This window comes from Desmodus rotundus, chromosome 1 (assembly GCF_022682495.2).
Source record: "Desmodus rotundus isolate HL8 chromosome 1, HLdesRot8A.1, whole genome shotgun sequence".
Taxonomy (NCBI): domain Eukaryota; kingdom Metazoa; phylum Chordata; class Mammalia; order Chiroptera; family Phyllostomidae; genus Desmodus; species Desmodus rotundus.
This window is the reverse complement of record NC_071387.1, coordinates 144,776,563-144,848,651: the sequence shown is the minus strand read 5'-3', so window position 1 is coordinate 144,848,651 and position 72,089 is coordinate 144,776,563. Positions and strand designations below refer to the sequence as shown.

General features: G+C 37.3%; 1 protein-coding gene across 5 annotated transcripts; it reads right to left on the bottom strand.

Annotated features, from left to right (window-relative positions):
• Positions 1-11,789: 11,789 nt before the first annotated feature.
• Positions 11,790-64,109, bottom strand: WDR36 (WD repeat domain 36). Of its 5 annotated transcripts, XR_011650416.1 has the most exons (27): positions 63,814-64,088; positions 61,529-61,556; positions 58,970-59,070; positions 57,680-57,797; positions 55,833-55,965; positions 54,116-54,170; positions 52,687-52,819; positions 52,246-52,421; positions 51,817-51,937; positions 51,243-51,308; positions 50,092-50,178; positions 48,497-48,642; positions 43,256-43,370; positions 42,721-42,886; positions 42,382-42,490; positions 39,649-39,728; positions 33,839-33,946; positions 32,428-32,525; positions 31,887-32,032; positions 29,406-29,525; positions 29,147-29,228; positions 27,501-27,688; positions 26,734-26,862; positions 26,040-26,152; positions 22,279-23,517; positions 12,984-13,032; positions 11,790-11,884 (listed from the first exon to the last, which is right to left on the bottom strand). XR_011650416.1 is itself a non-coding variant. In XM_071219396.1 (25 exons), the coding sequence occupies exons 1-25, from the start codon at positions 63,973-63,975 to the stop codon at positions 23,448-23,450; spliced, it is 2,850 nt and encodes a 949-aa protein (XP_071075497.1). In that variant the 5' UTR covers positions 63,976-64,088; the 3' UTR covers positions 18,080-23,447. The 5 variants fall into 5 exon arrangements, 3 of the variants coding, with proteins under 3 accessions (XP_071075497.1, XP_071075498.1, XP_024419030.2); XR_011650415.1 differs by lacking the exons at positions 11,790-11,884; positions 12,984-13,032 and adding an exon at positions 18,085-18,755; XM_071219396.1 differs by lacking the exons at positions 11,790-11,884; positions 12,984-13,032 and having other exon boundaries at positions 18,080-23,517.
• Positions 64,110-72,089: the final 7,980 nt, after the last annotated feature.

The following is a 72,089-nucleotide window of genomic DNA, read 5'->3' as shown; positions in this document are numbered from 1 at the left end:
TCAAATAAGACCCTACTCTTATAAGAAGAGGAAGAGAGATCTTTCTCTCTGTGAATGAAATCAAATGCTTAATTAAATTTGTTTAATTTAAAGAAAGAGAGAAAGGTGTCTCACTCTCTGTCTTTCCTTCCCTTCCTCTCTCCCTACCTCTTCCTTGTAAGGACGTGCTGAAAAGACAGTCATCCACAAGACAGTGAGAGAACTCTTAACCAGAAAGCTGTATTGCAAGGCCACGGTAATCAAAACAGCCTGGTACTGGCATGAAAACAGGCACATAGACCAATGGAACAGAACAGAGAGCCCAGAAATAAACCCAACTCTCTATGGTGAATTAATATTTGACAAAGGGGGCAGAAGCATAAAATGGAGTAAAATAGCTTGTTCAACAAATGGTCTTGGGAGATCTGGACAGTTACGTGCAAAAAAATGAAACTCAATCACCTACTTACACCATACACAAAAATAAATTCAAGGTGGATAAAAAATTTAAATATAAGTAGTGACACTATAAAAGTCCTAGAGGAAAACATTGGCAGGAAAATCTCAGACATTCCACGTAGCAACATCCTCACAGACATGTCCCCTAAAGCAAGGGACATAAAGGAAAGAATTAACAAATGGGACTTCATCAAAATAAAAAGCTTCTGCATGGCTAAAGAAAACAGCACCAAATTACAAAGAGAACCAACAGTATGGGAAAACATATTTGCCAATGATACCTCAGACAAGGGCCTGATCTCCAAAATATATAAAGAACTCACATGACTCTACTCCAGGAAGATAAACAACCCAATTAAAAAATGGGCAAAGGACTTGAACAGACACTTCTCCAAGGAAGACATACAGAGGGCCCAGAGACATATGAAAAGATGCTCAGCATCACTAGCCATCAGAGAGGTGCAAATTAAAACCATAATGAGATACCACTTCACACTGGTCAGAATGGCCATCATTAGTAAATCAACAAACAACAAGTGTTGGAGAGGATGTGGAGAAAAGGGAACCCTGGTGCACTTTTGGTGGGAATGCAGACTGGTACAGCCACTGTGGAAAACACTATGGAATTTCCTCAGAAAACTAAAAATGGAACTGCCTTTTGACCCAGCAATTCCACTGCTGGGATTATATCCTAAGAACCCTGAAACACCAATCCAAAAGAACCTGTGCACCCCAATGTTCATAGCAGCACAATTTACAATAGCCAAGTACTGGAAACAACCTAAGTGCCCATCAGTAAATGAATGGATCCAAAAACTATGGTACATTTACACAATGGAATACTACCCAGCAGAGAGAAAGAAGGAGCTCCTACCCTTCACGACAGCATGGATGGAACTGGAGAGCATTATGCTAAGTGAAATAAGCCAGGCAGTAAAAGGCAAACACCATATGATCTCATCTTTAAGTGGAACCTAATCAACAAAACAAACAAGAAAGCAAAATATAACCAGAAACATTGAAATTAAGAATAATCTGACAGTAACCAGACGGGAGTTGGGAGGGGATAATGGAGGGAAATGGGGGAAGGGTTTTCCAGAACTACTATAAAGGACACATGGACAAAACCAAGGCGGGGTGGGGGGGGAATCAGGGGAGGGAGGTGGGGATGGCTAGAGTGGGGGTGGGTAGTGGAGGGGGGGAAATGCAGACAACTGTACTTGAAGAACAATAAAATAAAATAAAGAAAACTAGTGCTGGACTTCGAGCATCAATAACTATGAGAAATAAATTTCTGTTATTTAGCCACCTCATCTGTGGTGTTTTCGTTAAGACAGCCTGAGCAAACTAATAAAAACTTCTAGCTAATTAAGCCAGTGTAACAAGTTTTCTGTTACTTGAATATGCATTCCTCACTGACACAAAATACAGCAGCTAGTAAGTGGCATGTAGCATGTAAAAGAACCAAAAATGTGAATTTCCCAGGTAAAGAAGGTTGAGAGATAGATAACTAAGTCCCAAAATTTCAAGATAGAAATGTGATAATATTTTTTAATATGGTGATTAAACATTTAATCTCATGCACAGACTTTGAGCTTAGAGAAAAGTAATAGAAAAAAATTCAAAATATGTGGGTTACTTACAGCTGATTATTGCAAAGTCCTACCTGAGAGAAATGAACTCAGGCAAGAGCTGGTCAGTCTGGCAGCTAAGAGAGCAGTCCGCTGCCTGTCGCCTGCAATGTAAGTTGTCTGAGAAGCTAATCGCATGGGTCTTAACAGCTTCAAGAGGGAAGCTGGTGCTTTCCTACCCAGAACGGAAGCCTTTCCTACCAAAGCTGAAGCAGCACTCTTACCAAGGGCTGGTATTGAGTTTCCAGTTCTTTCTTCATGTTATCTGCAAGACAGAGGAGGTAAACCTGCTGGTGAAAAAGGCTAGAAGATATTTTGTTTTCCCTTGAAAATAACGATTTCACATTGTCAATGGCAATTAATTTAAAGTAAAGGAAGGAGGTATGGAATGTGAAAACGTGTTGCTAGGAAACAATATATCCTAGGCCTTAGTATTATAACTCCAAAGGATCTTTGGCCGTGGTTGGTAACATGTAGAATTGACTAGAAGAGGCTAAAAGCCTACTAAATTTTAGAGGGAACTATATTTCTAAAGAAATATTAAACATTGTGTGATGGATCAACTTGTAAAGGAATCCCAGAGCCCCCGCATTGCGCCCAGGGGACGAGGGTTGTGCAAGCTGCGCAGCCCTGAGAAGGACGTTCTCTCCAAGTCTTCCTTGAGTGCTGGGGAGTGACACACAAGAGAGGCCGCCCAAATCTGGCTAGCCGAGGAATGTAGTTTGCTGCCGGAGTAGTGAATGAGTCCTCATTGTTCTTGCCCAGCAAAAGCTGATATACGATCACGCTATGTGGAAAAGTGCCTGGGTTTCTCATTCTGCCTTTTTCCAAACGGAGGCTTACAATTTCTGTTTAAGCTTACTGATAACCAGACAACGAGGGGCCAGCTCAACACCTGGCGAAACGGACAGCACCTCATACGGAAATATGGTCTTTGCATTGAATAGAACGGCGGATAGGACAATGGTGTAGTGTTACTTGGGGAAGGTCTGGGAAGGAGTTCTATTTGTAGGAGGAAGAGTGTGCAGGAAAGTTGTAGTGGCAGGTAGTAGGGACTGCGAGCTTTACACCCAACAACCGATTATTCTTTACTAACAAAACTCTACTTTTGTTCAAAACAGAAATGTGCCTGAGAGTTGGGGATACAGTGAGTGACCAGTTTCCCCTTTCACATTAGCTTCTAGAAGGCTGAGAGTCAGGTGTGTGGCTCAGTTTTGCCAAGGAAAGCTCTGTGGTATGGAGTGTTGTAGCAGCACATTTCTCCAGCAAAGATTTTAAATTTTCTTTTTTACCTATTTTCATAAATAGTACTTTGCTGCACTTAGTTGTCCCATTCTTAAAATATTCTAAAAAACCCCACCATGTACAAAAAGCAGTCAGGAGAGGCAAAAGGAACAGAGAAAGAGGGAGAAGAGAGGAAAATGGAAGAAAGGGAGTGAGGGGCACCAGGAGGGAGAGAAAGGAACATACAACACGCATTCAAGTGAAGGGGAACCGTGCAGCTCCAAGTCTATGAAAGCACAATGAATGCTGTTAGCACCAATGACTCAGGACGAGAATTAGGCAACACAGTTTATAGAGAAAACTGACAAGAGATGGGAGAGACTGTTAAAGGGAGGCAAACATAAAAATAATTGCCTGAGGTATATGATTGTAGTTCCAAGCTTTTGAAAAACACTTTCTCTCAATTCCTGGTGTCTTATAGGAAATCACATTGATGCAATGATTGCCTGTAAGTTCACTACCAGGCCAGCTCTTCTGGCAGTGAACTTACTTAGGGGCAAGTGCCTTTGGTCCCAGAGTGGCTCACCAATTATCCTGATGGGTTGCTATGATTTTTAATGTGGCAGAGAATAGATGGGGCCAGAATGGGGGTCACAAATGGTGGCTGACTTAAGATCTCACAAATATTGAGTGTTTCATCTATCGTTAGTATATTATAAAAACTTAGTGTCTACTTGTTCCCTTCATCACTTTCTGCATTCACACATGTATTCCTACTTCCTTTACTTGTCTAACATAGCTCATGGGTTACCTACCATCTTACTATGTCTGCCTAACAAAGATAAGGTTTCCCATTTATATGTTCTTGCTCTCATTCTCTACAGCAAACTTTAACATCCTCAGATAAAGAGGAAAACTCCCATTACACTTGGAATCTCTCACTTTAGAAATGTTTCTTTCTTTCTACAGTCTTACACAAGTGGGAGGAAGTTGTCTAGCCTTGGTTTTAGCTTAATGCACTTTATATAAATTATGTATGTAAAACACTTTTAACAAAAGCCTAGTATATAGAATATATACTAATATCTGTTTACATCTAAACTTGGCTTCTCAGACATATGAGGTCTGTCCTGAAAAAATCCAGCCATTGTTAATATAATGAGAATGGCTTGTGCGACATCCATGTAACCTGGCAGCCAAGGAGAGTAGACTGGAATGTGCATGTGTGAACATTGACAACTTCACTGTACTAGTCAGTGGGGGTTCTGGACAGCATTGAATGAGCATGTGTACTGTGTGGCTGTTGCATTCAAAATGACTGAGAGAATAGAACAATGAATCTGTATCAAATTTTGGGTTAAGCTTGAACATTCCTCCATGGGAACTGTTTGGATCATTCAGAAGGCCATAGCTATGGGCAACTGGTGACTGGCAGATTCATCACGACAATGTGCCCACTCATGCATCACGTCTCATGCAGAGATTTTTGGAAAGCATCAAGTCACCCAGGTGACTCAGCCCCCTACAGCCCAGAGTTGGCATCCTGTGACTTCTGGCTTTTCCCAAAACTAAAATCACCTTTGAAAGGAAAGAGATTTCAGACCATGGATGAGATTCAGGCAAATATGATGGGGCAGCTGATGGTGACTGGGAGAACTGTTTAGGGTCCCAAGGTGCCTACTTTGAAGGGGACTGAGGCATCATTGTCCTGTGTACAATGTTTCTTGTCTCTTCTTCAAGAAATATCTCTATTTTTCACATTACATGGCTGGATACCTTCCGGACAGACCTCATATTTCACTAATTCTTCTACTTTCAAAAGGGCAACACTAAATTTCTGTAGGGTTTCTTGGTAACTAAACCAATTTTATGCACAATAGACTGTTCCAACTTCCTCACCTGAATATTCTGTGAAGAGTACAAGAAGACCTTGGACAAAATATCATATTACAGAACTATTACAACTTAGTAAATTGTTGAGAATCACTTAAAGACATTCTTCAACGTTTTGAATAACAATACAGTTTCTGATTGCATTCTTGCTGTCGATTCCTGATACCATAAAAAGAAACAATTGAAGAGCCAAGCGATTTCATCTGAGGGAGCTATTAGTACTCCCTCGGAATCTTATTTCCTAAAAATAATTGCGACTCTCAGAGTTATAAGGAATAGGCAGTCGATGGAACAAATTCCACTACAAAATGGCATAAAACAGGTTTGTGTCCTAGTTCCAATTATCTTTAGTTAAAATGACTAGACACATTTTTTAGATGAACCAGCTCCATGTCTTCCAGCTATAGCTACGAGGACGACACATGCTCTGTTCTCAGTTTATGGCACAGAAACCGAGTATGATTACAAGAAGAAATGGAAACTTTCTGGTCAACTGTTGTTGAAAGAAGTAAATATTAGTGATTCACAATAAACCATGGTTTACATCAGATACTCCTCAGTATTCAGAAGGCAATAAAAGTAGAGCCTAAGGCCTGTGTAAACATAGCAGGAAATAACTCCATTAAACAGGTTAATTAATTATTTAATTGAAAGGCACATTTCACAACTTACTTAGCTGAAAGGTAAATGTTTCTGTCCAAAATCAATCATTATATGGATGTTGGCTGAGGCAATTCTGGCTGCTATAACTGAATACCATAGAATGGGCGGCTTAATAACAGGCTTTTATTTCTCATGGTTCTGGAGGCTGGGAAGTCCAAGATCAAGGTGCCAGCAGGTCTGGTATCTGGTGAAGGCATTCTTCCCATCGTGTAGATGGATGTCTTCTCCTTGTCCCCTCACATGGCAGAAAGAGCAGGAAGAAAGCCAGCTCCTTGTGTCTCTTCTTATAAGGGCACTGATTCCATCCTGAGGGTTCCTTTTTCATGATCTAATTATCTCCCAAAGACTCTACTTTTTAATACCTCCACATTGGGGGCTTAGGATCTGAACATATGAATTTGGAGGAAGCACAAACATTCAGTCCCAGCAGATACTGTAAGCACAGATTAGCTTTGGGAATGCCGTCTGTGTGGTTTTAATGTGCCCAGTTAGTGACAACCGCCTGCAGTTGGCTGTATTCCAGGCCAGGGTATTTCCTTGTATTCTTTATTGAATGAGTGCATGTCTTTTAGAGTTTTTTGGTGCCCCAATAAAAAAAAAACTGCTAAGAAAAAGTATCTGGACTTGAAATAAAGCAAAGATATTACTTCATGCCTTTCAGAAGCCATACTAAAGCCTTGTCTAAGAAGCCACGTCTGATGATGTAAGGGAAGGTGACTGACTTATTGTTTACTTTTAATTAAGGTCCTGTTTCTGTAAGAAGATTGTCCAAGTACACAAAAAAAATTATTTTGTCCAGTACAGATGCAAGTAATTTCTTTTCAGGAGAAAGGATATTCCAAAGTTTGAAGTTCATTGCTCCACAGAATACTAACTAGTTTTACATCCATTATAGGAATTCAGTTTAGCAGACTTTCTTATTGCTTCCTTTCAGTCCTTGTTTCCTCCTTGAACCAGCTTTACTCTCCTGACATTTCCACCATTAAAGAGTGAAATATGTCTTTCACACGTGCTCATTACATATTTGTGTAAGACCTATGTTTACCATTTTTTAAAGATATTTTATAACACTCTTCTTCCCAACCCAAGTGCAAATTAAATTAGGAAATTGATAAAAGTTTAAGGAAGATGATATTCTTAAAGATAATACACTCAAAATATCTACTTTACTGGAAATTTGACCGAAGAGCATGGCATTAGAGCTGGAGCCAAATGGTCCTGACAGTACTTCACCCTGGATTTAACTCGCTTGCTCACCCAGTTACTCACAGGCTAGACAGTTTCCGCCCTCACACTGTCCACACTTTTACCACATGGCAGAGTGCAGACAACAACCTTCTCTAAAGGCAGAGAGATGGAAAAAGGAGTTGAACTGAGCTTGCACAATTCCCTCTCCCCAAGCCATTAATTGGGTAAGTCATTCACCCTTCCCTGGGGAAGTCGAGGTCATGAGTAACTGGAGAGAGGCCCAGGACGAAAATTAAATGTTGGGATGTACTGCCAGCACAGTCTGAATATCTTACCCCATGTGGAAACGATATGACGCTCCAGTCTGGAGAAAAGCACAAGCCAGGTTTTCGCCATAATAAATGTAATGACTGCTACCTATGTTTGAAACATTGTACGTACATTATCTAGCAATAATGTAGAACACTTTTACATTGGGACCTTACTAGAGGCCTCCATCTATTCATATAATGTCAAAAGAAGTAATTTTTATTCAACTTTGACCTCGAGCACAGCTCAGAGTTGCCACTCCAGCATGCGTTAAATGAATCAATGACTGAATGAAAACATGAATGAGGCATACGATGTGATTTCATCATTTTAGGGGAAATTGAAGTTTTTCTACCAGTGAAGTGGAGATCCAAGTCAGACAGCACAGCATATCTCTACCCCGCAGCTAATGACCTGGTTTCTTGAAAGAATGGTAACTTCATTAGCTTAAGACTGAAGATAACATCTGGAGTATATTGATTTGGTCCTTCCTTCTGCCTTTGAATTTCATCCAAATCAATCAGAATGAGTATCATTAGAGTCCTTCAATAAAGGAGATGCCACAGGTACCCTTGGAAGGGAATTCCATGCTCCTCAAATCTTTTTTTTTAATTTTTTATTGTTATTCAATTACAGTTGTGTGCCTTTTCTCCCCATCCATCCACCCCACCCCAGCCGAACCCCCCTCCCTCCCCCACCTCCACCCTCCCCCTTGATTTTGTCCATGTGTCCTTTATAGCAGTTCCTGTAATCCCCTCTCATCACTGTTCCCTCCCCACTCCCCCCTGCCCATTGTTAGATTGTTCTTAACTTCAGTGTCTCTGGTTACATTTTGTTTCCTTTTTTCTTCTATTTATTATGTTCCAGTTAAAGGTGAGATCATATGGTATTTGTCCCTCACCGTCTGGCTTATTTCACTTAACATAATGCTCTCCAGTTCCATCCATGCTGTTGCAAAGGGTATAAGACTTAGGTCCTCAAATCTTATAGTTGAGAATTTTTGAAGTCTACTGGAAATCCTCTTTGCTCCCAAAGAAACTCAATCCTATTATCTCTGCCACACAGGAATTAACCTTTGTTAGAAAAACCTCCTTTTTACAAAATATATGCTCTCCTCTTATAATTTTGCATGAAGTCTACTCCAGTTAACTAATCTCAATCCTTTTTAAAAATGAAACTTAACCCCTACTATTGGGTTGGTCAAAAAGTTCGTTTGTTTTTTTTTCCTTATAATGGCTCTAGTAGTGCTTAGCTGTCTTTAACTTCATTCAGAACAATTTTTTTTAGATTGTATTATCACAGCAGTCATATCAACGTGCATTTAAAAAAAACTATCAAAATTGATGAATTTTTGTGTAGCCATTTTAATATTGAAGATGCAAGAAAATACACATTTTCAGTATATTATGATTTATTATTTCAGGAAAGGTAAATATGCAGCTGAAATGCAGGAAAAAATTTGTGCAGTGTATGGAGAAGGTGCTGTGATGGATGGAACGTATCAAAAGTGGTTTGTGATGCTTCATGCTAGAGATTTCTCCCTGGACAATGATGCTTCACAGTCAGGTAGACCAGTTGAAGTTGATAATAATCAGATAGAGACAGTAACTGAGAACAATCAACATTACACCATGCAGGAGATAGCTGACATGCTCAAAATATCCAAATCAATAAAATTATTGGTGAAAAAAATGTGTATTTTATTTTATGGTAAAAAACCACATGGACTTTTTGGCCAACCCAATAGAAACAACCCAAATGTCTATACAATGGAAAAATAAATAAATAAATTGTAGCAATGAAAAGGAAAAACTACTGATACACACACAACACAAGAATGGATCTCCAGGCATTATGTAGAACGAAAGAGTCTGGACATAAACACACACACTGCTTTATTCTATGTATATAAAATGCAAGAACAGGCAACATTTATGTATGGTTATAAAAATCAAGAGTAGTTGCTTCTTGGATGTGTGTCTGGGGGAGAAGGGCATTGACCACAAAGGGTCAAGAGGTCGCGTTCTGAAATGATGGAACCGTTCTGTATCTTGTTTTGTATAATGGTTTCATTAGTATATATAATCGTTCAGTTTTATTGAACTGAGCACTAAGGAGCTATACATTTAAGTATAGGTAAATTAAATTCCAAGAAGAAAACTTAGAAAAGATTGCCTCAGACATTGCCGACAGTCCTGCCAGCACTTTCCATAAGTCAAGGACCCCTAGCTTTCAGTTGCCTTTTTGAAAGCTGAGAAGAATGTAGGTAAACACCCATCAGTTTCTGGCTGGCTGCGATGTTTCTCCTCTGGAAGCGGTGAAGTTTGCCAGAAGAATATGTGAGTCAGGAAGTCAGTTTCCAAATAATTCCATGTTCCTGAGGGTGCTGGGTATGAAAGGGATCAAAACCTGCCGTCTATTAGCCGGGTTATTTTTCTGATATACTTTCCAAACAAACAGATCTAGAAGACAATTGGGTGTGCACTTTTCACAGCTATTCCCATCAAAGCACCAGGTCAGGGAAAGACTTGATCAGAAAATTAATAAGCCATTTTTTTCATGTGTACAAGTACCTGCCTTTCCCCCAAGGTGAAGAGTAGTTTACCAGTACTAATTAATCCAGCCAGACGCCCCAGACGTTATGAAATAGACAAAAAAAAATCATCCTTGTTCAACATTAATGGCATTGCACCAGCTTCCTTAAGTGAAGAGACTTGGGAGACAGAAAGACTGTCTGCTACTGACTAGAGAGTGATCTTGACCAAACCACTTCAAAGGACTTCACTTCTCAGAAATAATGGGAAGATTAAATAAGATTTATTTGGAGTGATCAAGTGTAGTCAATAAATGTAAATCCTGAGATGAAATCCTTCGTTAACTTTTCCTTCAGAAATCTGCATGCCCACCTATGTAGAAGGATGACTTTGACTTTCTTTCATGCAAAACACTTCCTCAGAAACATATTGAGACTCAGTAAGCTATTCAACTGTTCTATCACGCTTCTTGCTCCTGTGCCATAATCACTATAGAAAATATCAAAATATTTGTAAGCAGTAGGGAAGACTAAGGGAGCCAATCATCTAATTTCCCCCCGCCCCCTTTAACTTTAGAAGTATATGATTCTTGATTGAATGGCAACGTTGGGACATGGTTCTTCGGAAGCATGGGAGGGGAGAAGGGTGTGGTGGGGTGGGGAGTGGTTGCTTACCTAGTGGGTCTTTGGTGCTACAACAAGGGCAGAAGAGTATATCATCATGTTAAGTGACTCTCAGAGGAGAAAGTGGAACGCGTTACCAGATTTGAGATACCTTTAAAATGACAGATTCCTACACTGAATGATCTACTAGTTCCTCTCAGGGCTTTTATATACGCGAGAACTTGAAGCTTCTGACAGAATATGATGATCGTAGCTGCCTTCGATCCGATATCAGCAGGTAAGTGCCGTGACTATTATGTATGCATCACCCTGGATGAATTAAACAGCTAAAGTCGTGCTCAGGGGCTGCTGCATGTATATCCACACAACTCCCCTGGGCTTAATCCACTTGGCTAATTGGCATGCTGGGCATTTTATCCAAAAAAGTCATGTGAATTTTGATTAGCTGCACACCTTTAGAGCAATGACTCTCAGAATGGATGAGGGGGAAGGTATTTGTGTCCCATAAGAATATTGCCAAAGGCCGTCCACTACAGAGGAAGCTTTCAATAATCAAGTGGACAAGAAGACACATTCTGTGAATGTCAGTTGGCCTTTGTCCCCAGCCACCCTGGTGCTTGTTTAAAGTGCACAGTGGCTTGTAGCAGGGACGGAGGCATAGTCTTAAGAAAGTGCATAGGATGATCTGGTTACTACTACTGCTGAATGCGTTGCTTGGGCACAGCAGAGACCAGTGCAAAGGCTCCAATATACCAGCACTTCCTGGAAGACCCAGCCAGCCACCTGGTGGCAGGTTGATTACATCAAACCTCTTCTATCAGGGTGGGGCAACAATTTGGCCTCACTAGAATAGACTCCTATTTCAGATAGCATTTGTGTTTTTTCCCTTTAATACTTCTGGCGGCCACCACCATGTAAGAAATTACAAAGTGCTTTGTTTACCACCATGCTATTCCCATACTATTATTTCGTATCAAGAAACTCCTATCATGGCAAAAGTACATCAGCAAGCTCATGCTTATGGAGTTCACTGGTCTTACCATGACCCTGAACCTACAGAAGGATGTGGCTTGATGGGCAGTAGAATAGCTTACTGAAGTCTCAATTATGATCTTAGTTGAACTTACTGAAGACTCAATTCTGACGCTACCCTGAGAGAATTAATATTATCTTGCAGAAGGCAGAATATGTTTTGATTCAACAATAAATATATGGGGGCTGCTTCTCCCACAATCAGAATGTCCCAATCAGAAAATTAAATGGTGGAAGTGGGAGTGACTCACCTTTAATTATCTTCTCTCAGAGTCCTTGCTTCCTGCCCCCTCCGTTTTGAGCTCCTCTGGTTTGGAAGTTTTCACTCCTCAGAGAGGAATGCTTCCACCTGGGAAAAAAATCAAAGTTTCCGTGGCATTGGAAGTTGATGCTGGCGTCTGGGTGATCTGTCCTGATTACCACAGGGAAATTGTGTTCCTGCTATTTTCCTGGGGGTAGGAAGACAGGAGTTCTCTCCAGTGAGCGGGAGAGAAACATTGTCTTCCTTGTGTGCTCCCTGCTCCCGTCAGCTGCCCCCAGCAACACTTTTTTGATCCAGAAGTAGTTGGTTCCCCCAGAAGCACAGCTGATTCTAGTTTGCGAGTTTTCCAGACTGCTAGAATCTCACGGCCTCACAGCACCCAGTTAGAGGCATCAGTACCAGTTGGGCAATGCTGCCTCCTCCCAGGTCTGGTCCTGTCTCCGTGTGGCACCTCCCCAAGTGCCAATCCGGCAGCACCTCTGTCCTCAGAGCTCTGAATTGCAGACCCACGGGGCACAGTAGCATCTGGACAGGATGCTTGCCTCAGAGTTCTGATCTCTGCTCTGCAGGGTAGTATTTTTTTGCCCTTTCTTTTCATAATTTCTTAGCTTATGTTCATTCAAATAAATATTGATGTCAAGGTTTAGTATGGAGGCCCACAGGGGGAAAGGAAGAGGCTGAAGTGAGGGAGAAAGCATTGCTTCTGGAGCGAGCCCAAACCTCTGGCAGGCCTGATGGGAGCTCCGGGGTCCTTTAAGCTTCGAAATGAGGGATCTGATTGTATTGACTCACTTTCCTCTCCCTTTCATTCATCTCAATTGCCTGAAGCAGATGCTTGTTGAGCAGGTACTCAAACCACCTTGTTAGTCAATACTAGGGATGCATGGATAAGTAACAGCCCAACTCTGTCTGAACCCAAGGGACCTGGCAGGAACATACTTCTCACACGCAAGATTTAGGAAAGAGGGCACATGCAACGGGCCCATTGTGGTTGTCACATATCAGCGAATAGGAAGGGCTGACCTACACGCGGCACACTGACGTATAGTCGTCCCCCCTTTTCTGCAATTTTGCTTTCCATGGTTTCAGTTAGCTGCGGTCAACCTTGGTCTGAAAATATTAAATAGAAAATTCCAGAAATAAACAATGCATAAGTTTTCAATTGCATGCTGTTCTGCATACTCACTTAATTCCATCGTGTAGACTGTGGGTTGTCACACGTCTTCACAAGAAGGCTGAGAACAGTACAAGGTATTTTGAGAAAAAGACCACATTCATATACATTTTTACAGTATATTGTCATCAATGTTCTCTTTTATTATTAGTTATTGTTGTTAATCTCTTATTGTGCCTAATTTATCAATTAAACTTTATGATAGGTATGTATGTATAGGAAAAAACATAGTATATATAGGGTTTGGTACTCTCTGTGGTTTTAGCCATCCACTGGGGGTCTTAGAACACACCCCCACAGATAAGGGGGGGTACTATACTGAAAACTGTACAGGTCTGTTTAAGAGCTAGAGGCAACCTGCTGGGGAGTGTTCCAGATATCAACACTACCTGGAGACCATTTGCTGAATTGCCAATGGGTCCTGGCACAATTCAATAGAAAATTCATGAATTATTTTACATGAAAACAAACGTATATATTATAAAGTGCAAAAAATACAGTTTCTCAAAAAGGTAAGCCAGATTATTCTAGACTATCCCCTATGGCCTTCAGGACATAGATTTACTCTCTTCCTCCATGGAGGCACTGCAGCAGCGCACCACCAGACACGTATCACAAGGAGGTGCCTGAGAGACACGCAATTACCGTGGGTGAAGCAGAAAGGCTTTTTAGTGGGTGTGGCATTTTCCAGGAGCCCTGGCGACCTACACAGTTTTTAAACCCTCATTTTAAAACGGAAAGGACTCCAGAGCTTCCAACAGGCCTGCCAGTGGGTGAGGCTTACTCCGGAAGCAATGTTTTCTCCTTTTATATTTGGAAATTGGCAGGGAGGGTGTCCTAAGTGGAGCAAAGAACATAAGCAAAACCACAAAGTAGGAAGCTATGGGCACATGGGGAGAATTTCAACTAAGCAGCCAAAGTGGCTAAAGATTAGCATGTACTCAAGAAAGGAACAGGCTAAGTATGGTTATATTGTGGAATATGAAGAAATAGGCCAAGTATTGTGCTGTATCTGGGTTTGAGTGGCAGCACGGGGACTGGAATGTTGGCCAGGTGGAGGCAGGGAGTCACGGATACACACAAGAGCAAGCGGGGAGGGTGTGCACCCAGAGCTGTCTTTCCTCATTGTCCTCATTGTCTCTTCCTCTTCCAGTTTCCCTGCTATTCCTTCATGCCATCACTTCATATTCATCTTCTACAATTAATGGTCAAGGAGTTTGTAGTTAAGGAGGTTGGGTATGAAATGATTTAAAGCCACCACCACTCATTCTTCTGAAGTGCAAGTCGTGGCCTGGGAGCTGATTAAAGCCTTAGACTTGGGGAAATTCTGGAGCACAAACTACTTTCTACAGGATATGAACTATAATTGATGTCAGTTTTCCACAGCCAACAACTTTCTGGCCACTGCTGTTTTTGAAGGAAGGTATATTAAGTTGCTATAGTAAGTTTAAGGAGAAAAACAGGGAGTACTCTGTGTTTTGTATTATTTATATTTGTATTCTTCAGAATTCATTTAAAGGGTAGAACTAGTAGTTCCTGGAAAGTGATATGACATACTTCTTTAACATATGTCATTTCTCTGTCACTTCTTCTTTAATGGAAAGTAAAATTTATAGATATGGTTTTACCTTTAAAGGCAAACTTTTTTTTCCCCTGAATGTAGTATGTTTTAATGCTATGAACATTGAATGGCTTTTTATCCCATATATACCCCTAGAAAATGTGCTGAAAACCTCCCTAGAATATTCTTTGTAACATTAGGTCATTTAACATTTTTAGATAAAAGAACAAGATAGAACCAGCTCTGTGTGCCATCACTTGGTTGAAATGTCTTTCGATTTTAACTTTAATGAGGTGTTACTATTGGCAGACGAGATGCTGATAAAACTGACTCATCAGTACTTTGCCCACACGTCCTGGGCTAGACCTGAGATTGCCCTGACTTCTTGCAGAATGTGCATTGGACTTCAGGAGTCAGCAGAGGGCACTCTGAGGCAGCCATGGTGTGACAATGCCATCTAGGTATATGCATGTGTCCAAACTCATCGAGCAGTAAACAGTGCAGGTGCAATTTATTATATGGCAACTATAACCTCAATAAAGATGTTTTATACAATAATTTGAGGAGTTATTTGGCTCATACTGAATCAGCAGAGTGGGGACCTGAGGTGGTGGAACAGGTAAGAACAACCAGACCACCTCGTACCAGCCCTTAATTTGGAGGAAGCCCGAAATTCAGGCTGCTATTAAAAAGCAAGTTTATACAGAGGAGCAGGATCAGACCTTGTCACGAAGTCACCTTTGTCTTTAAATCTTACCTGCTAGATTCTTTGCTAAGAGCCAAATTGTTATCAATTCTAGAAGTGTATCACTCTAGAAGTGTTATGTATCACACTCGTAGCTACTCAAAGAGATGGTGAGCCAGGATCACAAGGAAGAAAAAGCTTTGCACTATTTGGACCATTTTTCCTTCCTTTAAATGCATGCACTTCCATTCCTACTACAATATTTTACTATTGTTAAATTACGCACCAAATTTCTTTCATTTAAATCATATGTAACCCATACCTCAATAAAAACAATCTCTAATAGACAATGAATGGCGTAAGGGTTTTTGTTTCTTGGTTGGTATTATGAACCCACACACAGTGTCCTCTGTCAGCTTAACAGCGACGTCTGCCATGTCTTCCCTTTAACAGCATCGCGTTTGATGACGTCCATTACTCTCCTTCCCCAGCCCTGGGGGATAAATCATGTTTTGTCTAAATTCAGCATTTCTCTTTATCGGTGTCACGCAAGCCAGTTCTGCCCTGCATAGGTAGGAGAAGTCTGTTTGGGGGGTAGTTGGGGGTGTTTCCAATGGCAAAATAATTTTGCCTCTCTCCCTGCCCCTGCTTGGGAAGGTTTGATGAGGCTTGATGTCTACTGCTATTGGAAGACATCTTAAGGCCCCACAATGACAGACATGGGGAACTTTGTCTCTGTCCTACAAATGAAGCAGAGAAAGTAGGGAAAACCCCCTATGTCCTTCGCAGCATCCCTGAAAGCTGAGCCAACTTGAACAACTAACTGCCTACCTCTAGACTTTTTGATGTGCATTAAAACATAAGCCCCAATAATTTGCTGAAATCATTAGTTGGGATTTTCTGTTACTTAATCCTGAAATCTTTTTTAACCGATAGAAAATTGTTTCAGTCAGGTAAGAGGGAAGAGGATGAGTGTGTTTTCATTTGTATGAAGGATGGTATTTTATTGTTGCTGCTGCTGTTACCGCTGTGAAGTTTAAGCATAGAAGGGCATGTGTTGGATAGCCAAGGAGACGGCTGTGGGGATGTCTCTCCTACTTTCTTTCTTTTACTACAAATACCTTACGAACACTCTCTATTTCTGGAGAATTTCCCACTCAAAGTCCCTGCATCATAGAACCCAGAGCTTCACTCTCTCGGCCTCTCTTGGGACTTGAGTTCAGGCATGAGCCTTAGATTGTTCCAGCTGGAGGCACCCACATGACAATACGATTGTAAGGCATTGCTGTGGAGGAGACGCTGTGGACGACGTGCTCCATCGAGGGTGGTGGTCAAGATCCCCAGCCTTCAGAAGCACTAGGGACCTCCAGCACTAGGGCTGCTATCAGCCATGCAAGTAGCTTTGAATAATGTAGATGTGGTTCTCAGCGACACAGCCCATAAAAGATTTGAGAAGATTTCCTAATGTTCGTAGATTTCCTGCTGAAAAAGCTGAAACTAATTCCAAACACTCAGACTAATATATTTCATTGTATTAACAATTTAGACATACTTGATTTATTACTTTATTGTCTTAAGCCAAACTTTGCCTTCAGGTCCTAACTGAACTCAGTAGACAACTAATCCCAACCACATCTGAGGTTGAATGGAATTGCAAAACCTGACACCTGCCCTGGTCCCACTGGCTTTCTCGGAGAATCTGAAAGTCGCATTGATTCATATTCCACATCTTGGCATGTCAAGTTTTAAGGCATTTTTGGAGATGAACATTGGGTATTGCTTAGTAAATGCTGGCACCTCTTGGTGAGGTTTTGTATTTCCTTAAACTCCCCATTAGGTAGGGTAGCCATTCTCAGCATTTTGGTCTCAGCACTCCTCCACTGTTAAAAATTATCAGTGACCCTCCTAAGCTCTGGTTATATAGAAAATACTTGTTGATATTTTCAGCATTTGAAGTACTGAGATCAAATAATCAAATAACCTCTCAGCTTTTTTATGCAAGTGGTTTTTCATAATATTCTGCAGACCCTCTGAAAGGATTTCAGGGGCCCCCAGTAAACACTGGATTGCTCTATGAAAACTGAAAGTAGGTCCTCACTGAACACTTGTGTGCACAACATTGGGATCTACAGTAAATTTGGAAGTTCAATCGAGGGCAAGGGCACAAGCAGAAGCAGAGCCATGGGGATGAGATGGCTACATTGGCAGAAGAGGAAATCAACCAGGCTGAGCCCTTTGAAGGTCTAGGAAAATAGTGAGACAAATTGCCCATGTAATCTAAATTTATCATAAGTGCCTCTGGGCAACGCTGTGTTCAGGGGTTATGCTACATAAGAACTATGAGAAAAAAGTCTTGTTTCAAAAAAGAATAACTTTGGAAGAATTGGTATTTTTTAAAGATAAAATTGGTTTCAAGTGATACAAGGTGTGGTGTACTTGGTAAGTGACTGTCAGGTCCCAGCAGGAAAGGGAATGGTGATTTCCTTCTTTGAGCTCTGGTAAAGAGTAAAGAGATAAGCTAATTGAGACTATGTCTCTTTGCCATTTAGTTCATGTGGAACCAAGTGGATTATTTCTGCCTATTGTTAAAGAAGAGTGAAACTCTCCACCCCAATGTTCCTCATGCTTTCTGGGAAACCTCAGGCACATACCATGCCATTTAAGTGAGGATCTCTTCTGCTAAGAGCTGCCCTTCCCACCACTTCCTGGAGGTGCTCCAGGCTTAGCCAAGTGCCAGGTGACTCATGGCCCCTTCCTGGGCCTCATGCCTCCCAGCTCATTTCAGCATAGTGCAGAGAGGAGACAAGACCTGGAAACCATCCTCTCCTCTCAAAGGGAAAATGCTAGAGACTCACATCCAAGTATGTGTTTTTAGGTCAAGTGGAACCTACAGACTGCTGGGAAGGTTCAGTGGTTCGGGCAATAAACACAGTTGTAGCTTTTATGGGTCACCTCCTGGGAGGAAGTGAAATTATGGCCAGCCATGTATGATGTGTGTACATAATAGGATGTATGTACACATGGATGATGATAAATATATACATTTTATTTTTAAAAATGATGAAGACTAAAAACATGAAGTAAAATAGGGTAAATAACAACTCAATACAAAAAGCACTGGAATGTAAATACATCAATGCCCAGAATCAATGGTTGTTAACAGGTTTTCCTATTTTTGTCCAATTAAAAAAATTTTTTTTTGCCATGCAATAACGCAGAAAGGCTAGTTTCCTTTGCACTCAGTTCATGGACCATCGGCCGGCCACCACACATCCCCAGAGGTAACAATCAGTATGCACACAGCCACCCCTGACTTTCCACTGCTTTTTTCATTTCCCCTTGGTTTCTGAATTTCCTGCGCATCCCACTGTCCATCCACCTCTCTTTCAAGATCCATGGTAGTTGGCCTCGTCTCCATGCTGTTCTGCCATTCCTCCTGCATGGCTCATCTCCTGGAGTTGGGTGTGAGGCACCTTGTCTCATTTGCATAAGTATCTCCAGCATCTTGTAGAACCCCACACAGGACACTGACTGAGCACTGAGAAAGGGAATGGGGTGGGTTGAGAGAAGCACACGGTCCCCACATACATCTGGTATTTCCTCAACCATTGTAGTCCCTGCTCATGTGTTGCCCTTCACCTCACCTCCTTATCACCACAGCAATGGGCATAAACAACCCATCCTGTCCCTTGCTGTCACTTTTTCACTGGGTTAGACTATCTTCACCGTGCCAACAGCTAACACTGGCACCCAGCCCCTTGGGGAGTGGCCCTCAGCTCCCTAAACCACATCTGACAAACATGGCAAGGCCAATACCTTGCCTTTTCTTCACCAAATGTGGCTATACAATACCAAGCCGTTTCCTCTAGAGAATGGGAGAGGTGGTGCCTTCAGAAAAAGAGTAGGGATTTTTTTCCTCCTTATTTTATCTCTTCATATGCATTACTTTTCTACACTATAATCAAATCCTGTTAAAACATGAATGCCAGCAAAGCAGCATGCAGGCATTTTGTCATGTACTTTCCTCCACGCAGGTGTATACATGTACGTTTAGAAGCTACTTGAGACCTTCCATCCACATGCACACACATGCGCACACTCACACACAGGGCACATGCGCTCCACACTTAAAAACAAGGGGAGAAACTCTGGCAATCACTCTTTTTGCAAGTGCGAAGGCTTAGAAACAATTGTTCTTTGTCTTTGCTCTAAAGAAGAGCAAAAGCAAAGAAGCCAGACAAAAAGTAAAAAAGAATGATTTGCTAAAATTAAGCTCCACAAGGACTAGATATCCTTGCGTTTTGTTTTCTGATGTATTTCAAGAGCATGAAACAGCATCTGAGATGGAGTAAGTGCCTAGTATCTGAACAGAAAAAAGAGTAAGCCAAGGAACGAATGACGTTAAGTGCAACACAGTGGTAGATGGGCATGCTGTCACCTTTTGGCATACTATGCTTAGAGACTCAATCTACATGGTAAGGTGAGCCCAGGCTGGGCAACCTACTCATCAGCCACGTATTTGCCCACTGGGCTTGCATAATATTTACTCTAGGGAGCAGGGTGTGGTCAGGAGTGAGGAAACAGGAACGAGAGTAATGGGACAGAGGCAAGACTGGAAAGTTAGATGGGGAAAAAGAGCCAAAATAAAGAAGTTGTAAAGACTGGAACTTAGAGAGTGGAAAAATTTTAATGGTAGCAAAAAATGCTGATTTGAAAGGTCCATTCCTAGCCATAATAACAAATGATATTGCTAAAAATTGTTAGGGTTTATGACATTCTTATTTTTTTAAGACTTTGTTTTTAGAGAGAGGGGAAGGGAGAAAGAGAGGGAGAGAAACATCAATGTGTAGTTGCCTCTCACATGCCCCCTACTGGGGACCTGGCCTGGCCAGCAACCCAGGCATGTGCCCTGACTGGGAATCGAACTAGTGACCCTTTCGTTCGCAGGCTGGCACTCAACCACTGAGTCACAGCAGCCAGGGCCCATTCTTATTTTTTTTCAGTGAACATTACATCATTATTACCTACATGTCTGTAATGAAAATGTATATACTTCTTTAGAGACATTTAGTAGAATTCAGCTGGAATTAAAAATTAGCATAGTTGGAAGAGGAAATTCAACACACCACAGTAGGCAAAAGAAAATCCCTACAGAACTGGTTACTTTATATAACTGATTAAATTTCATCATAAGCCCTTGTACCTCTGGATTTGGGGGGGAAGGGTGCAAAATTACCAAATAAAATTTCTCAGTCCTTTCCACATTAGCTTAGGTTACTGAATGTTATTGAAAACGTGTGTTCAAATTTTCAACTAAACTGGTTTCTTTCATCTCAGTTCAACCCACTCCCTCTTCCTTTCCAAGATGCCATGTGGGAAAAGGAAAAGCCTTCTGTATTGCCAGATCTCCCCCTCCAACTCCTTCCACCCAGCACCACCACCACCATGAGCTTTAAGTCTCTGCCAGCTTTCCCACTGGGCCCTGGGCTAGGGTGCTGCCGCCACTCTGCTGCGGGGCCCCTGCTCACTGTTGGCCCTCTGCTTTCAGCTCTCTCCTTTGTTTCCCTCAGGAAGGAGGTGGAAACTTCCAGAGCTCTCCAAACATCATCCAATCATGGAAAACTGTGAGCTGTCACTGGCCTCTCCCTCTGCCTAAATGTTACCATGCAATCACCCCTCCACTATGGTCCAAAGTTTAAGGAGGCTCATTAAGAGTCTGTTTCAGGATTAAAAAAAAAAAAAAAGATAATCACTCTCTAATTAGTTTAGGGGGAAAATAGGTAAATTCAGAGCTGCTGGCAGCTGAATTGCCTCAAAATTTGATCAAGTATATCCCAGCACAAATAAAATTCTGCCACACAGTAGGTTCTCAGTTAAGTATACGAAGAATCAGGGAATGAGAGATCCTGACTGAACAGTTAGTCAATTATGAGGAGAGCGAAAGGGGCAGATGGACAAACTGACTGATCCCGAGTAACCCCTGGATCTGGCAGTAGGTAAAGTCGGTCTTTATCCCTGGACTTTGCACTCACACATTTGAGTTGCGCTTCTGTCATTTGCAACTTAGTGATTAATAAAAAAGCACAACCATAGTAACTTACACTAATAAATGTGAAATCTATATTAAAGGCATGATTTATAAGAAAAATGTAATTTCTTGAGAAGAGACAGAAAACCAGTTAGTTTAGTAACCACAGGAAAAAATCAAACAGGCAAAAATCACCACATAATAAAGACTTCACGTATGACTTTTTTTCCCCATTTGATTAGGCAAATTAAAAAAATGTATCAAGGGTGGATAATGCCATGAAGCAGACAAATGCACCAGTTTCGCCTTACTTACAAACAGTCCTATCCCAGGAATAAAAATGATTCAATAATAGGAATCTGAATAAAATTTACTGAATTGTACCAATTAAAGAAAATTTTGATCTTTCAACATATGCAGAGAAATCTCTTGATAAAATTCTATACTTACCTCTAGTTTAAAAAGTAGTAAATCAGTAATAAATAGAACTTAACAAGGTATCTACCGGAAATTCAGAGCATACATTATTCTTAATAGTGGGACCTTAAAAATATTTCCACTGAAATCAGCCAAAAATTTCTGCTAAGCACTGCTACTACCCAACATTCTGTGTCTGATCATAGCTAAAGCAATCCTAACAAGACAATTAAATAACATACTGAATAGAAAATGAAGCCTTACAATTGCAGGAGGTGGGATTCTCTTAGATTTTCTAAGAATAGATGGAAACTTCCACAGTGTAGTACTAAATCAGCATTTAAAAAATTAAATTGCTCTTACCAGGACAGCAATAGCCAATTATAAAATATATTTAAAAGTTGTATTTCAGTATAGAAACAAAAATACAATCCCCAGAAATAAATGTCAGAAATGTGATTAAACAAGAAGTCTTATGAAAACGAAAGAAGCCCACAGAAGATCTGGTGTGAGGAAGACACACTGTTCTTGAAGAGAATTGCCACTGCAGTACTCTACAAATCAATACTGGAAATCTAGTGTAACCAACATCAAAACTTCAAGAAGATATGCTTACCAATAGCTGAGAAACTGTAAAAACTCCTTAGGTTTCACCCCCACCAAATCTGTAAACATACCAGAAAACTATAATCACAGCAATATATTGGAGATATTAAATACCTCAATTAAAAAATTTAGCACATAATAAACCAAATTTCAAATCAGTGAGTAAAGAATGGACTTTGGTAAATAGTTTTGGACACTTGAATAAAAGTACCTCCGTATTAACACTTCACAAAAATCAATTTCAGGTGAAGATCTCAGTGCATACATACATGTCTTAGAAGAAAATATAGAATATATGCTTTATATTTTGAAATAAAGGTCATAAATTTATCAATTTGACCATATATAAAATATCTACAAAAAGACATTATAAGTAAAATTAAAGACAAGTGACTAAGAAAATATTAACAGACATCAAAGACTAATATCTAAACTATATGAAAAACTCCTAACATATGAGATAAAAAGACAAATCATTCAATAGAAAAATTGGCAGTGTTAAAAAATAATTCACGAGAAATACAGAAATGATCTAAAATAAACATATGTAAAGATGCCTGTCACTTCACCAGATCTTTAAATTATGGTACATTTTCACCCACTAGATTAATAAAAAATTCTAATAATGTCTTTAATGATATGGGGAGCAGGTAGTCATTCACTGCTGAGGAGAAACTATAAATTGTTAACAACCATTTTAGAAGCCAACTGAAGTATCTCTTTAAAACTGCCTAACTCTGGCCCAACCATTCAAAAGCTAAGCATGTTTTATGCTACCGAGAAGTGTTTTTATTTTTCAAGTACAGTTTACATTCAGTATTACTCTGTTAGTTTTAGACGTACAGCATAGCGGTGAGACACTGATGTACTGCACAGAGGGTCCCCCGCTATTTCAGGTGCCCATCTGGCCCCACGCGTAGTTATTACAGTATTACTGACTGTATTCCCTCTGCTGTAACTCACCTGCTGTTCTGTAACTACTAATTTGTACTTCTTAACCCCTTCATCTTTTTCACCCAATCCCCCAACACCCCTTCTTTCTGTCAACTGTCTATTTTCTGTATCTATGAGCCTGCTTCTATATTTTTTGTTCTTTGGATTCCACCTATAAGAAAAATCATATGGTATTTGTCTTCCTCTGACTTACTTCACTTATGTCCTCTAGGTCCATCCATGCTGTCACAAAAGGTAAGATTTCATCTTTTTATGGCTGAGTAGAATTCCATTGTGTTTTTGTACCCAGAGAAATCTTTATATGCAAAGAGACATACATACAGGATGACATTCTTTCAGCATTGCTCGTAATTAGCAAAAAAAGAAAAAGGAATCTAACCTAAGTTTCCATTATAGGCTATACAGGTTGTGAATATAATAGATTAGATTATTATAATAAAGTAAAAGAAATCAGGTACGAAAGTTGCCAAATGATATACACATATATTTATGTAAAAACCAAAACTATACATTTTTTTCCCGTGGCTACATATAACACCTACATGCATTCATAGAAAAGGTCTAGATGAAAGTTAACTGACTTCTAGGGAAGATACTGAGATTTAAGGTCACTGTCAAAAATAGACTTGTCTCTGATGTCTTTACAAGTAAAACGTCATATACTGCATTTATAATTTGAATTTTAAAGAAAAAGCAGCATGCAAAGACTGATATATTTTAAGAACAAATATACACACAAATTATCCTTTGTATTTCTTTTCCCCTCCCTTTCTTGATGGCAAACACACAGGTATGGCTCTGGAAAATTACCTAAAAATGGGGCTGTATCTAAATAAAACAGTACCTCCAATAAAAACAACACACTCAACTTCTGCATTCTCATTTGAAAAGAGAAAAATTTCAGCTCAAGATTTATAAAAGCGATACAATTCCAGTTTAGAGCCCTTATTATTCTGTTCCAGTCTCCTTATAATCTTCACATGGTATGTGCTTGTCTATTGGAATTTTGTCACATCTTTAGACTATAGTTTTGGGGGCAGAGGGAAACGGTTTCTCACATTAGAACTTAAGTCATTATTAACATTTTGGTCAGTGGCTCTAAGTTTATAGACATTTCTAAAAGAAAAACAGTACAAAACTAAATTGGCTTATTCCTTTAGCAGTTTACTAATTCTACTTTACACATTTAACCAAAACACTTAACACTGAAAACAACTTGTGAGGACTGTTCCTTCTGGTGATTATTCTGTAAAACCATATCCTAATGAGAATGATATTAGCATTCAAATACAGCCAGGTTAATTTTACGAATGACACTATCTTTGAGTATATAAACTGAACATTATTTTTAGAGCACTGTGCTTTTGAGAATTGCTTATTTTTAATTCACATATTGGTAAGTTTTGAAACAGGGAGAGAAAATAATGATGAGAAAAGAGGAACTGCCAGAGCTATCATCTGGTTTCACAATGGTGATGAGAGGAAAGTATACTCAGCAGTTGCCAAAATAGGTCATCAGTAAGGAAGAAAAGCCTTTGAAGAAATATCCTCAATGAATTTGGAATTTCCCTCATCTATCTTGAGTATCTGTTCAACTGTCTCCTGTAGCAATTTGCCTCTCGCATTCCTGATTTAGAAAGGATACAGTGCTTGTTAGTTCAGTTCGTTCATTCGATTCCACAGATGAGTGAAATCATACGGTATTTGTCTTTCTCCTACTGGCTCATTTCACTTAGCATAATGTTCTCCAGCAACATGCAAGCTGTTGCTAAGTGTTAAATTTTTTTTTTTTTTTTTTATGGCTGAGCAGTATTCCATTGTGTAAATGTACCACAGCTTTTTTATCCACTCATCTACTGATGGATACTTGGGCTGCTTCCTTTTCTTGGAGATTGTAAATAAGGCTGCAATGAACATAGGGGTGCTTCTGTTCTTTTGAGTTAGTGTTTTGGGTTTCTTTAGATAAATTCCCAGAAGTGGAATTGCTGAGTCATAAAGCAGTTCCATTTTCAATTTTTTGAGGTATTTCCATACTGCTTTCCACAGTGGCTGCAGCAATCTACATTCCCACAGAGAAAGAGCAGGCTGACAGCTCTGGCGGTGGGAGCGTGTTAGGAGGTGGAAGGATGGAGCAAAGAGGAGAAAGGACTCATGGGCACAGATAACAGTGTGGGGTAATTGCAGGAAGGGGGATAAATGGTAATGGAAAAAATACAATAAAAATAAATTTTTAAAAAAGGCTACAATGGGGAGAGGACTAGGGCAGTGTTCCCCTTCTGCATTACAAGAGGGCTGCACTGGTGTCTGTTACACCTCCCAGCTCTACGGGTCCATGATCCATGCGTTCAGCAGAGGCCACCAAGAAAGAAAACACCTTTTTACTTCATATCACAAAGGTGTTTCTTTAACTGTATTAGATACTTATCTTCAACACAATTAAGCAATATTTTACACAAAATATCCAGCATCTCTTATACACGACGAATATTCAAAAAACATGAGCTTGTGATAACAATTAAAAAAAAAGTCATACATAAATAACTGATGTGAAGAGACTCAGAAAATAAATCATGTCAGTAGATTATTTAAGTCTTTTAAATGAAAGGCTGGTATAATTTTATTCCAATAAAGTATTTTTCTTTTAAGTGGAAAAGGACAGACTAGTCAGTAGTGCTGGCATCTATTTTCTTTCACAATGAAACTTGAAAAACAAAATATGAGTTAAACTGAATCCATTTAATATAAAAGTCCTTGATTTATAAAAGTCACTTAAATTATTTTTATAACAAAGCACTTTTTATATAATTCAAAACACACATGCTTTGATTGAAGAGGGACTGTAAATGAATCCAGTTTTCTTCCACCTGTGACGACAACTTTGTCACTTCTTCTACAAGTTTTGCCTCTGAAGGAAGCATTTTAAGGTGCAGCTGAAAAACAAAAAAGATAAATATTTAATTTAAGACAATTAAAAGTTTGTTTATTCTGGATTCAATCTTTCTACTGAGAAACATCAGAAGATACAATTATGAATTTTTTTTTCTTAAATGTGGTTTATTACCATTTCCCATTTCCCTCTCCTCCATCTAACTTTTCATTATGAATTCCTTTACGGTGCAGTCACTCCCTGAGCAGAGGAGAAGCGGTCATCACTCTCTCCCATTTAGGCAAAGTCCTGAAACGGATCCAGGAACAAGGACACAGATCTAACACCAAGCCCCAATTTCTGTGCTTCTTTAAGTTTCTCTTTTCATTGTAACCCACTGGTAATCTTTGCTTTATTTTCTAAAGATTTAAGTAAATTTATGTTCAGAAACTAAACTTGGTAAATTTGGAAGAATGAAGAAACGATTAATGGCATTTCTATTTTTTCATCCCATATGCTGCCATCTAAATATCTACTTCTTAAATAATTTTAAATAATCAGCCCTGGCTGGTGTCAATCACATGGTTGGAGCACTGTCCTGTAAACTGAAGGGTCATGGGTTTGATTCCTGGTCAGGGCACATGCCTGGGTTGTAGGTTCAGTCACTGGTTGGAGAACATACAAGAGGCAATGGATCAATGTTTCTCTCTCACATCCGTGTTCCTCTCCCCCCTCTTTCTTCCTTCCCCTCTCCATAAAATCAGTAAGCAAGTCCTTGGATGAGGATAAAAAAAACCAGATCAAGTGAAAAGATTTCATATATTAATGATAGATGAAGAATCATATCTGCTATCATTGAAAATCGGCATCATGTACCTTCTTAAATACACTGTACTACTGAAAGATGCATGAGTTCTCCACTATATTAGTCATAAAAGCAGCTCTGTTATTTCCAAATCCCTTGAAATCCTTCAACAAAGACAGAAGTAAATATTTTGATTTCAGCAGGAGAAAAAAAAAAGACATATAAAACCTAACTTTCTGTTCATGATCACAGAAAAGCAGCCAAAGTATAACTACTTAAAAATTAATAGTTTAGTATATTGAATCACACAGATGACAGAAAAGTCTGAGTTGGGGCAAATTCGTGCTGAGTGAGAAAAAAAAAAGACCACAAAGCTGCACAGTCTTGCTGTCCAATGAGGTAGTCACTAGGCACAGCTGCCTGTTTAAATTTAATTAAGTTCCTATAAAATAAAAAGCTCAGTTTTGAGTCACTGTAGCCACATGAGACAAACGGTTGCTATGTTGGACAGTACAGATAGAGCATATTTCCATCTCTGCAGAAAGTGCTGTCAGACATGACTCCAGAGGAAGGAAAACGCTAAAGTACCGTCTCGTATTTCACTCACCTTCAGAAACAATGCTAGGTACGCCTGGGCTAACTCAAAATCACGCTTTGTGTCCAACATCATTCCGATCATTTTTAAGAAACTCTGCATAACTTCTATAGACCCACCACACTCAGGAGACAAGCTTCGCAGCTCTGTTTCAACTCCTGATGGGCCCAATTCTTTCAGAAGGTTAAGAGCAGCTTCATCTGTATTAAGTTTTAAAAATAATCCAGTTATTACCTATAATCAGTTCAGTTAGGAAACTACAGTGTTCACTTCATATCCCAAGCAACATATATATAAACTGCATAGGAAATTCTTTCTGTGCGTTAATTTTTTCCTATTAAGTGGAATAATACCCAAATTAAATAAAACCAGGCAAATGATACAATACAATAAATAAGTAGTAAAAGCACTACATTTTTTACATTTTCAGTAATTTCAGGTTTTTCTGCTGTTAAGGCTATTAAAGGAAATCTAATTAATGCCTAGCAACAGACGCTTTTAAGATGCTCACAAATAAGTCAGAACAAATCTAAATATAAGAAGGCTATAAAATATACGTAACAAATTATCAATAGTAGTTACAAATGGAAATAGAATGAGGTGGGGGAATTAATTTAACTTCCTTTTTTCTTGTTAAAAAATTATAAAGTACCACATTCTCTAACGGTACAGAAATATATGAAGGGAAGGACCGAACCTTATTCTTACCCACCCCAAATCTACTTCTTTTCTAGAGGTAAAACACTCATTTCATATGCATCCTATGAATACATACTCTGTGCACTTAGAACTATTTTATTGTGAGGCATTTGATGTTACAGTGGCAATAAGTATGCTTTTAGCTTTTTAAAAAGGAACACTACCAATGACAAAAGTCTAATAAATTTTATTTTCTGTCCTTCAGTATATACTAAACACTAGTGCGTTCTTCCTTCTTTGGCTGCACCCCCCACCCCCATAAATAAAACAAGTTACTCCTTTTATGATCCCATTATTCTCCAGTCATCTGCAATGGCCCTGCAGTGCCATTCTCTGACTTTGCCAATGTGGACTTAAGTGATTTTTGGTACAAAAAGAAAAGCATTTGCATCAGAAAACAAGAGAATAAATCAAACAAGAGTGTGATTGTGATTTTGTTAATTGCTTACAGCTCTTATTGTTTATCATTATTAGCTATAGACTACAGCTTTCAAAATTTAAGTCTATTATTAACCAAACTCAATAAATTTAAGATTATCTTTTTATGAGATAATTTGGGAATACCTGAAATCACTGAAAACAACAAGTCTCTGCTATATTCCTAAATGTACTGCAAACTGTTTTTGTAAATAAAAACAAAAACAAACATTTGAAAATAAAAAAGCAAAAAAAAAAAGAGAAAAAAATCTAGTTTTCCATATAGAAAGTATAAAATATTTTCAAAAGATTATTCTAATATCAATTATCATCTGAGTTTAGTGTCACTGATTTAATATAGCCAAAATGAATATTAAAAAAAGTTAAAATTTCTTCAGAATAAAACCAAAGTTTCAACCTTTTTAGTTTTTATCATCTTCTTTCAGCCACTAAGAAATATGCTAATATTTCATTAAATTTCTCTTCATATGAAGTAAAATCAGCTGGAGATACTTGGTAAAATATTTTATAATTTAACTTACATTTATTATTTACCAGTCCTTCTTCAAGTTTCAAGCAGAAATCTGATTTTTGGGCCAAAATTCCAAGATTTACCACTTTAGACTTGAACAAAAATAAATACACATTATTCAAAGAACACAACTGTAGCCAAAAAAAATGTATAATATAATTAAAAGCTATCATTAATTTACTCCATATGTGTAAAACTGTCTTGGTAAAGAACTATCAATGTATAACACATCCCCCCATATACTTAGAATGTTCCAACTTGGATCTTACCTGTTGGGGATCATTATTTTGTTCCGGTGCAGCGTATCGGGGTACAAGGCCAGGAACTGTCGGTATAAAAAATGGTGCTGATTTGGGCACTTTGGGAGGTTCCTTTGGTTTATTTTTTTTCTGATTAAGAGAAAATGAGAAAAGGAAAGACTTAGCAAGTAATTATCTCGCCAACAGTTTCTAATATTTAATTCCCAATCAACCTAAAAACAAAGTCCAAAAAGTAACAGAGGAATGAAAATTTCCCAAAGTAAAATATTAAAATAAAATCCATCAACCAGCATCAGAGATATCTTTAAAATGGGCTTCCTTAAGCAAACCTCCAGGACCCTTCCTGACAAGGCAGAAGAAAAACGACAAGGTTCAGGAGAAGCCCTAAGAAAAACATAACTCATTTTCCTGAAACATGAATATTTATATGAATATTTAGGTGAGGAAATAAAAATCAAGTACTTTTGAACTACTTTAATATTAAAATATAACTTTTTAAATAAAATGGGCTAGAAAGCAAAATTCACGTAAATGCTCAACAATTTCTCAAATTGAAATCTGGAGCCAGTGGTACACTCTGCCATTAGAGGTAATTAGGTGACATTTTTTGTGAAGCATATTCCTAATTCTTGTATTTTGTTGAAATTTTTTTCCTTAGTACTTTTGTGTTTTTAAGAACCGGAGAACATTACTGCTTGTTTATAAAATGTGTTAGTAGAATTTAATCAGGAAACCACTGACAGGATTTAGTGTTAATGACTGTGTCGCTACGTTTCACTATCTCCGGAGCACTTGATGAAGAGCCTTACTATGGTAAACGGCCTGGTAAAGGAGTCTCACAATTTCAACTGACACTATTCCTCTTCCATCCCCTTACCTTCCATTACAGTCCTAGGAGCTCTGTAACCCTAGAGATTTCTTTTTGAAAGAAAGCCAGGGATACTGGTGGCCTCATGGAGGAACAGGATAAAAGAAAGTTACTACCTGAAAACAGGTACTGCTAAATGATAGGGTAAACATGGCCCTTCTTTGGACAGCAGAGACTATTAAGAGTTCTAGTTACCTTTCAAACTCGCTGTTCTGGAGTTAGAAGGGAGACAGTCCCTGAGTTGTAAATAAAAATAGACTTTGGAGGCATTCCATAGCACTGTGGAAATTACCAATCTCTTAAGGAAAAAAAAAGTGGAAAAATTTCCCATAGAACAAATATAAAATTTTAACTTTTTTCATTCAATAGAAATATTAAGAGATGTATGCATTTATCTCATAAAATTATTCACTCAGTTTTTTATGCAGAACAAACTATATCTTAGCAAGGAACAGGAGTAGTCCGAAAACTCAGCTCAATTAACTGGGCATTATTCTGATTGTTCCCTTCACACTCATCTACTTACACCTTTTCATGCATTGCTTTTATTTTAAAGATATTTCACTGAATACTCCCTTGAGCTAACAGATTAGACAACGTGATGGAGAGATTTCACAAGTATGCTCCTGGATAACATACCTTTATGCTGATGCCCAATCTCTCAAAAAGTGGGCAAGTAAAAAGAAACATGTTTAACTCCTGTGAGGAAAATTAACATGTGAAAATGTCTCTTTCCTTACTCAAGACACTCATGTATATTTGGGCACTGAATTATTACTCACAAAGATACTTACCACTTTGTCATAGGTATCTATGTCAGCATTCCTGACCCTTTTTTTCATGGCAGCCCACAGTGTGACTTCCCACACACACAACCCCTAGGGCATGTGTATGTGCTTCATAAAGCAACACTGAGCATTTTAAGAGGATAACCTGCGAAATTTTCTACTCTAATTTATTCAATTGCTTTTGCTACTCACAAATGAGGGGCCATGATACTCACTTTGAAAACACTAATTTATGCCATTATTGTCCATTTTTCATGTAAAATTGTAATTTCCTCAAGTACAAAGGGGCTAGTTTTTTTTTCACTGCCGTTGTCACAGATTACATAATATCTAGTTCTTATTAACTTATATGTTTATATCAGCAAGCTCTAAACATTTTCTTATAGCTGACAGAGCAGAGTATAAAGGGTAACTGAAGATTAATTTTCAAAAGACCAGTGAAATTCTTTTCATCTCCAAATGACTAGCAATAGATTATACATTATAGTGACAATATATGTTTTTTTGTTTTAGAAGTTAAAGAACTTTATAGGCTGGATTTAATATATTCAATTTCTAATATATTCTATTTCTAATAGCTCTGTAATTGCAGGCTATACTCTTGCTATGTTCAAAGGTCTGCTAAGTGCTCTTCTCAAAGTTAATACATATATAGAAACAGAATCTATCATCACACTGGATTGAAGAGGATTCAACTAAATGGCATTCTCTTTATTACCTTAGGTATTAACTGTTCCTCCTAAAGCTCTCAAAGTAGAAGAAGCTATCTCTACTAAAGAAAAGGCTTCTGGAATGTGTCTTTCGGGGCAAATATTAAGTGTGCTATAGTATTACCTTAATAACATCAAGATTAAGAAGGTTTTTCCACCGTGATTCAGGAAGGAGTGACAGTGTCACCAACTGCTCATTCAACTGTTCTGGGGAGTCATATTCTATCATTTCATCGCTTTGTTCTATGGTTTCTTCTGATAATTCTACATCTTAAAACAAAAATTTTCAGGTTAAAAAAATAACACAATGGCATTTTTATCATGTAAAAGCAATTTAATTCATTCTAAATCTATTAGTATTTTGTAACACGTTTACTCAATGTAGACTTGTAAACTCTTTCTATTTATTTCATTTCCTCCTCTTCTCACACTGACTACAACTCCCATCACTAGACCCAAAACACTTCTCTATTGGTGTACTATTAGGTATCTTATCAACACCACATCAATCACGTTTTTGTAAAAATTCATGAGGTCATTCAAAATATTTCACTTCAGTTAAAAAATACCTTGGTCGAATGCATTAAACTTTGCCTTCAGTAGCAATACCTCCCTGTTAGGTTTATGGTGTTACTTCAAAAATGATTTTACTATTTCGTGATTACCTTGGGTTTGACAAGTACCAGGAAGCATCACTACTGAAGGAACATAATCTGTGGGAAGTGGCCGTAATGAAACAACTGAATACAGGGAAATACTGGACCTGAGAAATAAAAACACAAGATGTATTTTAAAACTTATGAATATATTTTGTAAAAACGTCAATTACTGGTAAAACAAAAAACAAAACAAAACCTTCTATTACTTCTACAGTCTTGAACTTGGCTATAGATGATTCCAATTGCTTACAAGTTTAAAAAAATCTCAAAAATAAATAGTATTAATTTGAGAATGCCTGATTCACGTCATAGATGTCATCACATAAACATTATTAATGTGGTACTACAAAGTATTTATCTGAGAGATCAGTACTGGATAATAAATACTTTTATAAAGTAACATAACTCCCATATATTTGTATTGTCAACCTTCATTTATGGAAATAACAACTAACTGAAGGAAGGATGGACTCAGAGAGTTAAGTCAGAGAGAATAAGATAACTGGAGCCTTGAGGTTATACACAATCATAGGTTTTCCCTGCCCTAGAGGGGTCCTCTAAGTAGCCCTGTTTCTGCTACTTTGACCCTGCACCATGACCCTGGACGACTAATCAAGATGTAGCTTCCTGCCTCAAAGTGAGTTTAATCAGATTCTGTTTCCCATACATTATTAATCTGAATGGAAAATAAAAAGGGAATATCAGGTTCTGAATTATATTAGTCGTAGTACTATATGCTCCTGCTGCTGAGGTCCCAGAGCTACTATTCTTCTCTTGTCTTGATTGTTCAAGCCTCACAGATTCCAGAAGATACTCCATTTTGCTTATTAAGGTAGCCAGTTTACTCCCATTGTATACTGAATTTACTTTTGTATCCTAATAATTTAATTATAAAATTTTATAATTAGAAAAAGAGATAATTTTTTCCTCTTCCTCAATAATAACAGTTAAAAGAATTAGACATCTGTACTCAGGATATAGCCAAAAAACTTTTCTAGGCCCAGATAATGGACCATTTATCTTGAAGTTTTACATTTCATTACAGTGGAGTTGGAAGATTACCATGTAAGTATCTTTACATGATTATGAAGAGCGGTACTACCAGAATGATTTTAGTAAGCACCTTGCCCACACTGATCCCCTATTGTATAGATAAAGTAGTCTACATGTGAGAAGTGATGAGCTAAGATCATAAAGCAGTATTGGGGTACTAGCGGCAGGAGGGGCTGGACCTGGCTGGGGTCTCCCTTTTTCTAACATTTCAAAATTCACTTATTCTTTCTGCAAACAAAAGCCAAATATGATAACATGTAAAAATCAATTGTGTGGTTTAGAATACATACTTGAATAAAGGTATCTCAACCATGTATGTCTGACAATATCATTACGCTGAACAAAACTGTATGAAAGAACTTACCACAGATAAATTCCAAGGTGGTCCACATGGGAAGTGGCCAGAAAGTCTCCGGTAGGGGACATAGTAACATTGAGAGGAGCCGAGTCCAACAAAAAGCTGTCTATAAGGCTATAAAATGATCAAGATGTTAAAGTGTTTAAATTCTACCACAGCATTTAATTCAGAAATAAATTTTTGTTAAAAGATTATGAGATAAGAGATGCAGAAAATTGTTTTTTTAAAAATCACCAACACCAGAAAGTCATCAATAATAAAGAGTTCTGTCAACAAAGTTACTATGCGAAAATAATCTCTCTTAATGAGAACGACCCGGAATATCAAACTGACCAATTAAACACAGAAAGTTTCAGCAGGGAGAATACAGGAGAAAACACTTTTTCTGGAATGTCATTTTAGTAGAATGACGTGGGTACAATTTTGAAGATGTCACACATTTAATATTTCTAATTTTCAGTAATTTCTCTTGTATTTTTGTTATCCCCATGAAAATAACATAAGACTTAGGCAACAGGAGAAACTAAAATAAAATGACTTCAAATAGTAAGAGCATACTAATGAAAAAAACTTGAGCAATTCTGTTTTTCATATAGGTAACCATGCTACGCATGATTAATATAAAAGAATTCAGTCTATAAAGTGTAACCATAAAGCAACATATAACAACTAGTCTCACAGCTTTAAAAGTTGGAGGGGTTAAAGGTTGGGGAAGAATGGAGAGCGACTACACCCAGGTAGGAGACTCAGAGTAGCCTTCTGAGAGAACAGAGCATTGGAGATGAGCCTTCTGAAAGGATTTCAATGGATGGTGATGGTGGAGAAAGCATATCACGGCTGTGGGAAGTGTGAAGGGCAAGGCAAAGGAAAACAAACTGGGTCTAGTGAGGAGCGCGGTTTAGTACATAAGCCTATGGCTACGCACAGGTCTTGAACACCAAACAGCTGAGTTTATTTTTATTTTTGATCAATGAAAAGTCACAAAAGGCTTCTGAGCAGAGAGTAGTGTAATCTTCACTTTCATTAAAAAAAAAAAAAAAACCTGCTCCCCTGGCTGGTGTGGCTCAGTGGATTGAGTGCCGGCCTGTGAATAAAAGGGTTGCTGTTTCGATTCCCAGTCTTGGGCACATGCCTGGGCTGCAGGCAGGTCCCCAGTAGGCGGTGCGCGAGAGACGACATGTTGATGTCTCTATCCCTCTCTTTCTCCCTTCCTTCCCCTCTCTAAAAATAAATAAAATCTCAAAAAAAATCTGCCATCAGGCTGTAGAGTATATGTGAACAGGAAGAAGAGTGAAATTATGGTAACAGTCATCTAACAGGCTATAAAGATCTGAACTAGAATGGTGACGGCAAGAAGTGATAGGAGTGAATTTAATGAGCAAAGAAAGATCTGCAAAGGAAGCTTCATAGGTTGGCTTAAGGGTGTGAATACTTTGTATACTTTAATAGAAGTATATGGGCTTTAATCATGGCTGTTTTAAAAACTACTTTATTCACTGAAACCAGTCCATTATCCATGGGAAGGCACAATAAAATGACTGAAGTTCAGAATCTACATTAAATAAAGCATTTCAAGAAAAACAGTAACAGCAGTTAGCAGGTTTTTTTAGTATTCCATGCTAGCAAGTATCCTAAGCCCTTGATTCTACTAATTTAATCCTCACAACCCTATGAAGCAGATCTGTCTTCACTATATAGATCAGAAAAATGAGGCCCAGTAACATTTAAAAGCTTGCTCAAGGTAGAAAGTTGAGCCAAGACTGTCACCCAAGCACTCTACACTTCAGTCACTATAAACTCAGCAGAAACACTGCCGAAACTAAAGGTGTACTAGGCAGCTCAACAGCAGCACAATTGTGCACTGGTAATTCCTGAGCAGTTCAAATGTAAATGAAGACTCTCCAGTGGAGACATTAAGTGACTTGTCCATGATAAAATCTCTCTCTCAATTTCCTCACAGTGGGATTATAATGTAAACTTTAAATAACGAATGCGCGAGAGAAAGACCAGACTAGGTAAGTTTAGGAGCAGCGGAAGCACACCTGGATGTGTGGTCAGGACAATGACAGCGCTATTTCATTCTCAGGAAAGGGGAAAAAGGGGAGTAATAAAATCTGATTTGTGTTCAACGCTACTTTGGGAGCTCACAAGAATGGCTTCTTTTGGGAATCAAGAAAATTGGGGAAAAGGAAACATTGGTAAACACTTACACCAGTGATTGTTAAATTAAATTTTGTATGTTAAATCATTTAACTAAAACAACGTAGAGCAGACACATTATCCCAATCTATATAGATGATTATTAAGCCTAAACACAGCAATTTCAGATTTAACCATTTCTTGTCTTGATCAGTATTTATTCATTAAAAATGTAAGTATGTGAGTGAAACTTCCTAACACATTTAGAATTTATCTGTTAAAAAGGGAATCTATTGCTTGAGCAAATTTATTTTATGTAGTACTATTGTTTTGTCAAATTCATTGTGCAACTTGATTCCACAGCTATTGTGTGTCATTAGACTAACCTTCCATTATGTAAAAGCATCAAATTGAGGAAGGTGGTTTCCACATACACAGCACATTTTACACTACCACAGTAGTTCATTAAAGTGTTAAGTGTGCAGGCTTAAGCCCAGACCTAAATATCATATAGTCTCCTGCCAATTCCAATTCCCACCGTTAAGAAATCAGACTTTCAAGCAAAGAGTCCTGCACACTAAGTCATTTCTGGTTACATCCTGAACAAATGCAGACAGTGTCAAGATGCTCAATCTCCAAAATGATGGAATCACCTTACATACGAATCTTTAATGAATAGATCAAAGGGATGGTTTTGCCTCTGTGAGAAATGCAAAATAATGTTCTATTCCAATTATTTTCACATAATGCTCCTCTGAAAACGAAGACAGAACAAAATGCAAAAATTCTATTAAAGCTATTTTATACTTTTGTCACCCACAAGGTAGTTTAATCTGAACTTGCAGTAGATGGAAAACAATGAAATAAAAGTTGGTAGAGGTATAAAATGACAGGTAATTTCAGGGATAAAAAATTTCACCTCTGCTTCTCTGAGAACCCTACAAACACAAGAGCATTTTCTGTATTTTAAAACAACTTTACAGGAACCAGCTCAGTAGCTATGCAATTTCTTTTAGATAGGCACGATGCCAGGTGGATAGACCTGTATGTTACCACACCCAACGGTTTACTCATGAACAGTTTTACTTTTCAAGTTGCACAATGAATATATTCATTCTTAAAATATTTAACATGTTATGTAAACGACAAAGCTACTTACTGAAGGAAGGACTAGGAATCTCCAAAGACTGTCATACTAACTATGGTTTAAAAACAGGAATCAAAAACCCCAACAGGTACATATGGGTGTATATGAAATACTCATCACTCACTTCCCTATTATCTTCCACATCGAGAAAATCATCCTTATAACATATGAGACAAGCTGAGCAAGGCAGATTCACAACTGTTGGGAAATGTGTTTTTTTCCTCCAATGCTTATTGCAGCAAAATGTCATTTACCAACTATGCCACCTTGGGCAAATCACGTAACTTCTCTTTGAGCCTCCATTTTCTCATTTGTAAAATGGGACTAATAATAGTAACAGTACCTACACCCATTAGGATACAAGGGAAGATGAAAAATAAAAGTATATAAAGTGCCTAGCAGGCTCATGGTAAATGTTAGCTTAGCTGGAATCAGACAGCAGCAGTTGTGTGATATTGCTTTTCAAGCTTTCTCATTTATTCCACTTCCAATCTTAACCAAAGTAGCATTTATTTTTGTCTTTATTAAAAATATATACTTTGGTTCAATCAGTGGAGATACTACATTTTCTTTTACCAATCCCTGTGGGATTCATTTCTTGCTCTTGGGTTTCTCCCAGCTTCATGCCTCTGTATTCACTTAACACTGCCTCAGTGTTCACTTAAAAATAAATTATCAGAGTTGAAAACCTGTGAAATTTATGTCTGTTCAATTATTTACTGAGCAGATATTTATTATCAAAAAAAAAATTTAGCAAAAAGACTAATGCTGAGTCAGAGATTGATAGATTTAAGTGTTTTCAGATCCCAATTTTCCATTCCAAAGATAAACTTGCCACTTCTAAAAAATATTTTGCCAATTTAGTACTACTGAATATTAACGTATCTCTCCCATCCAATGTGAACTACAACTACTAAAAGGAAAATGAAAAGGGCATATGTCAACTCCATTACTTGTACAACTTTCCTAGTGTAATTAAAGCAATTCAAATTATAACATTCATTTTTAGAAAAACAGTAAAAGTCTAAGAAGCAACAGACTACCAATATTTCTAATGCTGCCTTTTTAAAAAGGGCTTTTTAAAACAAATTAAGGAAGTGCCAACTTTAGGTGAACTTTCTGAAGTCGAAGGACACAGTTCACTAAATTCTGCTTTACTCGATATTAAGTGACAAAGAAACACACCTATGGACAAAAGTCCCTAGTTGTTAGAGCTGAACTAATTAGCAACACTCTTGTTACACAGATTGCAAATCCAGTGCCTATGCTGGATGAATGGCTGTGCCTCATTCCTATATCAACCTTGAAGGGAAATGAGTACATCAGGGTTTTTCCTTTCTAAAGGTCAAATTGCTTTCAGGTATGAGCTTATCCAATTCCTAAGAAAAAAGACTAGAATTGGACAGACTTTAATTTAGAAATATTTCAGAAGATTGAAAAGTACCATCTTTCTTCTCAGTTTTCTTATCACTATCTTTCCTTATGGTATATTCCTGCTAAATTAGATATTTTGCTATTCCCATCACTCCTTCCTAAGCAAGTATATGTTAAGTAATATTAAGATTTTAAATTGCATCTATTCCTATATAATTTTTAACATACACATTATCTATCTATTTCTATCTTCCTCTCCCTCTTCCTCTCTCAGTCTCCACTGTTCAAATTATTTAACAGGATTAGATGTTTTCTCTTCAAGAGCTGTTTTAGTACTAAGTTTCAGTCTATGAAACAGATTTCTAAACACTACTGGGTTTTTCCCAAATCTTAAGACACACATTTTCTATCTTTTGAAGGCATATAAAATGTCTTCCTTCAAGAATTATGTTTGAGACAGAGAACATATAACATACTTAAAGGTAAGTTAAGGGTTTTGACCTTTTAGCTAAATTCAGTATGAAAAAAACAAACAAAAAACACAAAACCAAAATTTATGGGTCATAAAGTCTGAGCTGTATTTTGAAGTATCAAAATGGCGAAATGGACTTTTGTAAGGTCTATGCCACTTACTTCTACATCTCAATTTTTCTGATGATTTTTTAATCCTCACCCCATATGTTTACTGATTTGAGAGAGGGGGGAGGGGAGGGGGAGAGGGAGAGGGAGAGGGAGAGGGAGGGAGGGAGGGAGAGAGAGATTAATGTGAGAGAGAAATATGTATTGGTTGCCTCCCACACATGCCCCGATCAGAGACTGAACCCACAGCCTAGGTATGTGCCCCCACTGGAACGGAACCCGCAACGTTTTGCTGTACAGGATGATGCTGCAACCAACTGAGCCACCTGGCCAGGGCTATATCTCAATTTTGCAGAAACAGAAAACCAAAGAGAGACTGCATTTTCCTCACTATTATTTTTTATAGCACTAATCCTTGCTGTTTAAGAGGTCAAAAACATTCTAAAAATAAAATACCAAGTTAGAAAAATTCCCAAATATATTCATATTTTTAAAAGCCCACAATCCATTAACCACAAGTAAAAAAAGGCAATGATTGAGAAATCTTCTGATAGAGGTTAGGGATTTAAAAACTCACCACCCAGAAGGAAGGTCCCAAGTTCTAACAGAGCAATCCATTGAAGCACTTATTAACCAACGACCATCAGGACTGAAAGCCTTTCGATTAAAAAAGAAAACACATCTATAACTTGTGTGTACTTGTATAGATGTATACGTGCATGTATTTATGTTTGTATAGGTTTGTGTCTGTATTTTCAACAGCTTGAAGAATGCAAGAAATGAAAAGCTGCAGGCTACATGAAAAATTAAATTTGAACAAAATTTAGATGTCTTTATTTCATATAACAGAAAATACCTTTTCTTGGAGGGAGAGGAGTATAAGAGGACCAAAAGGTAACATAAAAAGAAAGTGATTCCTCAAAAGAAAGAAAGAAAAGAAAATACCATTTCTTATGTAACACTGATTTGGATATAGATACGGATTAGGCTTTTATATGAATTATAAAAAGTTTTAAAATTTAACATTATCACCTACTTTTACGTTTTTACTCCAGAATCTCCTATATCATAGACAATTAACAAACTATGTTTGACTACAAATCATTTTTGATATGAAACTGCTGTTCTTAGAACATCCAATTAGAAATATTTCATTACCTAATTTCAGTTATATCGTATCTGTGAAAGCAACAAAAAACACATTTTTATTGAGAAGTGTATATATATATTAGACTAGCTTTCTAAGAATAAATTAAAAATGATTTTGAATGCAAATTATCTTAAATATTAAATTATTGGGTTGGCTAAAAAGTCCGTTTAGTTTTTTCTGTAAAAGACATATTTTTCATTTTCACCAATAACTTTATTGATTTGGCTATTTTGAATATGTTAGCTATCTCCTGCATGGTATAATATTAATTATTCCCAATTAATGTCTCAATTTGATCGCTATCAACTTCAGCTGATCTACCTGATTGTGTATCATTGTCCAGTGAGAAATCTCTAGCACAAAACTTTGCAAGTCACTTTTGACATGTCCAATGTGTCACAGCACCTTCTCCAAACACTGCACAAACTTTTTGCACTCCAGCTGTGTTTTTACCTTCCTTGAAATAATGAAGTATAATATGCGAAAAATGTTGAGTATTTTCCTCCATCTTCAATATTAAAATGGCTACACAAAAACTCACCAATTTTGATGTTCTTTTTTTGTAAAGGCACGCTGATAATGACAGCTGTCACAATTCAACCTAACAAAACTGTTTTGAATGAAGTTAAAGACAACTAAGTGCTACTAGAGCCATCATAAGGGAAAAAAAAAAACAAACGAACTTCTGGCCAACCCAATACTAAAGAAATCCTACTTTTACTTGTAGCTTCAGTTAAAAATGTCCTTTTCTTCCTTAACATGTTTTATTTCTAAAATATGATTTAAATCTACAATCATCAGACTTTCAAAATAAATTTAAACAATAAACTATTTATGCCACCTTAAAGAAGTTATATTTTTTGTATCATTAAACATGGATAGATAATAGCTCTCCTTGCCTAGAGCAAGTGTTTTGAGGCTTCAGTCAGGCTGGATACACAGGAAAGCCCAAAAGGAAAAACGTTAAGATTTATAATGGCAGTAGGTTGTGTTCATCCAGGACTCTTAAGTACACCAAAGGGATCATGACTATCCATATTAGCAAATGATACTGAGACAAATGACCTCTAATTTGTTAATCAGGCTGCAGTAATACTGTGGAAACTCAAAACTGAAGGTACAGAGAGCTCAATTTACAGGAGAGTACAAGATATTAAAGGATGGGAAAAATTACTTTGATAGGTAAAACCATGTTATAAACTCTCATAGATTAAATTAAACAAGAGTAATTTATTACTAAGTAGGAGAAACTCTAGACAGACAAGCTGAAAGTAAAGTGTGAAAAGGAAACAGGAAGAGGAAGTTAGCATTAACAGATGTTTTCAAAAATGTTATTTCATCAAAATTACTCCACTACCACCCTCATTTCTACAGATTGTCACAACAAATTCTGCTGATAAGGTAGTTCTCCCAATCTCCAATCTGCAGAACAACACAATTTCCTGACTTTGTTTTCCCTTATTTTTAAGGAAATGGATAAACATTGCAAATACTGATTTTTGGTGTGAGAACTAATATGTAAAAGCAGTTGTTGAACTGCCACTCAGTAACTAAGATTTCATTTTTATTTTTTCTCTTTGCAAGTAATTCAAGGTATTTGCAATTGATGCAAAAATGACAATATAAACTTAAAATGGTCCCCTACATACAGTTTTTAAACTACAGTACTCCTTTTAATATCATATATCTCACAATAAGAACATAACAGTAAGCTAAAACACATTATTAATTACATTGTTTCAGAGTTAAGCTATAAAACCTCTCAAAATAAAACAAAACTAGAATAGACCAGGTACTAGACATTCCAAGTCCCCTAGTATCAATGTTATGCATGTTGAAAACCAGAAATAAGTTCCTTCAGTCTAGTTTAATACTAAGTCAAAAGTGATATAGTTATGTTTCAATGGCTCATTCAATCTCCAAAGTGTATTTTAACCTAATAACATTAACACCCTGAGAAATATTAGGCCTATTTAAATTCCACATTTTCCTTAAAAATCTTTCTGAAAATTAGTCTCCAAATTATTTCTTTTGAATATCTTCACGTGATGAGTAGTTTAATGCTATTAAAGTACAACATTGTTTTAATTATCTGAAGATTTTAACCTAAACAGAAATAGAAATGAGTCAGGTTTTGTTTAGACATCCAGTTTGTTTTACCATGTCATTTATTTGGCCTTGGTGTCCAGAAAACTCTCTGACAATCTTCCTAGTTTCTATGTCCAGAACACTAATGGAGAAGTCATCCAGGGCGAGTCCCAGAATGCCACTAGCAAAATAAATTCATCAGTTTTAATAAACAAACAGACAACACCCTTGAACTAAAATATCAGTCATTTTCATTTTCTTTAATCAAGTGTATCTTTGGGGAAATTAAGCAAAATGCTGTTCTTTTACATTAAAAGTCTGATTTTTCCCATTTGGTAAGTTATATACTTTACTGAAATTAAGAACTTTTACCGAGAATATCAAGAAAACTCCTTATCCTGAAAACTTTACCTGTCTCTATGTAGCAGCATCATATTTGGAGATGAGTTGAGGCTCACAGAATGTATTAAAATTTTGTTTTTAAAGTTCCAGAACTTGAGTAGTCCTTCACTACCAGTCGTAATTGCCAACTGGTTTAATCCATCCACTGCAACACCTCTAACAGACCCTTTATGAGCTTTAAAGCACATGTTAAAAGAAAGAAAGAAATAAGAATTGGCATTACCTCTCTGAATTCTACACAAAGATCGATTTCTTCATTAAAATATCTAAATACCACTATTTACCGTCCTGAAAATTTTGAAACTATTCTGAATTTTAGGAAGTAGGGAGCAGATTATATATTGCTCAAGTAAAAACAAAGTCCATCAGATTAATGCACAAAGGTTTTGAAAAACCGTTAAGATCTGCTTAAAGCAAGAAGAAAACAAAAATTTTATGCCAAAATGGCTGGTACTCAAGAATTTAATAAATGCCAATGACAGTTATTAGTCTTATATCTATCTATATTACGTTTTAAAAGAGAAAAAGAATTAAAATTCAATACCTTGATCTTCACCAAAACTTCCTCGATGAATGCCAGACTGCATGTTATATACATCTACAGTTCCTGACGAGAGACCAATGACAGCAAAGTTTCCGCAAGAAGTTACATCCAGTGCCTCGGGAAAGAAAAATTAAACATGAATGACACAGAAAATAACGTACATATTGTACTCTGTAACTTCCAAAATGTTTTTCATCTACTAACTTTCTTATTTTTTTTTCAAAGCAGAGCATGATAAATGAACTTGCTTCTTTAACTTTGTTAAACATAATATAATTATATTTGGGTATATAAGAAACATCTGCTTGGTTCTATCTCCTTTCTAAGATGTATGAATAAATTATTACTAAGACAAGAAACATAACTAAACTTAATTCTACTTTTTATAACTTGTGTTTATTTAAATAGGATTTATTTTTGTTAGTGGGCCTGCTTCTGGTAATCTCCTTTTCTTACTTATTCATTCTAACCTCTTATCAAAGGCAGTATAAACAAAGCAAAATGAGTAAGCTGAAAGGGTTACTTGTGAGTAACATATTGTACTTTAGTGCATGGCCTCTCTGAATAAATACTTTTGTTTGTTACTTAGTGGTTACTGGCTTTATTCCAGGTAGTTGAGTTTGCCAGGCACTTGACTATGTATCACTGTACATACATATACTAAATGGTCTATGAGTGATCACTACAGCTGTGAGTTAAGAACACAGGTTCTAAAGTGAATAGTCCTAGGTTCAAATCCCAGCTCTTCCATTTACTACAATAGTTTTACTGTCCCTGGGCATATTATTCATTACATGAAGCCTTAGTTTTATTGTCTATAAAAAGAGGCTAACAATAGACCATATCATAGGATTGTTGTGATGACAATATAAAATAGTATGTTCAAGGCAGAGAGCCTGGAACAAAGTACGTACACAAAACAAGTTAGCTGTAATTATCATTACCACAAGTGCTGTAACAGCTATTTAAAGCCGAGCAGGTAAACTTAAGACATATTCTCTATAGTTTAGAAAATACTACAAAATCTTAAGATTGGACTTTTATACTATGGATAATAGAGCATACATACTTACAAAGAAATCTGTACAAAACAGAATCAAATGCAGAAGTTAAAACTTTTAATAAGTATTTTCAAAATCCTAACTGCCTCCTTTGCAGACACTGACAACCTGATTCTGAAACTCATGTGGAAATATAAGGGACCAGAATAGCCAAAGCAATCTTGTGGATAAAAAGAATACACTTGGAAGATTCAATCTTCCTGAATTCAAAACTTACTACAAAGGTAAAAGGTACCATAGTCAGACAGTGCCACTGACTTACCTGTGGACACATAGAACAATAAAACAGAATTGAGAGTCCAGAAATAAACCCTCACATTATGTCAAATGATTTGGGGTAAGGGTGCCAAGACCATTCGATAGGAAAAGAATAATCTTCTGGATAAATGATGCTGAACAACTGGATATCAATATTAACTCAGAAAGGATTATAGACCTACATGTAACAGCTAACACTATGAAACTCCTAGAAAGAATCACAGGAATAAATCTTCATAGCTTTGGATTGGGCAATGAGTTTTCAAACACCACAAGCAAACAAAAAAAAAAAGGACTTCATCAAAATTAAAACTCTTAGGCAGTGAATGACACCAACAAGAAAATAAAATGATGGCTCACAGAATGGAAGAAAATATTTGCAAATTGTATATCTGATAAGGTACTTGAATCCAGATTATATAAAGAACTAGTACAACTAAGTAATGAAAAGATAATCCCATTAAACAATGGACAATGGATTTACATAAAATTTCTTCAGAGACGATATAAAAACAGCCTATAAGGATGTGAAGAGATAGTTATTATAATTAAGTCACTAGGGAAATGCAAATCAAAACCACAATGAGATACCACTTCATACCCAATAGGACGGCAATAATCTAAAGAAAACACAGTCACAGTGTTGGCTAGGATGTACAGAAATTGGAACCTTTATACACTGCTGGTGGAATGTAAAATGGCGCAGCCTCTTTGGAAAACTGGTTGATAGTTCCTCAAAAATGTTAAACATCCAGAGCTACATTATGACCTAACAATTCTACTCCTAGGCATAAATGCAGACAAACAAAGCATATGTTCACATAAAGGACTGCACACTGATATTCACAGCAGTATTTACAGCCAAAAAGTAGAACCAAGTCAAATGTCCATGAACTAACTGACCAATGGCTAACCAAAATGTGGTTTATACACAAAATGGATTAGTATTCAGCAATAGAAGGTATACACTATTGATACATGCTATATAATACAACGTGGATAAACCTTGGAAACATTGTGTTAAGTGAAAGAAGCCAATCACAAACACCATATATTGTATGATTCCATTTATATGAAATGCCCAGAAGAGGCAGATCGACAGAGATAAACTGTCTAGGTTAGGGAGATGGGAGAGGTGAAAGTGAGAGAAGGGGGATGGCTGCTAACAGGTACAGGATTTCTTTATGAGGTGATAAGAATGCTCTAAAATTAGATGAAATCTTGGCAATAATTGTACGATTGTATGACTAGACCAAAACCATTGAATTGTACATTTTCAATGAGTGAATTATATCTCAATAAAACTGTTTAAGAAAAAGCAGAGGCAATACCTTTGCAAGCCAAATATGACATTTTTCTGTATATCTTAAAACCTGATGGACTTCTGGCTAAGATGGAGGCATAGGTAGATACACTTTGCCTCCTTGCACAACCAAAAGGAGGACAACAACAAATTTAAAAACAGAAAAAGACCCCGAACTGCCAGAAAATAGAACTGTAAGGAAGTCTGATAACCAAGGATTTAAAGAAGAAACATTCATTCAGCTGGGTAGGAGGAGTGGGGAGGGGAAGCTGGGGCAGAGAGGATGCGTGCAAGGCAGTGGCTGGCAGACCAAGTGGTCCCACATTTGCATGCACGTAAACCAGGAGGAACAACTGGGGAGCGAGACAGACTGCAAACCCAGGGTTCCAGCGCCAGGAAATAAAGCCTCAAAACCTCAGGCTGTAAAAACCCGTGGGAATTTAGGCAGTGGGAGAAACTCCCAGCCTCACAGGAGAGTCTGCTGGAGGGACCCACAGGGACCTAGAATGTACACAAGCCCACATACCTGGGAATTAGCACCAGAAAGGCCCAATTTGCTTGTGGGTAGCGAGGGAAGTGACTGAAACCTGGTGGAGAGCTGAGCAAGTGGTATTGTTACCTCTCGGACACCTCACCCACATACAGCGCCACACCACAGTGACATGTGTTGTCTCGCCCTGGTGATACCTAAGGCTCCTCCCCTTATTATGTAACAGGCGTGCTGAGACAAAAAAAATATGGCCCAAATGAAAGAAGAGATCAAAGCTCCAAAAACAGAACTAAGCAATGAAGCAATAGCCAACCTATCAGATGCACAGTTCAAAACACTGGTAATCAGGATGCTCACAGAAATGGTTGAGTACAGTTGCAAAATAAAGGAAGAAGTAAAGGCTATGTAATGTGAAATAAAGAAGTATATACAGGGAACCAAAAGTGAAGGGAAGGAAACTGGGACTCAAATCACAGAAGGAAGAAGTAAACATTCAACTGAAACAGAATGAAGAAACAAGGATTCAAAAAAAAATGAGGAGAGGCTTAGGAACCTCCGGGACAACTTTAAATGTTCCAACATCGGAATCATAGGGGTGCCAGAAGGAGAAGAGGAAGAGCAAGAAATTGAAAACTTACTTGAAAAAATAATGGAGAACTCCCCCAATCTGGTAAAGGAAATAGACTTCCAGGAAGTCCAGGAAGCTCAGAGAGTCCCAAAGAAGTTGGACCCAAGAAAGCACACACCAAGGCACATCGTAATTACATTAGCCAAAATTAAAGAGAAGAGGAGAATCTTAAAAGCAGCAAGAGAAAAGGAGACAGTTACCTACAGAGGAGTGCCCATAAGACTATCTACTGATTTAAAAGAAACTTTGCAGGCAAGAATGGGCTGGAAAGAAGTATTTGAAGTCATGAAAGGCAAGGACCTATATCTAAGATGACTCTATCCACCAAAGCTATCATTTAGAATGGAAGAGCAGATAAAATGCTTCCCAGATAAGGTCAAGTTAAAGGAGTTGCTCATCACCAAGCCCTTATTACATGAAATGTCAAAGGGAGTTATCTAAGAAAAAGATGATGATCAAAACTATGAATAGTAAAATGACAACAAACTCACAACTATCAACAACTGAATGTAAAAAAAAAGACAAAAGCAAAAACAAACTAAGCAAACAACTAGAACACGAACAGAATCACAGACATGGAGATCACAGGAGGGTTAGCAGCAGGTAGGGGGAGGGGGGAGGATGGGGGAAAAGGTACAGGGAATAAGAAACATAAATGGTAGGTACAAAATAGGGAGGGGGAAGTTAAGAATAGTATGGGAAAGGGAGAAGCCAAAGAATTTATATGTACGACCCATAGACATGAACTAAAGGGGGGTGTAGGGGGGGATGAGGAATGCTGATGGAAGGGGCAGTGCAGGGCAGAGGGGAATAAAGGGGAGAAAAAAATCGGAAAACTGTAATAGCATAATCCATAATATATATTTTTTTAAAAAATCTGAACCTAATAGAAGATTTACCTATTAACAAAAGCAAAGAAAAATAAAATTTCAAAGAAGAATGAAACTTACAAGTAAATACTGGCATTTAAAACCTGTATTTAAAAAGGCTTGGACAATCTGAACTTCTCTACAAGGAATTTCTCACAATAGACAAACATAAGAAAACAAGAAATAAAGATTTTGATTAACTTCTGCATCTAGTACTCATTAACGGTTTAGCAAAATCCTACTGCTATAGTGAAAAGAAATCAAGGAAGAAAGGAAGGAAAGAAGACTATAAAGAAAAGAGCCAACCTTCAGATTCACATTCATTAAATACACTCAACATAATTAACCTGAGAAATATATTAATAAATGCTGACCTCATTTTCAAAGTATTCTGAGTAATCCTATATTAATTAGAAAATGTAAATAACCAACATACTACCTCTGATTAAGCAAAGCTTAACTTAAACCTGAAGTAATTCTCTGAAAGCTGGAAAACTTAACACTATTAGGAACTAATTTTAAAATATTAAACTATGTTCTTTCAACTACTATTATTAATAAAGATGAGAATGACAAGACCACGATAGGACAGCTTTATGGAGGAAAATGCCCTTATAAACAAGCTCACTTACTGTTGCAGTTATGTTGTCTTTCTTCAGCTCTTTTGGCTTGAGAAAGTAAGTGCCTATTGTAGATCTCTGATAGTTCCAGGTTGAGCACGATAGCTTACCTTGATGGCAAGCAATGATATTATCCCAGTCACTTTCACGAGCTTCCTCTAAAACATAATTAAAATAATACATCAATTGCTTTTAATTCCCCCACTATAATTAATTCACCTATTATTTCTTAAGCATCTACTATTCCATGTTATTATTAGGCATTAGAGATATGATTATAAACAGGTAATTCCTGACAGTGATGAATTTCCAATCTAACAAGAGATTCTGATTAGAAGAAATTACAATAAAGTATGGTAGTGCCTTATAAGAGCACTAAGGGAGAGTTTGCTAAGAAATTTGGGAAGAGTAATAAATGGTTCCCTGAAATAAGCAATAAAACAAGTAAAAATTAACTGGGTGGATGGAGTAGAAGGGCACACACAGGCCCTTCTGTGTGTAACTGGAACAAAATTAAGCAGAGCAAGTAAGTGAAGCATTTTCTTGGCAGGGGTGAGAGGAGACCAAGGCAACAGGGGCCACATTGCGAAGGGTCTTGAAAGCCATGTTAAGGAGACAAGATTCTACCCTAAAGCTAGTAAGGGGCCACTGAAGATTTTTAAGGTAAGTGACGTGACTCAGACATTTTAGAAAGATCACTCAGGATCTAAGATAAAAAAACAGAAAGGAGGGTGGTCAAAATTAAAGTTAAAAAAATATCAGTCATCAGGTTGTTATAATAACCTTGAAGTAAAAATGGTGCCTATAGTTATTTTGATGATAGTTTTCACTCACCAATCCCATCACCTATACATTTTTCTTCAAATGACCTCTCTGAATGAAGCACTGCTCACACTGTATATAGTAAGAGCCCAGTGTCTTTAGGTCTTTATTACCGTATTCTGCCCTGTATAATGCACTCCCGTGTATAATGCACACCCACGTTTTTGGCCCAACCTTTCAGGAAAAAAATCTTCCGTTTTAATTTTTTAATTCATTTTTTATTTATTTATATTTAGAAATAAAACCGATTATCATATTTCCGGGCTATTATTTTGCACACAGTTATCCTTATTGCTTTCTAGAGTAATACTTTTCACACATAAGCATAAGAATCAAGAACATTTATATAGATATGGATTTAGTACTACCCACGTATAATGCGCATCCTTATCTTTTCCTCAAAAATTTGTGCAAAAATTGCACATTATATATGGCAAAATACAGTAAATTTGTCACAACTCTGTGTTCTCAGTTCTTGCCTTTTTACATTAGTGACTATTATTATACCAGGCATATGATAGAAGAAAAAGGACTACAAAATGAAATATCAAATATTGTTTATTAATAGATTTTACAGAGAAGAGCAAACACTGAAATTAATAAATAACACGTTCAAATTAGAAATAACTCATTTTTAGTCTTCATACAATATTAGCATACACTTGGGGTTACCTTCTAGATGCTTATTAATATTTGCAAAAACATTTATTAAAATGGAAGCAAAGAAATATATAGTATGAAATGAAAACAAAGAACTTCTCAAAACACAGTATAAAGTTACCTACCAGCTGCAAAGTTTGTGACGGGTGGAAGTCTCACTGACATAGCATTCTGAAGTCCTTTACGTTTGACTCTCTTTTTATTTATTAATCCTGGGGTCAGGGGACAAAGGAACATAGCTATGAATCCTTCCTAGTGAAAATGTACATACAAGTTATTCACTGTCACATAAAGTTAAGATTTTACCATTTATGTGAGAAGGAAAATAAAGATATTATTACCACTATCATTAAATCGTTTGTGAAGTTTAGCCTAAGTCACAGTACCACAAGAAAATAAAGGGAGATGTAAATAACTAAAAAAAGGTGCAAGTATCTTTTTTCTTTTTTTCCAGATGATATTATGGTCATACAGTCATGTCAATCAAGAGAAACAGCCAAATAATTATTAAAAGTAACAGTTTCACTGGGCCAGATACAGAACCTATAAAAAAGTCAGCTGAGTTCCCCACAATGAAGCAATACTTAATATCATTATAATATATATTTACCAGTCTTAAATATATAGAACAGAGAGAAAACTAAAATAAACTTGACTGAGAAAATGAAAAGACAACTTGAATGAGGACGTATCATATTGCTAGATGTAAAGAGTCTCTAAAGTATCAAATTTCTTCAATTTAATTCCAAGAGAAATTGTTTTGGATATTGATTTTAAAAATGATCCTCAAATTCACCTGGAAGTATATACATGCATGAAAAATCAGGATAATAGCTTAAAAAGAATAATTATGAATAAAACTGAAAAACATTTTTGTTTAGTAAACAAAATCTTTCAAATGCTGGAAACCATGGGAAGAAAACAAAATGTGCCCTATTTACAAAAAGATGGAACATTTTGATCCTTTCTCTAGGCTCCTTTCCATCATAAAATTCTACACTGTACAGATGGCTCAAGTTAAACCGTCACTGTGTTTTGGGGGCAGCAGTGTATTTTTACCACTAAAGCCGTCTAACTCTTATCAATAACCCTAAGCAGCACTTCAACCACTTCCATAGCAACACTGATCTTAGGAATCGCACTACTACCCTTCCATACAAGGGTTGTTTTGGTTTTTTTTAATCTAAAAAAGGAAATACATCAATAAAACCTCTTCTGGTCATCTCAAAGAATCTCTGTGACGAGCAGGAATTTTTCTACCTTGCAAATGACCTACCATGTCCCAAACTCTTGTTAAATTTTTCATGTACTGTAGAAAATGACTGAAGAGTTCCATCTTGACCTGTTGACATATATAGAAAATGCCAAATCAAGCTTCATCAAAACAATGGACCACCTGAATCACAGTTCTGATAAAATTAGATTCTATAAAAGGAGTGAAGTTACAGTTTGGACCACTTTAAAAGGAGAGCCAGACTGCAACTCTGTTTTTCATTACAGTATTCAATTGTGCACAAAATATTATTTATTAAGAACAAAGAATAAAATGAAGTACTAATAATCCCAGCACATTATTAGAATAGGCAGAATTACATTTTCAGAATCTGATTGTTCTGTCTCTCAGAATTAATAAACAGCATGACATTCCAAATTAAGATAATTATCATCTGTAGTGTTTCCCAAGTATTCAAAAAGAATCACCTCATTTTTCTTCACCTCCTTTTACTCAGATTTCTAAGTCAAAGTGACATTTGAATTTGAAAGTGTGCAAATAACAAACTTAATAAATGTTAAGTACCCTGTTCTCAAATCTTGCTGAAATAAACTAACAGCATGAAGCAGAAACTCACTTGCACTAAGAATCTGTTGTCCATTTTGTCCATAATATCTAATTTTGGTAAGAGGAGCACTATGTCCCATTCTGAATCTCAAAAGCCGGCCTTCACCTGTGGGACCATCAAATATCCATATCTGCCAAGAAATAAAAGCGTCAGGTTCTTCCACAATGTGTTAAGTGATCTGCAAACAGTCAAATCATCTTCAACATAAATCAACTGGGGCTGCGTAGTGCTTGCCAGGCTGCTGACCCTGGAGTGAGGGTTGGGGGAGAGATAAACTATCAATGTAACCTGCTATGCTTTTTTTTCATCTATACCAGTACTTATTCCATGTTCCTTCCATCTTTTAGGTTCCAGGCTGATACATTAAAGCAGACTTGTAATAACCTGAAGAGTAGGACAAAGGAGCCAGGAAAATGACAACAACAATAATCGTAATACCCTGAGAGCATTGTCAGCACCATTTGTGACAAGAAGCGGCTCCCTATGGAGAAATGTCAGTCCGGCAATTGCTGTAGAATGTGCATTTCTCATTTGATTGATAAATTTTTTGTCTTCAAGATCCCAGAGTCCAATATGGCCACATGGGCTTCCAGCTGCCATTACGGGATGACCATCTGTTATTGAAATAAAATACGTTAACAAAAACATGCACCATAAAACAACTAATCAATTCTTCTTTCCACCCTTTTAATCCACAAATGTATAGTTAGAAAAGACTATACACCAAGAATCTATCAATACTCCATGCTTGGAATCTTTATACTCCAGTATTTCATTCACTTCTATTAAATTACAAGAAAACATCTATTAAGAAAATTTCTGAGCTTCAAAATAATGCACTTTAAGTGTTCTTAAATTTGATCAATAATTAAGAGTTACCTGTGCGAAAGGAAATAGAAGTAATAGGTCCCCAGTCCTGACGAAACTTCATCAATGTTTCATCAAACTTAATGTTGTGAATGATAACCTGACCCGACATAAGACCAATAGCAACAACATCCACAGCTGGTGCCTGAAAATTAAATTATTCAACTTTTAAAATATTTTCAAATAGCTTTAAAATCCTGAATATATGCATCATTACTTAAGTGTTACCAAAAGAAATTATTATTTAACACAAAAGTATTTAAGAATATTTTTTTCCCAGGTTACTTCCTACCTTCAAATCTGGGTAGTCACCATCTCCTCCCCTCCCTCAAACCATATCCAACTTGGGAATAAAACAGCCATAACAGAAATCACTAGATCACTGACTGGATGGAAATAGAAAAAAAGAGACAATTCTTGGAAAACATAAAGGCTTGCCATGCACATAGCAACTACAAAGGCCAACTATAAAGGAAGTGTTTACTCAAGGAAAACAGGAAAAACCTGAAAAATATGTGAAAAGGCAAAAAAGATTTACAATTAGTATGCTCCAGCTATAACAGCCTAATGATTGTAATTTTCATCTGATACAATGGTCTTATATATAGGCTCTATAATCAGTTCCTCTATTTTAGCACAGAGGATCAACGTCCAATACCATTATAAATGGAATCAGGTTAAACATTTTATTAATTTGCCATCATGTCACTACTGTGCCTAAGACCCTGTGTGGAAGCTGTGGATACCAAAACAAGTAAATACACTGCCCTCAAGGGACCTAGTTATCTGCTACTTCTGGGGTCTCTGGGTACACAAAAACAGAACAAGGTTGATAGTAACAAGAAAGAATGAAGAAATGCATATAAATTAGGTATAAACAATGGATATTTAGAAAGACAAGGGTATATTGGCTGCATATTGTGTCCAATATACATTTCAGATTCTCTGCAGACATACTTGTATTCATTCAGGCATGCTCCGTTCTCATAAAAACAAATTAGCAGTTATTTCTGGACGAGTCCAGAAATATTAATAAAATATTAGAATTTGGGCCCTAAGTATTTCCAGCTATAAATCTCAACATCCTGACAAGTGTCTGTTTGACCTACAATCTCCCTTGTTTCACTGAACAGTTCGTCTCCACTCTGTACAAGGCACTGGACTACGTGCTTGCAAAAAGACTGGGAAACGGGGTTCCACAGCAACCACTAGCTAAGAGCCTTATTTCAGGCAATACAGGTTCCACAAAGTTTCTGGGCAAAGGTTTTATTATTTGTTTTTGATTACATTTCAAAAACAATATTTTTGGCATATTATAAAGATAAACTAGTCTATGTATTATTTTGTCTTTTGCTCTAAAAATATAATTGACCCTTGCAACTGAAAAACACTACTACTAACTCCATTTTTTCTTCATCTTAAAAAAAAAACCAAAACTAACCTGTTGAAGAGCTGTTACTCCAACTTTCCATCCCGGAAATGTATATAGAAGTTTACTACAAGGAGAAAAACAATTGAAAGCTATTTTTTGGAAGAAAACAGAATCAACTATGCATTGAAAAGTTAAATAATAACAAATGGTACTTAAGTTCTTCCTCTGTCCCACACTAGTCTAAATATACATATCAACTTATTTAATACTCAAAGCAATCGCAGTGATTGCTGGGAGAGGAGGGTGAAGGGAGGAGAGGAGGGTATGGGGGGATAAATGGTGATCACAGAAACGTGACTTGCACAATACAGTGTACAGATGATGTGTTGTAGAATTGTGCAGCTGAAACCTGAATAATTTTGTTAACCAGTGTCACCCCAGTAAAGTCAGTAAGAAGGGAAAAAAGTAACCCAGTGAGGTAGACCTATACTACTTTCCAGATAAAGAAATTAACAAACTTAAATACACGAAATAAGCTAATGTCACATGACTAATAACTGATAGAGCGCAATAAGACCAATTCTAGATCTCAAACTGCTAATAACTATTATACTATTCCAACGCTAAGAAATTAAAGAGAAAAAACCACATGACCAAAAACTACTTTATATCATAGACTACAGTATAAAACAGTCTTAGAATATAGGCAGATCTCATTTTTCACTACAATGTGTTTCTAGAAACATCACAAAAGGGATTGTAACTACAATACTACTCATGTGTTATGTAAGTGTAATATGACAATACTGATGCTGCTCTACATTTCAGAATCAAGCTATGAATAAATAAGTCCATGGAGCAAACAGAGACATCTGAAATTGTTATAATGACAACGAAGTACTAAATCATGTGTTACATTCTGTAAGTAGACACAGATTAGTTCACTCAATCATTATGCAATGGATACTTCATGTACAATAAAGAGTGTAAACATCATATAAAGAGCCTCCAAGACAGTATCTCAGTCACCCCGGGCCTACCACAGTCAATATTTGTTAAATTGAGTGGAAGCACTGATTTAAAACTAAAAACTAGGGTAAATATTAAATCTTTGATAACATTATTTTCTCTTTTGAATTTAGAAGGGTTTTAGAAAGGACAATTTAGATGGTCTATATTTTTGTTTGCCTTTTTGATACTATACAAAGACACCTGAGCTGACACTTTTTTCCCCTGGATAAATGTTCAAATAACAGGTGAGGTTTTCAAAATCATTTATCTAGCCCTCCAGCTATATCAATAACATTCTAGTAGATGTCTGTCATGTTTGTGATCGATGATAAAAGTACTTCTACACTGAAAATCATTCTTAAATGCTTCTACTAAATTAGTACTAGTTTGCTTTGCCTTCTCTTACTTTTTTAGTTTATCAAAAACTAGAAGCTGCCCTGTAACTATCTTATAATTATCTTCTGAACTTACGTTACTTTGCAAGAGACCTCTCTACAGCTACATGGGTCTTTTGGTTTTTTTTTTACAGTGACTAGGGCCATTAGTATATACTTTTCAATGGGCATATATGAAGCTGCCCACCATATGCCATGACCACATGCTAGCTTTCACATATGAGATGCCATGAATAACAATTCCAAAAACATGTGTATTTACTGAAAGCCCTCCAAGTAAACATATAAAGGCAGGGGGAATTGAGAGACTTAAGTACACATTAGGGAGTAATAGATATGGTAGGTGCCACCCATTATTATGTTCTAAATAAAGTGCTTACTTGGATTTCACATTCCATAACTGTAGGCTTCCTTGTTCACTGCCAAGAAGTATTTTATTCAAGTATGTACTTGGATGCAAAATTGCAGAAATTTTAAATACTGATTTATCGAAAGTCAACTGCAGGTATTCTTCTACAAAAGTATAAGTTATAAATAACATTTAATTATTTTTTTATAAACTAGTTCAAAAATATTTTTCATATATCCATATATTTAGCACTTAAGTCTACCACATCAAAGATTTATATGCTAATATAAATCAAAGACTTATATACTAACCTATAAACATTCCATAAGAAGTTAAATAAATGTGATGGGGCAACTGTAAATGTTATTTAGATGATCAAAAACTTACAGAAATTCTAATATCAATGCTATTAAAAATTTCACTCGCTGCTGAATTGGTTTATAGAATTAAAAAATAAGAACTTAAAAAGGTGCCACTAGGAAGCAGCCTTAACATTTTTATGATCAAGAGGCAGAGTGAATGCTCCACGTGAGTGCTTGCTCTGAGCTCTTCCAGGGAGTGGAGGACCAGATACCTAGAGGGCTGGATGGGCCACTCGAAGATGTGAAAAGTAAGGGGCAAACCTTGGTGAAACTAAGAACATACTTCTCACACATTCCCACAGAACCCCCTCTAACATATGTGAAATCGTACATTTGTTTAAAATTCCTATGTGTGAATTTTGTTTTCTACTTCACACACACACAGTTCATCCATAATGAAACAATTTTCCACTAAATTTTCAAAAAAATTTGAGTACCCAAGAAGGTATTTCTCACTTAATCTTTAGGTTCACGTACGATCTGGCACACTGCTGCATACCCCCAGGGATATGTGTATCCCAGTTTAAGGAGTATGGATACAGGCAAAAATTATACGTTTACTTTAAATACTACTTTTAAAACCCTCCCTTTACTTGTAATTTACAGTTTTACTTAAAATCATTACAAATAGCTCCCTGCAGATATTGGTTCAATGTGCTGATGTAACAGTAACAAAAAGCTCGGCATCAGCATTGTTGGAAAGGCTGATTCTCAAATTTTATAAAAGGCCTTATAATATCCATCTGCACAGGGACCACTCTTGGAATTCTGTTCCCTCTACTTGAGCAAAGACAAAATAAAAAAATAGACTGACTAGTGTGAATAACTCCCCTGGGAGTTCTTCCACTGCCCTCCCATTGCCTAGAGGGCAATCTCTAGGATTTCTACTAAACACAAACTTACTGAATCAAAGATGAGTGACCAAGAGGTAATACAAGATAAAAATGTAAGCAGATTAAAAAACTTAAAAGCTTTAATTCACAATAGACCTGCAGGTTTTTACTGAGGAAAGCTGGGGATATTCTGGTGTAAATTCCTAACCTTTGAAACTAAAACAGTCCCATAAACTTAGCTCCGTGCCACTGTGTACGAATTATCACTGCTAAAGGACATGAACTCATCCTTAGAGTAAGGAGGTACATTTTCCTTCAGACTATAGGATCTTCAAGTTTACTATTATAATCTCCTTCACTAAAAGCTGAAAATACAACATAGATTTAACAGGCATAAACATATACTGAAATTCACTCCCCAGAGAACACAGCATGTCACTAAACTTGAAGAACTGCGATGGAAAAGGGTAAGTTGAGATAAGCACATTAAACAGGTTATAAATAACTCAACTAGCAGATTAAAATGGCTTATCCATTTTGTACCTAGAACTTTTTTCCTATACATGTTAAAGATCTTTTAATTTTTTTTAACTGCTTATATGTGAAACCTCTGGTATAGATTGTTTAATTTTAACTATAAACATACTATGCTGAGATAAAGGAATAAATTGGTTAATTCTTACCTTCTGAATATATGTGCCAAATAATAAGAACGCTGTCAGTATCGACAGAGATAATGTGATCTCCAAAGGGTTGCAAGAGATGGATTTCTGCCTTATGACCCTTAAAGGTATGTACTACCTACAATGTCAAAGTTCAAAAGAATTTCATATTACTCATTTGTCGTATATCATCCATATTAACAAAAAAAATGCTAATCTTGAAGATGCTCATGTTAAGAAATGTGGTACAACTTTTGAATATCCAAGTTTAGATTAACAAGTAGCAAAGAATCAAACATCTTCACATGATCCCCCAGCCATTTCAATAATAAGGAAGCACAGAAGTGAGACCTCAGAGGCTTAGCCTCTCACCTGAGCTCAGGGAGGAGGCACACACACATCTGGGCCCCTTACCCAGCACAACTCCATGCATCCTAGAAAACTGGTATGTGCTAGAAGGCTGACCTTTACACACTCCATCAAAAGCTTGCTTCCAGCTGAGATAAGGAAGGGAAAGAGAGATACAGGTGTACTTCCAACAATAACTTTCTATTTTAGGAAAGAAGTACTGTGTTCCTCAATAACTATAGCCATGGTTTCAGTTCTCACCAGGCTCCAGTAACGTTATTTCTTCTCCTTTTCCCTTTGGCCCTAGTGGTGGTAACAGTGGTAACAGGTTCCTACAGTTGATAGTCTTTGATATCTTTCCACATCTAATATACGTACCTCTCCCAGGGAAAACTACAAACTGCAATGCTTTGCAAAAAACAGACATTTTTCCTAACTCTCTAAAAATACAAATATCTCCCATTAAAGAACTCAACAGGTAAGTTGCCATCCTACCATACGTAGTGATGTTGGAGGACTTTGGGAACAAACATCAGTCCACTCACCTTTGACAAGTACAATGATTCTATCATTTGGCTACCCAGGCATCCCCACTGCCACTCCCTTTCATGTTGGACCACTAAAGCCAGGTCATCTCTCAAGTTAGTTGTCCCAGGACAAACTTAGAAACCAACTAGTAGATTAAGACCCCCCCCCAAAAAAAATCTTCCTTAGCAGTGGAGAAAACAAGAGAATCTAGTTTTCTCTGCAAAGGGAACAAAAATTTGGTTCTTAGAAAAAGAGTCACAAGCTAAGTTGTCCATAATAAAAAAGCCAATTCCTATGAAGCAGTGGTGCAAATGTGAATAAAGTCCCAGAACGTGCCAGATGAAAAACGGCAACATTAAAGATCCCTCCCTTACCATGCAAATCAACTTTTAACTACAAAAGACAAGCAAATTAAAATAGTTCAGTGATACAAACCTCTTTATTACGGGCAAATGCAGAGAAAACATTCCCATAAGCTGCAAAGACCAGCCTCCCATCAGCTGCCATACAACAGATATCCTGTGGAAGAGAGTTACCTAGGAAAAAAGAAATATAAAATAATAAAGAATTGTAAAGATCTGGAAACAGACAGAAACCTCAAGTATACATATAATACTTTTCATGGTTATAATTTAAGAATGTGTATATGAAGTCTGTCCGGAAATAGTCTAACCACTGTTAATGTAACGAGAACGGTTTGAGCAACATCGATGTAACCTGGCAGCCAAGGAACGGACTAGAATGTGCATGTGTGAACAATGATGACTTCACACTGTACTAGTCAGTGGGAGTGGCAGACATACTTGAGTGAGCATGTGTACTGTGTGGCCACTGCATTCAAAATGACCGAGCAAGTAGAGCAACAAAATCTGCATCAAATTTTGCATTAAGCCCCAGCTGGTTTGGCTTGGTGGATTGAGTATGGGCCTGTGAACCAAAGGGTCATTGTTTCAATTTCCAGTTGGGGCACATGCCTGGGTTGCAGGCCAGGTTACTGGTGGTTGGCGTGCGAGAGGCAATCACACATTCGTGTTTCTCTCCCTCTCTTCCCCTCTCTCTAGAAATAAATAGATAAAATCTTTAAAAAACAAAATTTTGCCTTAAGCTTGAATATTCCTCTGCAGAAGCTATTTAGATGATTCAGAAGGCCACAGCTGTGGGCAACTGGTGATTGGCAACTTCATCATGACATCATGCCTACTCATGCATCACGTCTCATGCAGAGCTTTTTTGGTGAACTCAGACCCCTTACAGCCCAGATTTCACACCCTGTGACTTCTGGCTTTTCCCAAAACTAAAATCACCTTTGAAAGGGAAGAGATTTTCAGACCATGGATAAGATTCAGGCAAATACGATGGGGCAGCTGATGGCAATTTGGAGAACTGTGTGAGGTTCCAAGGTGCCTACTTTGAAGGGGACTGAGGCATCACTGTCCTATGTACAATATTTCTTGTATCTTGTATCTTCAATAAATGTCTCTATTTTTCATATTTAATGGCTGGATACCTTCTGGACAGACCTCGTATGTAAATGAAAGCTGAGAATTAAAGTATAAAATTTTGACTTTAGCGTTATTTTAGACATCTAATAATAACTATGAGATCACCCTAACCCTTTCTAAGAGAATTAATGTCTCATATCTGCAGACATAAGAACATAATTCAAAAGAAGTAAAAAGAAGCTTTTTGAGGTTATTTGGGAAAAAATCACCACTTTATACATAAAACAACCATCATCCAGCCTGCATGTGAATGCTTTCAGAAACTCCAAGTTCACTAATAACTCCAGGAGAATTTTAAAAGTAAATCAAAACTTAGAACCTTGTCTAACTCCATACGATGGAGTATCCTGAAAAGTACTCCATATGACATGCTACATGCTGACCCTTAAAATGAACATGGCTTCCACTCAGTCTTCTCCAAGGTAAATACGCCTATCACCTCTTACCATTTCTCTTATGATTATTTCTTGAGTCCTCTCTCACTATCATGGTCACACTGTCCCTTTTTTTTTTGGTTAGTTTCTTTCCTGTTTGGGGGCCAAGAGGATTGTATTTTTCATGCTGCACGTTACACTCAGGATTTCATTTCCAAAATACTGTTTTTATCAGTTTATTATTCACTTCTGTGTTCAACTTAGGTTACATTGTCCTTCTGCCTTCTATAATCTTTTAAAAAATATCAGTTTATCAGATATACCCACTAGATTCCTGTTATCCTGTTTCTCTCTCCAAGATCATATTTAATGGTAAAACTAGAATCTCTCAGCTGTGACAAGCCCATTATTATATTAAACAGTTTTCAAACAAATATTCCTTCCATTGGAAGAAGATCTAAATGCGGGAAAAGGGAAAAACTCTTCCTTACAGTAAAAATAATGATGAAATAAGAAAATCACTATTTGGTAATCATAATGCTAATTACTGATTCAGGCAAGAATCATCACTGAATGATAAAAGCAGTGGATGACACTTTGAAGAGTACCTAGGATATTTACCATAAGATACATCTTAATTACAAAGGGTAAAACTTCAAAATGGAGCCTCCTGAAAAACATCGCCTTAACCAAATAATCAAAGTTATCACTGCTAGGAAAATGGCTAACCAACAGCATGTGTCTCCTGATGTGATTTACTGAGAATTCAGCATCATTTATTTGTTATTCTTGCCATCAAGCATAACCTCACTATAATCATAAGGAAATATTTTGAAAAATCAAATTAAAGGACATTCTAGAAAAGAATAGCCTATACAGTCTTCAAGAATGTCAATGTGTGAAACACAATATAGTCTGACAAACTATTCCACATTAAAGATGACCAAAGAGACATGACAAGTAAAAGTAACACATGATCCTGACTTTTTTTTTCTTTTTTGCCATGTAATTTTATCAGAAATACACACTGGATTCCTTGCATGTTCTGTCTTAAATTTATGTCAAAATTTTTAAAAGATACACAACATGTAGAAATTCAGAATAAAGTCTATACTTACTCACTGCGACCAGGCTAAGTTTCTGAACCTGTTTAAAAAAAGAAAAATAAATAAATAAATTTTCATTAACAAATACAATAATAATAATCTAATACTTGAAGATCAAGATATCACCTCATACATAAACTTGCTATGTTCTTCCTAAAAAGACACTTATGGATCCTAATTTTTGTTGTTGTTGCAACTACTCAACTGCTGATGTACTAGGAGAGCAGCCATATACAATATATAAACAAGTGTGATTTTTGTTTTTCAGGTTCTTTGCAAAGGGTACTTGATGAGAAGTTCTAGCAAGCCAGCAGCTACAATTGCTGCGGTTTACTCTTCAGCTTCATGATGTTTCCATTGGCCAAAAAAGTGCTAAGCCGTCTCCCAATCGAAGCGTTTGGCAAATAATGGCAAGGCAGATCCACCAGAAAGGGACACTTGATTTCCATGACAAATATGGTAACGCTGTATTAGCTAGTGGAGCCACTTTCCGTGTTCCTGCATGGGCATATACAGCAACGCAAACTGGAGTAGAATGGAACCTGTCCCCTGTTGGCAGAGTCACTGCCATGGAGACGTTGGTAATCATCCCAGCTGGTGTAAAAATTAATTGTCTCAAAGCCACCTCATAATTGATGCCAAGTGAAAGCACTGTGTATGCATGAAAATATGGCATGACTGAAGAAATAATGTACATTTGAAACCTTAAAAAAATTATATATAAACAAATGTGTGTGACTGTATTCCAATAAGCTTAATCTATGATTATAGAAATTTGACTTCCCTATTATTTTCTTCTGCCATGAAATGTTATTCTTTTGATTTTTTTACCCCCAACCATTTAAAATTGTCTAAACTGCTAATCTCAGAAGCAGAGAGCTCAGAGGGATATAAGTGGGAATTCAAGCCCCAGAGATGCAAAAAGGAGCCTTAGAGATGAATATCCTATGTTTCTTAAATGAGAGTAGACACACGTCTCCATACCATGCCAAAATGTGATCATATTGCATCCTACTACTGTGCAAATTTTACTTGGAGGTTGTTATGTTATGTTAGAATAAGCAAAACATACATGGGAAAAAATTAAAATGTCATACAAAAACAAGTGGTGAGCAGGACTGGCTTGTAAGCTGCAGTCTGATGACCCCAATCTACAGTTACTGATCTAGCTGTGTAACCTTGAGAAAGTCAATCTCCCTGTGCCTCAAAGTCCTCATCTATAAAATAAGGATGACTATAGATACCCACTTTATGAGACTATTATGAGGATTCAATAAATAAAATTTGTATGAAACAGAATGGAGCCAGTCATACACTAACTGCTCAACAAAGGTTAGCTACCACCACCGCCAGCTCCACCTCGGGCATGGCCCTCACGTTCCCATTCCACTACCTCAACAGGCTACCAACAGCAAGTTTCTTCTCGCTAATAACCCACTTGATTTTCACAATCTTTCAAGGAATGTAACTTTTTAGCATGGTTTTCAGAACAGGTGTTTTATTAACACTTGCTATTATCATCTCCCTCATTAAGAAAAGGTTCTTCCTTTCACCAAACACACATTCATTTGGAGAAAACAAAAGAAAGAAGTAAACAGCAACAAAGACTATTTCAATGAATGATGGAAAAGGAGGAAAGTCCATCACTAAAAAGCTGGAAGGCCTTGGGCAAATTAATTTTTCTGAGATTTAGTTTCCTAGTTTACATAAGGGTGCTACAAAATGATAATGTACCGTGTGAAGAAATTTCTGCAAGGCTGAGTGGCACTGTGCGGGACTCACAACATTGGTAGAAAATAGATGTTCAGGGGAAATTTAGGGAAATTAGTCGGCTATCAAATATGGACGGTTCCCTAAATCATAATTAATCTCACCCTCTCCAGTCTCAATATACGTTGGTGAGAATTTCTAACCAGCTTGTGTGACCAACTGCACAATAAAGTGCTTTGCAATACTTTCTCATGCTGGGTGCGGGGCCTAGGGACTTGTTTCAATCGTATTTACATCTGCAAGGGAATTTCATTAAATATTTACTGAACAAGTATATCACTATAGAACTTAAGTGCTCACTAGTACTTTCCCTTTAACCAGAATGCTTCCGAAACTCGCCCCAAGAGGACTGCAAGGTCTAAATCAGCACGTGGCGGGGCTGCGACGGCGAAATGGGGTTAAGAGGACAGAAAGAGTAGCCCTAGGTAGGCTGTGTGTGGGCAGGGGGGAGCGGGATCGCCCCAGGGTAGAACTGGGGGCTCGGAAGGGTGGTTCCCGGGAAGCGGGTCTAGGAAGAATTCACTCACGTCATACGTGTGGAAACACTTGCCCACGCAGGTCGTCACGTAGAATCGGCGCTTCAGGGCGCTGAACCGCACCACGTGTGGAACGTCGTTGCTGAAAAGCCCCAAGGCCCGGAAGCCCGCGAACAGCGCGCTAGCGGTACGGCCTCCCGCATCACCCTCCATAGCTGCGGCGGCCCGGTGGACTCGGCTCCGTCCGGACGGAAACCACGCACCTGGTTTTTAGAGCGTCTCTTGAGACAAACCTTTACCGGGGCTGCAGACTCACAAACGCTTCCGGTGCCTCCTGCCAATAGCGTCAGTGAAGACCGTCCTCGGTGCAACTGAAAAAAGAGCTCCCCCTGGAGCTCACAAGGAGGGAGCGACTTAGGTTCCGCGGGCACAGTTTCCAGCAATTTAACGGTGCTCTCGAGCTCTGGTGGTGCTGATCAGTCAGTCACTTTTCAGAAGGACCTTGACGGAGGAGACCCACTAGTGCGGAGCGCTCAGGTCAAGGAGAGTGAATGGGAGACCAAGTCTTAACCCGAAAGTAGGCAGGTTAAACATGTGGGTACAATAACGTATAAAACTACGAGTCTATCCAGAAAATTTGAAGGCTGACTGGATATTTGATGATTTTAAGAAGTTATATTTGTATGATAGTAGTATTGTTAGTATGTCTTTTAAGATCCTTATCGTTTGGCGATACATACCGACATATTTACGGATAGAATTATATATCTGTATTGGCGTCCAAATAATTAGGGGTGAAGTACACAGTTTGGATGAAACAGATTGATAATTTTTGAACCTAGGGAATGATGTGAGAGTTCATAATACTATCTTGATGCTTCCAATGAAATTGAAATTTTTCATAATAAAAATACTTTGTTTGCTTTTTATTGAGTTTGTTTACAGTGAAAAGATTGGAATATTAATGGATTATCCTGACTGGTGTGGCTCAGTGGATTGAGTGGGGGCCTGCAAACCAAAGGGTCACTGGTTCAGTTCCCAATCTGGGCACATGTCCAGGTTGTGGGCCAGGCCCCCAGTTGGGGACTTCAGAGAGGCAACCACACATTGCTGTTTCTCTCCCTCTCTTTCTTCCTTTCCCCTCTCTCTAAAAATAAATGAATAAAATCTTTTTAAAAAGGAATATTAATGGATTATTATTTTACCTCTCAGAGAAAACATGTGCAACTAATTTTAACTACTAGATAAACATTTTTAAAGAATTTTCTAAGTTGTATGTAATGTATACATTGTTTTAATAATCAGAAGCAAACACTTCTGTATCTATTGGCAGTTTAGGGAGAAAATTGGAAAGTTTCTCAACCAGGACTGTACAGTTCAAAAAAGCCATCGACACATATTATTTTAATAAAATTCTCAAAGTAAGGCTGAGAGGTGTTTAGGGCAAAAATCACATTGCTATTTAACAAATGAGGAAATCGATTCATTGGGGTTAAATGATATGTTCAAAGTTCCAAGACTATCTAGTGCCCCAAATCAGACCAGTACAAGGTTTAAAGAAGGAAGAAAGATCACTGAAGGCAGCTGGAGGATAGGAGAAATCTGTGTTCAGCAATCACATTTCAACAACTAACCTTAGGCCAAATGATGGGTGTGGATTCACATTAGATGAAGAACATGAGGTTCCTGGAGAAAACTTGTCACTTAATTAAAGGTAGTGTAGCAATTTGAATGTAGGTCTGTCTGACAACAAGATTTATGTTTTTTGCTCCTCATCTGGATGGTGAGACAAAAGTTTAAAAATTAGAACTGTCATGGAAAATCTAATAGCAGTAGATATATGTGTTAGTTGTTGTGCTGCAATCCTTTAAAGGGAAGATGTTACGGGCTGACTGTGAATTTTCCAGCTTGAACAATTGGCTGGAGTTAATTTCTCCCTACCAGTTGCCTCCCTGAGTTATTTGCAATCCAGCTGCCAGCAAATTGTGTGAATGTGTGGTGAAAGAAAAAGAACTAGCTGTTATTCTTTTTATTTAGAGATGTCCCCAAGGATGTCAATACCAAGTTACATTTTTGAAAAGTTGATGCAGTAGTTTATTAACAAATGATCATCTTCAATTTGAGTCAGTACATTGGGGCATCATAATACCTTCAGGTAAATATAGCTAAGTCATGTTGTCATTTCTAACGTTTTTAAAAAGGTTAAATGTGACTGTTTCTGAGTTAGTTTATATAACAAAGATCATTTCCTTTTGTTACTGACTTCATGTATTGTAATCACTAGCCTTCAGAATGGCCCTTGATGATTCTTACCTTCTGGTATTCATGTCCTTGCATAGTCCCCTCTCATATTGAATTTGGTTGACATGTGTAACTAGGCTACGTCATAAAAGACATTGAACATTTTGACTTGCTCCTTCTTGAGTCATTTGCCCCTGAGAAAGTCAACTACCATGTTGGGAAGACACTCAAGCAGTCCTATGGAGTGTTTCACATGGCAAGGAACTAAAGGCCTTCTGCCCACCATCAGCACTACCTTGTAGACATGTGAGTAAAGCGCCTTGAAAGCAGATCGTCCAGCCCCAGTCAGGCCTTTACATGACTACAGCTGTGTTGATATATTGGCTGCAAGCTTGTGAAAGGTTCTGAGCCAGAACCACCCTATTAAGCCACTTCTGAATTTTTTGTCTTAACTGTGTAACATGATAAATGTTTATTGCTGGTTTAGACCACTAATTTTGGGTGACTTGTTATACCTTAATACATTACCAATGTATTTATGATTATCTTATCAAATTTAGAAATGCTTATACTTCATTTCATTGTGTTGACAGAAGTATGTCAGAAACCCAAGGATGTTTCAAGATCTTTCTTGTTCATCCCCTTAATTCATAAATGTGTGGACTACTATGAACTACAACTGCACAATTTGGTTGTAGAAGAGGAGGTACCCTGTGTCAGTTCTCCTTATTCTCGATCCCAGACTCTTTCCACCTTGGGGAATAGTTCATTCTAGCTGTCCCATTTTCTCTGGCTCAGTAGTGCCACCAGAACACATATTGCACCAAGATATTGTTAACTGACGTATAAAGAAGAGGTTTGCTGAATGAGTTAGATCTACCTTTTCACAGATAAGCACGTATATATCACTAAAATGTTGTCATGTAAATTCTGATGTAGAGTTTGGAGACTAATGGAAATTCTTGTTTTAGCCAAGAATTTAGCTTCCTTGAGAAATGTCAGTTAAATTTTGCATAGAGAAACCTCTTTATCTTACCAGCACACCATTTATTTGAACTCTTTTTATGTACCATAAATCCCTTTTCATGTATCAAACACCACTCTCTGCTTTCAAAGTAACAAGGGATTTAAATTAATCTGCTTAATAGTTTTGCCTATGGCCAGATATAAATTGGCTATTTCTCTAATCACCTACTTCGATAATACTGCACTACCCACATAGTCAGTCCTGAGAACTATCAATGTTGCTGCCTTTATTAAAGATTATTTTAACATGGATGGTGGATGCTCTTCTCAAAGCTCAGAACAAACTTTTCCTGATTAAATAACAGCAAGTAAAACAGTCCTCCAACAGTACCTATGCTATCACTTATCCTGAAAGAAGAGCCAGATCCCTGGAAAGAGTATGCTTAGGTTTGCTGTCACTACAGGCATCCGTGTAACAGCATCCTCTCCTGTAGTCTGGCTGGAGAAATTCTACTGGTTTTAAAGATCCTTTTACTTCCTTTTTCAATTACACTGGGAACTGAAAGCTGAAGTGCTCCATTGTAAGGAGCTAGGATAATCGGATATGTGGGCTAACAGCATCATATGACGATATTATAGAAATATCATCCAGTGTTCTTCTGTTCTTTTAAGGACGTTTCTGACTTGAATGCCAGAAATCTAGGCTTTCCAGTGATCTATAAAATGTAGCTCCCAAAGGACACTGCCTTTCATGTAACAGCTTTTCCTAAGTATGCTCTACAGTCTTTCCCCTGAATAGAATATCTGGTATTGGACTAGACCCTATGGCTCACTGACAGTGAGGTTACTACCTTTCTTTTATCCTCATTTAAAAAAAAAAATCCTGTGCTACTTTGATGGGGATAGAGATTTTTTTCTCCATTGATAACAAGACTTTTCGGACACTAAGGGAGTAAGAGTAGAGAAGACAAAAAAAGGAAAGAATGAATGAAAAAAATTAATATGCAAATTACCTTGCATTAGATCACCCTAAAAAATTATCTAGAGGGAAGGTTTTGGCACGTTTTATTATCAACATAACTCGAACACATTTTGGGTACATAATAAACATGAAATAATGACATTATGATTAGAGGTGTCCACCAACTTGGAGAATTGTTAGAGTTGTGAGGACCGAATTTCCCATGTTTATCTCATGGGTACAGAGCCAGTACCCATGGTGCAAAAATGGTCACCCCAGAAACAATACCCTGATGACAAAAGACCTCTCCAAAAGTAAAAATTTAGAAGCTCTGATAGGTTTTTGTAGTTCTTTTCCCTATCTGCTATATACCTCAAAATACAATAACTTTAAACTATGTTTATGGGACAGTTTAAAATTCTAAATAATACAAATACGTGGTTAGATGTCTGACCTAATTATTGTCACTGGTGGTGGTCAACATGCAAAATAATCACTTAGACCCTACAAACCAATAATTTGATTAAGAAAGGAGAAGGGGCTAACAGCAATCTGCATTTAAACAAGCTTCCCAGGTGATTCTGATGCCAGAGGTCCACAAGCCCCTTTGAGACCTATTGACCATTAAGGGAATGGCTGGCAAAATAATGCTGTTGGGTACTGGAAATAGATGAGATCATGGAATATGTGCTGTCAGTACCTGTTATCAGGGCTTCAAATTCTCTGGCACCAGTTGAGAAAGGCACCACTGAAATAACACAGTCTGCAAGATGGAAAACCTCAGTCACATACGGTTCTGAACTCATTACATTCCCTTCTGAAGTCTTCTGGCAAGTTCCAGGAAAGGAACAACTGAATCTCATTTAAGAATTATTTACAGCCCTTTAAAATAAGAACAATGAGGCTATTATTCTACTCTTCTGGAGACTAGGGTTTATTTTCTAGAGAAATTAATCCTAAATAATCCATATTTGGACAGTATACACACAGGGATGTTGCAGCTGAGACTGGAACATGAAGTGAACATCACACACTGACCAGTGGTTCTTCTAATTCCTTCTCCATTATACTCCTGGAAAGCCAAACTTCTGGCCTATATTTACCTCCAAATAGAAGATTTCAGGAAAACTGAACAGTCCCAAAGAAAACACCTATAGAAGCTGCCATTTGGTGATCTTGTTTGTATTAAAATGTCTTTTGTTACCTGGATATCTACATTTCATTCAAGAAGTATTTTATTTTACATCTAATGAATACCAGACACTTCTAGATGCTTCTGATACTCCTGAATTCAAAGCAGATATTCAAGACTGACTTCAGACATACAAATAATTAAAACAGGCATACAAAAACTTGCCTCTGTGGAGTTTGTTTTCTATAAAAGAGACAGACAATAAAAAAGAAGTAAACAATAACTTTGAAGGATGTTAGTAAGTGTTCTGGGTGGGAAAAAGCAGGCTAAGGAATAGAAAGTGTCAGAGTTGCAATTTTATTTATTTATTTTTTTATTTTTAAAAATTATTAAACATTTTTTATTGCTGTTCAATTACAGTTGTCTGCATTTTCTCTCCTTCCCCCCACTCCACCCCAGACAAACCCACTTCCCTTCCCCACCTCCACCTTCCCCCTTGGTTTTGTCCATGTGTCCTTTATAGTAGTTCCTGAAAACCCCTCTCCCCACTATCCCCTCCCCACTCCCCTCTGGTTATTGTTAGATTGCTCTTAACTTCAATGTCTCTGGTTATACTTTGTATGCTTTTTTCTTTTGTTGATTAGTTACAAGAGCCAAGTACTGGAAGCAACCCAAGTGCCCATCAGCAAATGAGTGGATCAAAAAACTATGGTATATTTACACAGTGTAACTCTACGCAGCAGAGAGAAAGAAGGAACTTATACCCTTTGCAACAGCATGGATGGAACTGGAGAGCATCAAGCTAAGAGTTGCAATTTTAAATAGTTTCCAGGGAAATTCTCACAGAGAAAGTGATCTTTGAGCAATAGATTGGGATCACAAAATATATTTTTATATCCTACATACACCATATCATGAGTACATTCTCATATAACTAAACATTGATGATATTATTTAATACTTATATAACATGTATGTGTTAAATAGTGATAATGAAACAAACATTCGCATGCCTACCATTCACATAAAAAAATTAAACATTGGTGGTAATTTAGAAGTTTCCCAAGTGAACATCCAGTATTACATAATTGTTGCTAACTTTTTGTGATAATTATCCTTTTTAAAAAAAAATTATCCATACGTCATAATTTATTTTACCAGATCTTACTGTATGACATTTAGCTTTTTTCTAACTTTTTACTATTACTAATTGTATTCCCTAGATTGTAATTCTAGTTAAGCTATTGTTTCTCTGGGTAACTATTACTCTTCATTTTTTCTATGAATCAGATGCTTGCTCACTGTACAGAAAGATATTATCAAGAGAGCAACAAATGAATGAATATATAAGTGTGTGAGTGAGTAAATGAGTAAAAGGTTATATTCTCAAGCAGTCATGTTTTTATTTAAAGAAAATATTGGTGAATTTACATAATGTCTGCTCCTTAAAAACAAAAGAAAACAAAAGTTACCCTTTCAAGTGCTCAAACTACCCAAAAAGTCTAATTTGAGTAAAAGGAAAATGTGTTAATTATTCTCCTCCTCATTATCACATGGATTGCAAATCATCGATTCTGAAAGATCCCCTTTTAAAATGGAAATTTGCTCTAGAGATAATGTCAGAGAAGTCAGCTCTATTACAAAAAGGAGCTTGGGTAAAAAGTTTAATCTAGAAGGTTGAGTTCTACAAAAGTTATCATTAAAGATAAAGCTTGTATCGGAATACTTCAAAAATAAGAAACTGACTTTCCTAAGAAAACTCTTTTATTTTTGCCCCTACCCATCCTGACTTACTCCCCTAATACTCTTTATTTTTGTATTGGTTAAAAATATTTGGGTTAAAAGCACAAAAAAACAAGCAAACTAAAAAAACAAAACCAAAATGCTTCTGCGTAGTCTATGGGACGAGAAAAAGTGTGGGACGAATCTAGGGTTGCTTATAGAATTAAAGGAAAACCTAGAGAACCATGCTTCAGAAAGGACAGGAACCAGACCAGCTCCTACTCATCTCTCCACTTACTTTTCTTGCCCCGTCCTCTAGAATCTCCTCCTTCAAGATCAGCAAAGGGAGACGTTGTGAAGAAAACATTGTATTCAGATTTTTCTTTCGGTAGTACTCTCCTCACTGTCAAATGCCCTCTGCCTCATGCAGCTTAACCAACTCTTGATCCCTCTCAAGAACCTAGTCATTACAGGATGTTCTGGCTTATCTCCCTTCCTTAGACTTCTCCCAACAGGAGATAGGCATTATTTTCTATGCACCATGCCTCATCTACAAAGACGCCCACGAGGATCTTCCAAGAACTGTTTTGGAACATGTGAGAATAGTACATTTCTCTTGTTATTTAAGCCAGCTAAATGGAAGTTTTCTATTACATGGAGAGATAGATTCTGTTTTTTGCTGAAATACTAGAATGCTCAATTAAATATGACTTAGTAATTAAGGTATTTATTATCTCATGTTTCAAGAAATTTAGAGGTGATGTGGTTCCAGAGTTGGTTCGCTAGCTCAGCAATATCATTATGTCCCGGGCCAGGTGGCTCAGTTGGTCGGAACATCGTCCCATACACCAAAATGTTGTGTGTTTGATCCTCTGTCGGGGCACAAACCTAGGTTGCAGATTCAGTCCCTGGTTGGGGCATGTATGGGGGGCAGTGGATTGATGTTTCTCACATCGATTCTTTATCTCTCAAAAAAAAACCCCAACAACCCTCAATAAGCGTATCTTCTGGTGAGGATTTAAAAAATCAATAACATCATAGACTAAGATACTTACCCGTTGTCACTAAGTCAGTGATATCTTCCCCTCAGCATTACAAGGTGGATGCAGCCATTCCAAACACAATATGCAGGAACAAAATGTTTAGTTAGGAAGAGGAATAAGGAAGGAAGACCTTACAGAAACCCATAGCAGACTTACCTTGGGCCTTATCAAGCAATACTGTGTACTCATGTTTTCCAGGCAAGGGAGGCTGGAAAAACAACTATTGGCATTTTCAGCATCTCTAGAGAGAAGTGGTCCCTGC

Coding starts and splice junctions, on each gene's coding strand:
- WDR36 (XM_071219396.1), bottom strand. CDS start 63,975: ATGGAGGGTGATGCGGGAGGCCGTACCGCTAGCGCGCTGTTCGCGGGC. Junction 61,557..63,813: donor AGTGTTTCCACACGTATGAC/GTGAGTGAATTC, acceptor TTTTTTAAACAG/GTTCAGAAACTTAGCCTGGT. Junction 57,798..58,969: donor CATTTGCCCGTAATAAAGAG/GTTTGTATCACT, acceptor TTGACATTGTAG/GTAGTACATACCTTTAAGGG.